Raw genomic sequence first — 72089 nt, 5'->3', positions numbered from 1 at the left:
GCTTTATGGAGGATCCCCGAGAGGATCACTGGACCGTGGTGAAGCGGCTGCTGCGCTACGGTAAGAGGACGGTGGATCAGGTGATCGTCTTCCCCAAGACTGGCAGAAGTGGGCTGCAGCTCACTATGTTCAGCGATGCAGACGTGGTGGGGGATATCGACAGACGGCGGAGCACCTCTGGAGTGCTCGTCTTCCTCGGGTCGGCTCCAATCTCATGGTTGTCGCTGAAACAGAAGGTGGTGACGCTTTCCACGTGCGAGGCAGAGTACGTGGCGGCAGCCACAGCGACGTGCCAAGCTGTGTGGCTGGGCCGGCTACTGAATGAGCTGACCGGTGTAGAAGCTCGCCCACCAGCACTGATGGTGGACAATCAGCTCGCCATCGCCCTCGCGAAGAATCCGGTTCTCCACGATCGGAGCAAGCACATCGACGTCAAGTTCTACTTCCTTAGGAACTGTGTCGATAGAGGGTAGATCGTCATCGAGTTCGACGAAACTGGTCGGCAACTCGCGGACGTCCCCACTAAGCCGCTCGACCGTCTTCGGTTCACGGAGCTAAAGAAGATGATCGGCATGGCAGAGGTTCTAGAGTTAGCAGCAGGATTAAGGAAAGAATTGTTAAGTAATCTGCTGCTCTCCTCTGTACGACGCGGCAGGGGCAGGCGCCGAAAGGGCTGCCCTGCTGCTGCACTGTAGCCGTTGCAGGGGCAGGCGTCGAAAGACTCACCTGCCGCACTGTAGCCACAGCAGAGGCAGGCGCAAAAACCAGCCCTGTTGTCACATCTTGTCACTGTAGCAGCACGACAGCCTAACATGTCTGTGCACTAGGATTAGATAGGTAGAGTTGCATATATAGCTTCCCACTGTAACTCAGTAAAGTGAGCGAGTTCAGTTTTGCCATCCCCTCTGCATGTTGTGCGCAAGCAACCAAAATGCTTGTTCAGTAGTGCACCCCAAAAGGCATACTCCAAAACGCCCTTTTATGCACATATATACATGCTTTATATATTATCATTTCAATGGCTGAGGTGCGCATGGCCCATGGCAGTTAGCTAGCTTGCTTCAGTGATGAATATGTCCCAGCATGAGGCCAGGTACTCAGAGTATGCAATGTCCTTTTGTTTCTCAAGGGACAAAAGAAAAACCTAATCTGACCTGCCGAAAGTAGAGAAGAGGGCTAACCACATCTTGCATATTCCTCCCATGGTTGAACTGGAATCACACATCAAATTAACACACGGCGTCAGACCACAATGCTTGTTACTGGTACACGAACCGAATGCCTCTGTAGTTTGTAGGACTTGGTGCCATCGGCGTGTTGTGGCTTAGGGAATATTTTGTTGCCGGTGGCGGGGTTTCCACTTTTTTTCAGACGCAAGCAGCACAGGCGCACAGCTCATGTCGTCAAGATTCAGCAATTACCTTCCGTTTGCATCATCGGCAGTGACGGAGCTAAGTTGGGGCTAAACTGGGCTTTGGCCCCTCTTGCCGTGGCTTAATTTTTAAAGGACCTGCAAGCATGTACGGCATGCATGCGGAGTGCACCAACAATTCTGTATGGCTACGTGCACTGTCTCACCTCACCGTCATAGCTTCATTGTCTTACTGTACTACCTATATTCTTGTGCCTTTTCTTTTGGTAGGTTTCTTCGAGGACAATGAGATGCGTATTGCACACAACACACAACAGTAATAGCTAGCTAGCTAGGGCTCATGCAACTTCGTTTCATGACCTACTAGACCGCTCTTTGTATTGCAGTAGCCAGGAGTTGCAGACTCTGGTCTGGTTATGGTTTCTCGGATCAAATACTATGCAAATGCATGACATTCAGTTTAACCTCCCCCCCTTATTTGTCCTCACGCTCCGCCAGTGATCATCGGCGTACCTGCTGCATCGTCGGGACTCCGGACACGGAGAATCGATTCCACTGCACGGGACGCCCAGAACGCCCGTCGTCCGTCCGTCGCTGTACGGCTTCTAGTGTAGCCCGTCAGGGCTGAGGCGAGCGGTGAGCGCGCAGGCGCAGGGGCAGAGCAGGCGATGCTCACGCGAGCACGACGCCCACACACGGCGCTGGCGCTTGCACTCGCACCCAGCTGCGGTGCCGTACCCCGCGCGTGCTGGCCCTTCGTCGCGTCCGACGTACGTACGCCCCCGCCACGCGCGTCTGGGTCTCGGCGCGTCTCAGGCTCCATCGGCTCAACCTGCCGGCCGGCCGGCACACAGTGCCGGGACAACGATCGGGTCAGCGGCGCATAGGGCGCCGCGCGCGCGCGGTGGCCGATGCGTGCGGCGGATGGCGCGCGGCCCGTCCTCCACGGCCACTCGGCCAATCCCCACATCGATCTGTCCGTCCTGTGGACTCTCGAGACTGTGGAGAGGTAAGAAAGCTGCAAGCAAAGGCAGGCAGCCAGCAGCCGAGGCAGCCGCGTCGCGTCGCGTAGGGCAGCGTCCAAACTGCTGCTGCTGCTGCGGCCCTGTTCGCTGTGTCTGTGTCTGTGTCTGTGTGCCCTCTGCGCGGTCCCGTGCCCCGCGTGGCACGCACCGATCGCGTTGGGAAATGGAGAGCGGCCGGCGTGCCGGCCGGCCGGCCGGACCGCAGGCAAGGCGCGGTGGCGAGCGCGGGCCCTTAGGGGGTGTTAGATCCCGCGACTAAAAAACAGAATGTGTCGGAAGGGTGTTGTAAAAAAATTACATAATCTGTTATTAGCATATATTTGCTGTAGCACCACGTTGTTAAATTATGAACTAATTAGGCTTAAAAGATTCGTCTCGTAAATTAGTCGTAAACTATGCAATTAGTTTCGTAATTAGTCTATATTTAATACTCTATGTATGTGTCCAAATATTCGATGAGACAACGACTAAAATTTAGGAGGGGCAATCAACCACATTCCTCGACTGCTATGGAGTTAGCTGTGGTGGACTCATTCGAGCGATTGAGTTGATGAAGATCGAGCGTGGTGATGGCAGAGCTAGCGGTGGAGCAGTAGGAAGATTAGGAGAACAGTAACGAGCGTAGGGAGAATGGCGCTATGGGAGATCAGAGAGAAGTGTAGGAGAGAGCTAACAGCGTGTTTAGTTGGTGGAAGTTTGGAATTTGGGCTACTGTAGTACTTTCGTTTTTATTTGGTAATTAGTGTTCAATCATGGACTAATTAGGCTCAAAACGTTCGTCTCGTAATTTCCAACCAAACTGTGCAATTAATTTTTTTTCGTCTATATTTAATGCTCCATGCAGGTATCGCAAGATTCAATGTGATGGATACTGTAGCACTTTTTAGGAATTTGGTATGGAACTAAACACAGGCTAAGATGTAGCATAGCTTATATGGGTTTGGAGGACCTATGTTTAGAGGTGGACCACGTGAGCCCCGGCCTCCGTAATTGAGATTTTAGAGGCGGTTGCTTGCGGCGCCCATCCACGAAAATGTGCTCATTCTATTGGTGGGCCATATAAGTAGACGTCTCTAAAATTGGCCAATTTACATAGGTGGTTGCCTATGTAGATCACCTCTAAAAATACCTTGTTTCTAGATGTGGTAGTCTTAAGATGATGTCTCTAGAAATTGATTTACAAATTCGGTCGTTGGTTCTCCTAGCATACATCACAGGAAAAAAAAATATCTCTAAAAGTAGACGGTGACATCATTTGAAATCATTTTAGTATAAGTAGTGAAGTAGAGATGCACGTACGTATAATGATCGTGAGTCGTAGAAAGTGAGAATGAGAGTTACCCTGCATAATGGGGAAGGTGGGCCTGATAGAGGCGAATGGGAGTCAAATAGGCAGTGTGTTGTTGTTTGCGGTGACCTATTTATCCGAAGTTTAGAACACATAACAGAAACTTTACTTTGGATTCACTATGTCAGATTAGCCCATCACTACTGGGTCTAAATCTGATATCACTGCCAAATTCAGATCTGGCAGTGATGGATTCGAACTCAAGGTCTCAACATTCGCGTTCTCTCAAGGGTTCGTACCGGCTGAGCTACGTGAGACTCGTGACTATGTAACTGATTTTATTCTTTTAACTACATAAATTCAAATATTATATTATATATTTTACACTCTAATGATCTCAAATGAAAAAGTTGATAGTTGTAAACTTGTATATCTCGTCGAGTACTACAACTTTAATGTATTGACTTTTTCTCCATTCAATAATGTTAACCATTTCAAATCTGATCCGAAAACTTATATTGAATATTTAAACATGTAAGTCATCTTAAATAAAAAGGTTGTGAACTGCAAAGTTTTAGATATCTTTAAACCATATAATTTTTATTTAAAGTCTACTTGATCAGACTTCATGTGAAAATTTGTGATTTTTTTTGTGCAAAACAGCCTATCACTGGTGGTTTAGTCCACGAACTAGCAGTGATAATACACTTTCTATCACTACCGGTTGTAGCCATAAACCGGCGGTGATGGTCCACCTATCATTGTCGGTTGCAAGTACTAATCGACAATGATAGTGTGTTATGCGGTAGTGATTCATCAAAACTCTGGAATTTTTGTCATGCCACAGAGATATCTTGGAGGATCGAAAATGCACTACTTCTAGGTGTAGGTCGACATTTATTAGGTAAAATCTACTTTTCGCACTACTACACAAATCTTAACCGTGGTGGGCAGAAACGATTAACCGAGATGGGCATCGCAACCGCCTCGGCGTAAAGGTCACGATAAATGAAGTCTTTACCGAGGCGGTTCAATTGTCCGCCTCGGTTAATCAAATAAAAAAACAAAAAATATGAGAAAAACCTATGGATAGGCCCACCGAGCCCATCCACGGCCAGCCGCCGACGCTCGCTGGATCCGTCGCCGGGGTGCGTCCTCCACCGTCGAGCCGGATTCGGCTTCCCCACCGACAGATCCAGCCACCACCTCGCCCGCGCCCGCCCTCGATTTGCCGTTGGTGAGCTCGCCAGATCCGTGGGTGGATTCACGCGCCCTGAGGCCCGATCCGCACGCCTCGAGGCCAGATCCATGAGCCCCAAGGCTGGATCCGCCGGATCTGGGCGCCCTGAGGCTAGATCTGCGAGCCCCGAGGCCGGATCTCACCGAACTCCACCGTCGTCATCGCGGCCGCCTGCTCCACCGCACCACCATCGTCGCCGTTTCTAGTCCACCGCCGGTCGCCATCGAGGAGAGGGATGAGTGCGGAAGGGAGGGGCGCTGCCACGCCTAGGGAAGGGAGGAGCGCCACTACGCCATGGGAAGGGAGGAGCTCCGCCGTGCTCGGGAGGGAGAGGGGCTCAGAACGGAGAATTGGAGGCAGAGAGAGTGGAGGGAGGGAGGGAGAGAGTGGAGGGCGCCATCGGGAGGGACGGGCGCACCTTCGGCTGCGCGACTGTGGGGAGACGGAGGGAGTGAGGCGGCTCGGGAGGGAAAGGAGTGAGAGGGCCGGCTCGCTATGAAACCCTAACCTGCGTTTATATACTGGTCGCACATATCAGGCCTGGTCTGGGCCTCATGGGCCGCCGCCTTTTTATCTGAGGCGGGCCCTAAAATAGAGGCATTTTTGGAGGCGGACCACTTATAAGGCCCTCCTCGGTTAATATGTTTTAGGAGGCGGCCGCCTCGATTAATAAAAAATGTCCGTCTCGGTTAATCCAGGCATTAACCAAGGCGGTTAAAAAGCTTGCCTGCCTTCAAGACCTATTTGCAAACGCTGCGCAAAAAATTTTGTGTGTAGTGTCGTCCTCAAACTTGTGCGGTAGTCTAATTTTTAACCTTAAACTATGAAACCGGGTAACAATCGCACTCTAACTTTGAGAACCAGATAAATTTGGTCCTCATGCTAGTTTTAAAGGTGGCTTTCTACTTTATAAAAATAATTTAAAAATCTAATTTATTATCTAAAAATCCATAAATAGTTTATTTAAATAAAAAAATATGAACCTAGTACCGATTGTTTTTTTTCTAAAAATGTTCTCTACTTGTTTATGACATATATATAGGTATTTAGAATTGTTTTTTTTATTTCTATAGCTTTATTGCTTGTAGTTGCACTCAATATTTATTTAAAACAAGTAAGATCCGAATAACTCTAAGTGTAGCACCAATACATAGATGATATTTTTAAAATAAAACTAGAACTAGTTTGATATTTTATGATTTATAATAAATTAGTTATGAATTTCTAGAAACCAAACCAAATTTTTATTATTAGAAAACACAAAACCACCTCTAAGACCAGTTAGAGGACTAAATTTATCCGATTTCAACTATCAGAGGGTGTGTGTAAGTTTAAGTTTGAAAATCATACTACTGTGTAAGTTTTTTTTTTTTGAGGAACACAGGAGAGGCTTAGGAGCCTTTAATAAAATTTTATTTAAAAAAACAACCGAGAGGGTTGCAGCAAAACAGAGTACAAAAGGAGCAGGGGGGAGAGCTGGAGAGCAGGAAGAGGAAGGGAATTCAGGAAACATAAAAGGAAATAAAGAAAATCAAGCTAATTACACAATTTGCTCTAACCATGATTCTATCAGAGGGAAGTATTTCTTCTTGGCCCTCCAAAAGAGCAAGCCAAAGGTAAACTTGAAGATCTCCAAACATCTCTGACTACTAGCAGGAATTCCCCTGAAGATGACATCATTTCTAACAGTCCAAAATACTTCAGCTCATAATTATGGGGACATTTAACTGTAATCTGAACTCCTCAAAAATTTGAAATGGATTGGAATAGTTGTTAGCTGTCAGGCCAACCAGGGCCCAGCATCTACTGTGTAAGTTTGAGGGTGAAGAATGGACTTTACCCATAATTATTTACAAGAGAAAAAGGAAGTTCAGTATTACCAGGCACTCACAAAAACCATATTTCTTCTCTGTACCATTCCTAACATATCATTGGCCAATAATGCTGCACATAATGGATCACATATTCACATGCAGGTGGTTACTGCGTAGGTATGGTCATGGATAAATTAGGTCCTGTTTCAAATAGTACTGTAACATGTAATGGAGTAGTCCTGATTTACTAGCTCCTACGAGTAGGCTTTTCCTCTTCCTTCACATGTCGACACAAGGATGAAATTCTGCTCCGGACAGCTCTTCCTTGGAATGAGATAGGCTAATCATCTCACTGCGTGCAACTATCTGCAATCATTTTTCTGCTATTCATATTTTGCACCCGTACATCCGAGGACAACAACGTTAATCCTCTTCGGACAAATTTCTTGGAAGGATCGATCCTGCTGATCAGCAGCAATGCATCACCATGTCTCTCACATGCCCTGTCTAAGATCTGAAATAGTCTTTTACATAGGGCAACAATGTCAAGAACTAATATCAAATGTCTCCATTAAATGCTGAATCAAGGGAGCAGCACATGCATAACATGAGAAATGGAGGCCTTTCTGCTGGTCTGTTAGCAGGGCTCCAAATCCTGACTCACCTTGGAGACTATGACTATTCTTCGGTGAATCAGATTCAACTATAAAACCGTTGTCTAGTAGGCAGATTCATTCTTTATCTTGAAAGAGAGGATGCATGATGAATCTACTGTTGAACACTTGTCTTTATATGCTTGTACGTATATGAGACTTTTTTCACAGTCGCTGGTATTTTTAAAATAAATTTTGTGCAACAAAACTAAAAATCGTACTATATATTAGAATACATCTCATACTATAAGTAGTGAAAATTTAATGAGAAACTACTCTATGTTCAACAAATAACTCTCAAAACAACCTCAGTTCTCTCGTCAGGCCATTCAGCACTAGAAGCCGTCTGCATTACTCTGCATCAGGTCATACTCCAAACATAGTATCCAGCAGCAATAAATAATTGGAATGCAGGTACACCAATACGCAGTGGATAATTATGATAATGTTTGATTTATTGGATAAAGCGTCATTTGAATTCTTATGAACAAACAAGCAGGGGAAATACGAACTGATCTATCATCAGTTGGTTCGCTTTCTGTATGGGCGCTCACATTTTCCTAGGTTTATTCCACGATTTAACGACACTATGCTTTCAGTGGTAGGCGACGTCTCCATTGACAGCGAGACGCCTATGATGACTTCGTGAATCTCGAAATCTGCCGGCTCAGCCCTTCGGAGGTATTCATAGGGATATAGTTTGCGTACGTGTGTTCATATAGGTGAGTGCACGTGCGTGTTGTGGACGTCTACGTTGTACCATGTAATTCTAAAAAAACAAGTAGGGGAAATAAATACATGAACAACGAATAATTTAGACTTGTCTGGCAGGATATGATTCAAACAAGCTCAACATTATTCGTAATTCCCGTAGTAACGCACGGTTATCCTTGGGGTCTAAGAAAGGAAGTAAAATTCGAGCGAGTATGACAACTAGACCTATGTGTGCGCCTTCTGTTCTGCATTTCCCCCCGTTGTTTAAACTTGTGAGCTGTCAAAGGCTCAAAAGGGAGGCGGACGATCTAGGTGCTCAACTGACCCTTTTTCTGTAGTCATTGTGTGTGGTCCTTGACTTGGAGTAGTATACATACAGGCACATGAAAAGAAAGGTCTGCCGCTGGAGGAGATCATTCTTGTCGGTCTCTCGTTCCATCGAGCGATCAGCTTCCCTGGTTGGTCCTTCACCCCTATGGTAGGCCCGTCGATCCGGACGGCCCTGCGATGCCCCATTATATGATGCAAAAAAGACACGGACGCTACGTACAAACAGACCTAGTTGCGCTACCACCCAAAAGCAAGCCCATCTCTCCATGGCCCACGTGCAGCCTCAACGCGAGCAAAATTCATCACAAGCACGCCCTCCCTTCATTTCAAACTATAAGTTATTTCTGATTCAAAAAAATATATAAGTTATTTCAACTTTCTTAAAGAGTTAAAGTATCTTATATTTGATCAAAATTATAAAAAAATTATAACGATTTTTGACATAAAATTTGACTCTCCAAAAAAAATTGGAATGTCTTATAGTTTGAGACGGAAGGAGCTAGTAACTAATATATAATACCCTCCTGCCTCCTCCACAACGTCGCGCAAACTTAAGCTAGATTACGTTTAGCAATTAGCCAAACGTTGCGCAAACTTAAGCTAGATTACTAGGCAAATGACCTAGCTAGATTACGTTTAGTTTAGCAATTAGCCAAAGCTTGAGTTCGTGTAGAGTGACCGCGTCGCATGCTATTGCGTCTGTACCCTGTACCACTAGCTAGCTAGACTAGACGGCAGAAAAGGATGGAGGTCCCCTGAAGTGTGCTGGCTCTAGTGTGCTATACGTCGTCGTCCTTGCATTGCAATTGAAGGCTACTCATATAGCAGCTTACTACTGGTTAACCGAAGCACATGCATGGATGCTTGCATGCTCGACAAAAGATGCAGGCCTAAGCCGAGCGCTAGCTTGCTGCATCATATTTGTTTCGTCGTAAATGATCGTGGATTATTTATTACTGGCTGATTTGGTGTGAGAAAAAAATACTATTCCAGTTTATAATCCACGATAGTATACGAGCAAGCGAATATGCTGATGAACGTGTAACTAGCGCTGACAGTGTACTGGAGTGGCGAGCTGAGGCGATGTGAATACAAATCTTGTCTCGTGGTGTGGTCATGTCACGCATATGTCACAGTGATTTGCGTTGTCTGGTGGCATTGCATTGGTCCTAGCTAGCTAGCTAGCTAGCTACAAAACATGCATGCATGCCTTCGTTGATCTCACGTACGGTGTACTACCTTATTAGCAAATGTATGCAATTATGTCGAAATGTAGCCATGCATGCTACAAGATGATGTAGGGTAGTCACACACTGAATTAAGTAACAAGCAATGCAGGCATGCAACAAAAAGGAAAAATGTAAGACGACACTACGTACGTACGGGCATGCTCGTCTCATCAGTATAAACTGCCTGCACCTGGAACTTAGATCTCCATCTTTACGGGGAAGATCAAAGGAGATCTCCCTAGGACAGAGCGAGTATCTCATGGGAATAAGAGGCAAATACGTAGGTGATGAGGGCAGAGCTGCTAGGTCCATGAAACGTTGTGAGCACACACACTGTACACTGTGCCACCTTCTAAAGGCAATCAAAGAGAGCTAGGGCCGGGGAGGAGGCATCGAATGATACGGACTCGTGGTCACTTGGGGTTAGCATGCATGCATGAAGATGCAGCTGGTCCTGGTCCTGCGACGAGACCACCCGGCCCCTGCCCGCCCGGCTGCAAAAGATGGCTCCATTTGCCCGCTACTTTCCAGCTCGATCGATCAATCGATCCATCCTCACCTCAAGGCTCAGGCTAGCACACAGCCCCAGCCCCGCGCCTACTTACTCGTTAATTAACAACTGAACTACTACTCGAGTACTCGTTAACAACTGGAAAACTACTGCAGCTAAAGCTAGGAAATCCAGTAATTAAAGGCCACGTACGATAGAGTCTGATCAGGAGAATTCAGGAGTCTCCATGCATGCATCGTCTCTCTCTAGCGTGTGGTTATGTTAGGTAATTAACCTGAATTTTCTGCAGATAACCTGATCGGTTTCGGTTTCCTCCTGGAAGCATCCGTCGGTCCATGCGCTCGTCATATGTCTCCACGATCGAGCTGACGATGGAAATGAAGATCGAGGCTCGCAAAGCCAGAAAGCCTCGATCTTTATGGGGAGGCACGCCGCGGATCCGCCATGGCTAAAGCCAGAATCTCATGGGAGTTAGTAGCACACACTTCTGAATTTCGAGGCCCGAATGATTAGCAGTAAGATTCCTCTCGGGCGCTTGCATGCATGCATGGTGGACGGGGAGTGCATGCATGGATCGGAGCCCTGCTAATTAACTAGCTAGCAGCTTCCTGCTGCAGCAGCAGCTGGCGACGACGATATGGATATGCCAATGAATCAATGATGGTTGCCTGCCGCTGCCGGCGCCATTGCATATATTGGCCTTTTCCGGGGAGCTAGAGGCTTGCATGTGTTCCAGATCCCCTTCCTCTCCCCGGCCATCATTAACCCCAACCCCGGCCCATCACCACGCCACCAGTTAAACAAAAGAGATTATTCGTTCGCAACAGGACATGCATGATACAAGCTTATATTACATTACATGAAACAAAACAAAGCAGACGTTGTTACTGAGAGACTGAGAGTAAGCTGCCGGCTACTTGCCATGGCTGCTTTTTGTGCGTGTTCCTCCCCTTTTAGGTGAGGTACGGGACCGGGCCCGTCGTCGTCGATCTCAATCAGGCCCTGGCCATGGATGCAGATGCAGCTAGCCGCAGGAGCAGCCTGCCTGGCCTGCACTGCCACAGCATGCAGTAACAACTAGCAAAAGCCAAGCATTCCTTTTCCTCGTAGGTTCTTCCACCGATTACTAATTCAGTTGCCCATCATGTGCTCATATGGTAGCTAGGGCCTGCAGGTTCATTCTTCACTACCAAAAAGTATCAGCACTAGTGATGAATGCATATAGTATCTTGCAGTGTTGTATTGTATGTACTTGGTCATGTACTTCTTTATTTTCCGAATGAAATTATGGTGATGTGTACTTTGTGAATATGTGGACCATTAAATGCTGAATCAAGGGAGCAGCACATGCATAACATGAGAAATGGAGGCCTTTCTGCTGGTCTGTTAGCAGGGCTCCAAATCCTGACTCACCTTGGAGACTATGACTATTCTTCGGTGAATCAGATTCAACTATAAAACCGTTGTCTAGTAGGCAGATTCATTCTTTATCTTGAAAGAGAGGATGCATGATGAATCTACTGTTGAACACTTGTCTTTATATGCTTGTACGTATATGAGACTTTTTTCACAGTCGCTGGTATTTTTAAAATAAATTTTGTGCAACAAAACTAAAAATCGTACTATATATTAGAATACATCTCATACTATAAGTAGTGAAAATTTAATGAGAAACTACTCTATGTTCAACAAATAACTCTCAAAACAACCTCAGTTCTCTCGTCAGGCCATTCAGCACTAGAAGCCGTCTGCATTACTCTGCATCAGGTCATACTCCAAACATAGTATCCAGCAGCAATAAATAATTGGAATGCAGGTACACCAATACGCAGTGGATAATTATGATAATGTTTGATTTATTGGATAAAGCGTCATTTGAATTCTTATGAACAAACAAGCAGGGGAAATACGAACTGATCTATCATCAGTTGGTTCGCTTTCTGTATGGGCGCTCACATTTTCCTAGGTTTATTCCACGATTTAACGACACTATGCTTTCAGTGGTAGGCGACGTCTCCATTGACAGCGAGACGCCTATGATGACTTCGTGAATCTCGAAATCTGCCGGCTCAGCCCTTCGGAGGTATTCATAGGGATATAGTTTGCGTACGTGTGTTCATATAGGTGAGTGCACGTGCGTGTTGTGGACGTCTACGTTGTACCATGTAATTCTAAAAAAACAAGTAGGGGAAATAAATACATGAACAACGAATAATTTAGACTTGTCTGGCAGGATATGATTCAAACAAGCTCAACATTATTCGTAATTCCCGTAGTAACGCACGGTTATCCTTGGGGTCTAAGAAAGGAAGTAAAATTCGAGCGAGTATGACAACTAGACCTATGTGTGCGCCTTCTGTTCTGCATTTCCCCCCGTTGTTTAAACTTGTGAGCTGTCAAAGGCTCAAAAGGGAGGCGGACGATCTAGGTGCTCAACTGACCCTTTTTCTGTAGTCATTGTGTGTGGTCCTTGACTTGGAGTAGTATACATACAGGCACATGAAAAGAAAGGTCTGCCGCTGGAGGAGATCATTCTTGTCGGTCTCTCGTTCCATCGAGCGATCAGCTTCCCTGGTTGGTCCTTCACCCCTATGGTAGGCCCGTCGATCCGGACGGCCCTGCGATGCCCCATTATATGATGCAAAAAAGACACGGACGCTACGTACAAACAGACCTAGTTGCGCTACCACCCAAAAGCAAGCCCATCTCTCCATGGCCCACGTGCAGCCTCAACGCGAGCAAAATTCATCACAAGCACGCCCTCCCTTCATTTCAAACTATAAGTTATTTCTGATTCAAAAAAATATATAAGTTATTTCAACTTTCTTAAAGAGTTAAAGTATCTTATATTTGATCAAAATTATAAAAAAATTATAACGATTTTTGACATAAAATTTGACTCTCCAAAAAAAATTGGAATGTCTTATAGTTTGAGACGGAAGGAGCTAGTAACTAATATATAATACCCTCCTGCCTCCTCCACAACGTCGCGCAAACTTAAGCTAGATTACGTTTAGCAATTAGCCAAACGTTGCGCAAACTTAAGCTAGATTACTAGGCAAATGACCTAGCTAGATTACGTTTAGTTTAGCAATTAGCCAAAGCTTGAGTTCGTGTAGAGTGACCGCGTCGCATGCTATTGCGTCTGTACCCTGTACCACTAGCTAGCTAGACTAGACGGCAGAAAAGGATGGAGGTCCCCTGAAGTGTGCTGGCTCTAGTGTGCTATACGTCGTCGTCCTTGCATTGCAATTGAAGGCTACTCATATAGCAGCTTACTACTGGTTAACCGAAGCACATGCATGGATGCTTGCATGCTCGACAAAAGATGCAGGCCTAAGCCGAGCGCTAGCTTGCTGCATCATATTTGTTTCGTCGTAAATGATCGTGGATTATTTATTACTGGCTGATTTGGTGTGAGAAAAAAATACTATTCCAGTTTATAATCCACGATAGTATACGAGCAAGCGAATATGCTGATGAACGTGTAACTAGCGCTGACAGTGTACTGGAGTGGCGAGCTGAGGCGATGTGAATACAAATCTTGTCTCGTGGTGTGGTCATGTCACGCATATGTCACAGTGATTTGCGTTGTCTGGTGGCATTGCATTGGTCCTAGCTAGCTAGCTAGCTAGCTACAAAACATGCATGCATGCCTTCGTTGATCTCACGTACGGTGTACTACCTTATTAGCAAATGTATGCAATTATGTCGAAATGTAGCCATGCATGCTACAAGATGATGTAGGGTAGTCACACACTGAATTAAGTAACAAGCAATGCAGGCATGCAACAAAAAGGAAAAATGTAAGACGACACTACGTACGTACGGGCATGCTCGTCTCATCAGTATAAACTGCCTGCACCTGGAACTTAGATCTCCATCTTTACGGGGAAGATCAAAGGAGATCTCCCTAGGACAGAGCGAGTATCTCATGGGAATAAGAGGCAAATACGTAGGTGATGAGGGCAGAGCTGCTAGGTCCATGAAACGTTGTGAGCACACACACTGTACACTGTGCCACCTTCTAAAGGCAATCAAAGAGAGCTAGGGCCGGGGAGGAGGCATCGAATGATACGGACTCGTGGTCACTTGGGGTTAGCATGCATGCATGAAGATGCAGCTGGTCCTGGTCCTGCGACGAGACCACCCGGCCCCTGCCCGCCCGGCTGCAAAAGATGGCTCCATTTGCCCGCTACTTTCCAGCTCGATCGATCAATCGATCCATCCTCACCTCAAGGCTCAGGCTAGCACACAGCCCCAGCCCCGCGCCTACTTACTCGTTAATTAACAACTGAACTACTACTCGAGTACTCGTTAACAACTGGAAAACTACTGCAGCTAAAGCTAGGAAATCCAGTAATTAAAGGCCACGTACGATAGAGTCTGATCAGGAGAATTCAGGAGTCTCCATGCATGCATCGTCTCTCTCTAGCGTGTGGTTATGTTAGGTAATTAACCTGAATTTTCTGCAGATAACCTGATCGGTTTCGGTTTCCTCCTGGAAGCATCCGTCGGTCCATGCGCTCGTCATATGTCTCCACGATCGAGCTGACGATGGAAATGAAGATCGAGGCTCGCAAAGCCAGAAAGCCTCGATCTTTATGGGGAGGCACGCCGCGGATCCGCCATGGCTAAAGCCAGAATCTCATGGGAGTTAGTAGCACACACTTCTGAATTTCGAGGCCCGAATGATTAGCAGTAAGATTCCTCTCGGGCGCTTGCATGCATGCATGGTGGACGGGGAGTGCATGCATGGATCGGAGCCCTGCTAATTAACTAGCTAGCAGCTTCCTGCTGCAGCAGCAGCTGGCGACGACGATATGGATATGCCAATGAATCAATGATGGTTGCCTGCCGCTGCCGGCGCCATTGCATATATTGGCCTTTTCCGGGGAGCTAGAGGCTTGCATGTGTTCCAGATCCCCTTCCTCTCCCCGGCCATCATTAACCCCAACCCCGGCCCATCACCACGCCACCAGTTAAACAAAAGAGATTATTCGTTCGCAACAGGACATGCATGATACAAGCTTATATTACATTACATGAAACAAAACAAAGCAGACGTTGTTACTGAGAGACTGAGAGTAAGCTGCCGGCTACTTGCCATGGCTGCTTTTTGTGCGTGTTCCTCCCCTTTTAGGTGAGGTACGGGACCGGGCCCGTCGTCGTCGATCTCAATCAGGCCCTGGCCATGGATGCAGATGCAGCTAGCCGCAGGAGCAGCCTGCCTGGCCTGCACTGCCACAGCATGCAGTAACAACTAGCAAAAGCCAAGCATTCCTTTTCCTCGTAGGTTCTTCCACCGATTACTAATTCAGTTGCCCATCATGTGCTCATATGGTAGCTAGGGCCTGCAGGTTCATTCTTCACTACCAAAAAGTATCAGCACTAGTGATGAATGCATATAGTATCTTGCAGTGTTGTATTGTATGTACTTGGTCATGTACTTCTTTATTTTCCGAATGAAATTATGGTGATGTGTACTTTGTGAATATGTGGATGCCTGCATATCAGCATATATACTCTTGCATGTTGATGCTCAATAATACGAAATCATAAAAAAAAAATTGCTCTGGATGCAATGCAAGATCTAGCTAGTTAGTGTTCACTACAAAATCGTGCCAGAATTCAGTAGGCTTCTGTACTGTTCTGATGGGTCGGGGCTGAATAATGGCACTATTGTAATCTCTGGTTGGTGAGGACTGAGGAGAGCAAAGGACGCCGGCCGGCCGCTGATGCACTTGCATGTGAGGCTGGGCCTACCAGAGCGCTCTCTCTCTCTAGATCTCTCTCGCGCGCGCGCTCGGCCCTCATCATCACCAAACCAAACGCTGATGAACAGTTGGTCACCAGGTGAAGAGAGTAGAGTGCTGCACACGTTTTGCCCCCCGGCCGGCCATCGATTTTTTATATTTCCCATGTCGTCTGCCGTCTGCGTACGTACGCCTTGCAGGAGTCTCTGTACGTACAGTACGTGCGTATGTACGCAGGAGACAAGGAGCACGAATGACATACGTACGTACGACAGTCATCAGGCAGGCTACACAGCACTGCTACATGCATGCATGTTGTCAGTGCCACTGCATGCATGTCTTCATCACGCGTCACCCTCGCCCATGCAGCCATGCTGATAACCTGATACAGACAGCTGCAGGGCGCGGCATGGTTGCCGATTTTTTTTACATGTCCGTTGCCCGGCCGGCCAAGCCGTAAACGATCCTATACAATCGTAATCGTGGATTATAAGTTAAAATAATATTTTTCTTTAACATCAAATCAATTAAATCAACCAACAATAAATAATTCATGATTCAACCCGGTCAGCCGAACAGGCTGAGACCGGTCGAGCACGGAACAGGGACCTGTAACTGTGCGAGTGCGAGTCCCTGAACCAGATTCCTGATCAATCTCACTGTTGAGCACACCTTCTCATGGACGAATAGACTGACGTGTGAGAGCACAATGCACAAGAGAGAAGAAGAGACCGGCTATAGCTTGACTGCATGCAAAAGCATGCATGCATGCATGCACTGCCATCAGTATACAGTTCCAAAGTGTCCATGCATGTAATCAGCAGATGCGTATGTAGTTAAACGGCGATCGATCGACGGATATGGATCATTGCAGAGATCGATGATTAACAATTGAATGCAAAGCAGAGAACGATGAAATCATGCATGCATGGCGCCTGCTGGAGATAGGCTAAGCCGACCGAAGATTTCAGAGCAGGAAAGCATGCATCACAGCAACAGCATGCAGCTAGCCCCAGTGTATGCCGTGTTGCATGCCGTTGGTTCGATCGATCGAAACGGATTCCTTTGGTCTGAAGCGAAGAGAGCTTTTTGCGTGCATCGAACAGGGAAGAAGAACAAGCTGGGGAGAATAATTGCGTCGAACAGCTCTTCTTCTCTACCCCGGGGGCCGGGGCCGTGGGTCCTCACATTCCTTTTGGCATTACCAAACACTCATGCACAGTGCCTGCCTCCCCCTTGTGTTGTGTCCGCTGGATCCATCAGTTTTACACGAGGGCCGGCCGGCCGGGCCCCCTCCATTATTTTTTGTTCTTTCTTGCTTGCCCACACACACAACCAGACTCCATTGCAAGCACCTAGTCAAATTGGCTTTAATTAGATGGACCAGTTTAGTTGAGCTGTAGATTTAGGTATGCATGCCTCACAGAGGCCTCAGGGTAGGGATGAAAATGATGCATGGGGTCGTCAATGGACAGTTCTGGATCACTTTGTTAGTTTTTGCTCTTAATTTTTTATTGCTCTCATGGAAAAAAACATTCTTTGTTAGTTCATTTCAACCTCATTCTTCGTCTGCATCGAAATCCAAAATAGTTCAATTAAATTTTGGTTCATGCAAATACCTAGACACAGCAAAAATTTGTATCCCTACTACCTTGATACATGTTAGTTAAAGGGTAGTTCTGTTTTTCTTTTGAAAATGAGGTTAATTTGTAGGGAAATTCTATATACAGATGTCTGATTTTAAGTTGTTTTTTAGTCAATGTTTATAAACCATCTTACTATTACTAATTAGGGGCTCCGATGGCGAGTCCACGTTAATTCTCACCAAACATGCTACGGAAAAAATGATAAATCCTAGAAATTCTCATAATAATCAAACATATGGCCGTTAATTTGATACACTCTAATCATCATCGCCAATGATAGCCATTGGATCTATTATATTTTACAAATAATCATCCACCTTTGGCATTATGATAAATACATAAAGTAAGCCCCTAATTTGCATTTAAATTACCCACCTCTGCTTTCATGAATAATAATTCCGAACAACCCCTAAATTTATATATAAATTACTCACATCTACCATTATTAAAGATAATTCAAAATAACCCCCCCCCCCTAAATTTGCAACTAAATTACCCATCTCTGCTACATGGAAGATATTTTAAAATAACCACTTAACTTTGTATCTAATTACCAACCTCTGCAAGGATGAAAGATAATTTTAAATATTCTCCTAATATTCTTATAAATTACCCACCTCTATCATTATGAGAGATAATGCAACATAATCCATAAGTTTGCATTCAAATTGTTGTTATGTCATCACGAGAGATAGTATAAAGTAACACCATTTAGTTTGTATGTAAATTATCCACCTCAACTATTATAAAAATATCTCTCAAATCACAAGTAAATAATAATATGAGCTTTTATGGAAAATAATACAATATCATGAAGTACGTGTCGGTGTGAAAAGTGACCAACTAGTAAATATTTATCGTTTTGCTGTGCGTTGTGATTGGATGTGGCATAGCATTCAATGACACAGGGTTTATACTGGTTCAGGCAACGTGCCCTACGTCCAGTTTGAATCGGTCGGTGACTTTATTCCTGAGCCTAGTGCTCGAAGTTTGCTGTGGGGTTACAAACGAGTGGGAGTAAGATGAGGGGTGTTAGAGGTCCGGTCGGGCTCTGGACCGAAGGACCAAGCGTGACGGGAGCTCCTACGTGCGCTAAGTATTCGAACGTGTGCTCTGTGTATCTTTAGAATGTCTAAAGCTAGCAGAGAGTAAACCAGAATGATCCGTCTGTTGTTCGTTGTTCGATCTTGCCTCTTTGTTGGGAAATGGTGCATCCCCTTTTATAGATGAAGGGGACGGCCTTACATATGATAGAGAGAGAGTGTGTGCTACCTAGTCTTATTGCCCATGCCGTCGGGCACAAGACGGTTTGTCGGTGCCCACAATATTGTTGACGCCCAGATGCATGTGGTTGGTTTCATCGTGTTCTTCTGGTATGGCAAATGTCGGCGCCTACCATACTGTAGGACAAATGTCGGCGCCCACAACACTGTTCGTGTTCTGACATGTCTGGAAGGTTATAAAGTACCCTTTTGATATGTCCTGACAGTACTGTTCTGCAGATGTGCAGGGTACAGTCCTCGGTATTGCGGTTTGACTTGAGCGCCTGCTTTATTTGCTCCGCCTGATTCTTTGGGTCCTTATCGAGCGGGCGTCCTCGTTCGGTCGTTTCCCAGCTGGCTCCGACCGTGCCGGTCGGAGAAGAGCTATAAGCAGAGGTTCGGTGTACTCCCGGTCGGAGAAGCGGGTCGGAGTCGGAAGCGAGTGTTGTCCCCTCCTTGGCTAGGCCTTCCGGTCGGAGAGGCGGGTCGAAGTCGGAGGCGAGCGTCGTTCCTTCCTTGGCCATGCTTCCGGTCGGAGACTGGATTGCTCTTCTAGCCTGTCGTTAGGTATCTGGGCCGGCCCAGGAGTTCCGCGTCGTTCGTAACGTCGTCTGTTGGGCCAAGCTTTTGCTGGGAAGCAGGTCCATTAGAGACTCCGGGTTTATGAACCCGACAGTACGCTATATATTTCTAACTTACACGCTTCTACAACTATTAAGTTAAAGTAATTATAATGCTATGTTTCACTAAATATATAGAAAAAAATATTGAAGTTTATGACGCTAAATAAATATATCATGAAAATATGTTTCAAGACGAATCTAATGGTACCTATTTAGTAATGATAAATATCAGTAATTTTTTATATAAATTTGGTCAAACTTGATATATACTTTAACATGGCACTGTTCTAAAATTGCGTCCTTTTTGGGATGGAAGAGTATATGCATATATACAATGACTTGTAAATATTAAGAGTAATTGATAGGAAATCTAACCATTAATACCATTTCCTTTTTTGTTGGTCAAATATTTTAAACCTATATTTAGTCAAGTTCAATAATAGTGTGAAGCGGTGAACCAACACTGTACGTATATATAGTAAGCTTCTCGAAAATGGAGTTAAAAGTGTCCACTGGCAACTGGGCCCCGTACATCAGTAACCAAAAGAGACCGTTGTTGAGCTACTGCAGCCACTATTTTTTAGCATATCTCTGAGGGGTATAATATAAGGCCCAAGCAGGGCATTGATTTGATCGTCTTCAAAGGGGATGTTTTGCTTCTGGACGGAGGATCATGTCCTGATCCCTCTTTGTTTCCGGAGGCTTTTACATGTGTGTCATTAAAAAAGTTTGTGATTACACATAGGTTATTAAAAAAGTTGACCGTATACATATGTCATCGTTCTAAATTTTTTTACTCTCCAAGCCATTCCATCCGCATTCCGTTCATTTTTCACCATTTGGAAGTCCTGACAAGTGGGTTAGGTTAGTCAAAAAGTCAATAATACCCCTCTCTTCCCTATCCTCACTCTCTCTCTCTCTCTCAAACTCGACCTTATCTCTCTTCTCCGCGCGCGCCCCCGGCGGAGCTCGCCCGCGCGCGCCCGCGGCGGCCGGGGCGGAGCTCCTCCGCCTTGAGCTCCCACGCTGCCATGGCGGACGGAGCCCCCACGTGGCCATGGCGCACGCCACGGCAGGCGGAGCTGGTGGGCCAGAGCTCCACCGCCTAGAGCAGCAGTAGCAGCAGCCCCAGGGGCGAAGCTCCAACCGCCGGAGCGTCGGCTCCGCGGACGGGGATGATGCCGCGCCCGCCTCCGGCTCCAGCCACCGCGAGAAGAAGATCCACCTCGTCAAGTCGTCATGGGGCTCCACGAGCTGCTGCTGCTTGCCCATTCTTTGTAGCGCCGCCCAAATGAGAATCGGGTTCCGACACGCACGCGCCCACACAGCGCACCTCTCCGCGCCGCGATGGCTGCTTCGCCTTCGACCGCGCCCGCTCCTTCCTCCTCAGCGTTAGCGGCGGTGGTCTTCGCCGTGAACGGTGAGCGGGTGGAGCTCCGTGAGGGTGACATGGACCTCGGCGCCACCCTCCTCGAGTTCCTCCGCACCCGCACCCACTTCACCGGGCCCAAGTTCGGCTGCGGCGAAGGCACGCCACCCCGACCTCCTCCTCCTCCCTCCCTCCCTCCCCCCGCTCTTCCGTTTCGTTCCGCGATTTGAGCTTGACGACCCATTTCTGCAGGCGGATGCGGCGCGTGCGTGGTGTTGCTCTCCGCGTACGACGCGGCGTCGGGCGCGATGTCGCACGCGGCGGTGAGCTCCTGCCTCACGCTGGTGCACGGGCTCCACCACCGCGCCGTCACCACCACCGAGGGGCTCGGCCGGGCGGGAGCGGGGGGCCTCCACACCGTGCACGAGCGCCTCGCGGTGTGCGCGGGGGAGCTCCGCCCTCGGCTGCTGCAGCTCCCCTTTGCTCACCCTGTCCATCCCCGTCATCTCCTTCTTCTTGGCCGCGGCGGCGCGGGAGGCGCGCCTGCACCTCTCCCGGGCGCAGAGCGCGCGGCGGCACAGCGCGGCGGGCACGCCCACGGCCGCGAGCATGACGAGCTCCACCACCGCGAAGGGGAAGCAGCAGCACACCACCTGCGCCGTGACGACGAGCAGGAGCACGGGGAGCGTGGAACGGAGGCGTAAGAGAAAGAGAGAGAAAAAAAGAGTTTGGGTGGCTGACAAACGGACCCCACCGTAGGGTAAAATGGTCATTTCACCTGTCGGTTTGACACCGTTAAGTAGAAAAACGGACGAAATGGCTTGGAGAGTAAAGAAGTTCAGAACGGTGGCATATGTGTGCGGTCAACTTTTTTAATGGCCTATGTGTAATTATAAACTTTTTTAATGACACATATGTAAAAACCTCTTGTTTCTTCTTCCTTGTATTGATCTGTCCCAAAGCTCGTGTGCTCCTGTCTTGGAACAGTTGCAAAGCATGCTGGGCAGCTCCACATAATTCCATAGCTTGATATATACTTTAACTGTCTTGGAATAGTTGCAAAGCATGCTTTTTTATATAAATTTGGTCAAACTTGATATATACTTTAACATGGCACTGTTCTAAAATCGCGTCCTTTTTGGAACAGAAGAGTACATGCATATATACAATGACTTGTAAATATTAAGAGTAATTGATAGGAAATCTAACCATTAATACCATTTCCTTTTTTGTTGGTCAAATATTTTAAACCTATATTTAGTCAAGTTCAATAATAGTGTGAAGCGGTGAGCCAACACTGTACGTATATATAGTAAGCTTCTCGAAAATGGAGTTAAAAGTGTCCGCTGGCAACTGGGCCCCGTACATCAGTAACCAAAAGAGACCGTTGTTGAGCTACTGCAGCCACTATTTTTTTAGCATATCTCTGAGGGGTATAATATAAGGCCCAAGCAGGGCATTGATTTGATCGTCTTCAAAGGGGATGTTTTGCTTCTGGACGGAGGATCATGTCCTGATCCCCTCCTTGTTTCTTCTTCCTTGTATTGATCTGTCCCAAAGCTTGTGTGCCTGTCTTGGAACAGTTGCAAAGCATGCTGGGCAGCTCCACATAATTCCATAGCTTAACAATGCAACATTTGTCCCCATGTGCGAACCTCTGGACAGCAATCTAACCTGTTCTGTATCCCATTATGTCCTAGACAGTGGTTACCATTGTGTTGGCTTTAACTTGCTGGTACTTTGTACCACATGCAAACTGCATGCAAACACTGATAGATGTAGGTCAAGCGAAGGATAGGATCTGGAAAAGGCAGTCAAAACTCAGCTCTCTGTTTTTTGACATGACTAGGGGCAGTCAGGATTTAGAAGCGTATGGTTGCTTGCTTGTTTGGATAACTTGTAAAGCCGTCTGCATGCATGTTAATTCAGGGATGTATTCAAGTAGTGAATTTGTAGCTTCTCGGGCTAGTTCTGTACTTCTGTAATACTTCCTCCGTCCCTTTTATCTATCACCTCTCGAACATACTTAGATTTGACCAAATATATATATATAAATTAATATTTATGATACATAATTAATATTATTAGATAGATCGTTAAATATATTTTTATAATAAATTTGTTTAAAAATAAAAAAAAATGATGTTATTTTCTACCTGTCTAATTAAACTTAAGAAAGTTTGACCAGCATGCTTTTCACGACGATAGATATTAAGGGACAGAGGGAGTACATTATAACAGTGCACAAGTAGCCTAGTGTATCTGTATTATATATGTGTATTCACGCACAGTAGCCGATCGATTGTCGCTTCAGTATTCATGCATGCCATATGACGAGACATATCACAGGCTCATCATATACGCCCTCAGTTGATCACACGAGGCCCGCGGTCCGGTTGACACTGTATCTGTTCTGTGTAGCCCTCATAATAATCTGCTGGCGGCCCTCTCAAATAACTGATGAGGTGTTACTGGTTGCTTATGGGGCAAATCCTGCTAACCTGATGAGCATTATTTCTGGTTACTGGTTGCTTATGGGGCAAATCCTGCTAACCTGATGAGCAATATTTTCAGTAGAGTCACTACGGGAAACACGTGATTTGCCGAGTGCAAAAATCTTTACCGAGTGCCAAATTTCGGGCACTCAGCAAAGACCTGCTTTGCCGAGCGCCGCACTCGGCAAAATATAACACTCGGCCTGGCACTCGGCAAAGACCTACACTCGGCAAATGCAGACACTCGACAAAGATTGGTAGGGCTTAACGGCATCCAGCGGTGTCCTCTTTGCCGAGTGCCCCCCGTTTGGCACTCGGCAAAGAATTTATTTTGCCGAGTGCCAAAACTTAGAACTCGGCAAAATAATTTTTTTTTGGTTTTTTGCCACCAATTTTTTTGAAGCTTTAGTACACTACCACAAACAACGTGTTTAAATTTGGGACATTTTCATTGCCTTTTGACATATTTCTATAGTTTATTTTGTTTTGTTGAATTTTTCCAGAAAATGTAAGTTTGAACTGCAGGTGCATCGAATAATGGGACCTGCATCGAATAATGGATTACATTCGTTCAAAAAATGTTATCCTTGTTTCTTAGTGTAAATTTAGGCTAAATCTAGGAACTGTCTCGAAATTTTGATCAACGTGCTCACGGGGCAACGCCGTCAACTTGCGCGGGAGTGGTTTTTTAATTGTATAAAATACGAACGAATTCCGAAAATCATGAAACTTGTCGAGTTGTCGCCATATCGTATGCGTATGCCGTGGAAAAAAATTGAAAAAGTTTTGAGCACGTTTCAAAAAGTTTTTGAGCATCGTACGTGACAACGTGCTTGAAACTTTTTCAAATTTTTTCCACGGCATACGTATACGATATGGCGACAACTCGACAAGTTTCATGATTTTCGGAATTCGTTCGTATTTTATACAATTAAAAAACCACTCCCGCGCAAGTTGGCCGCGTTGCCCCGTGAGCACGTTGATCGAAATTTCAAGACAATTCCTGGATTTAGCCTAAATTTACACTAAGAAACAAGGATAACATTTTTTGAACGAATGTAATCCATTATTCGATGCACCTGCAGTTCAAACTTACATTTTCTAGAAAAATTCAACAAAACAAAATAAACTATAGAAATATGCCAAAAGGCAATGAAAATGTCCCAAATTTAAACATGTTGTTTGTGGTAGTGTACTAAAGCTTCAAAAAAATTAGTGGCAAAAAACAAAAAAAAATTATTTAGCCGAGTGCCTAGGGTTGGCACTCGGCAAAGTAATAACTTTGCCGAGTGCCGCCCAGCTGGCACTCGGCAAAGAGCTGCTGATTTTTTTTTAAAACTTCGCCGAGTGCCAGATCACGACACTCGGCGAAGAAAATTGACTTTGCCGAGTGCCGCCGATCTGGCACTCGGCAAAGCCGCCGTTTCCTTCAACCGCGCCCGGCCGGCGGCGCTCTCTGTCTCTCCTCTCTCTCTCTCATTTCTCTCTCCCTCTCACCTCTCTCTCCCTCAGCCGCCGCCGCACCGTGGCGCCCGTCCCGGCCACCGCGCCTCCCCGCGTGGGCCCCCGTGCCCTCTGCCCCGGCCACCGTGCCTCCACGCCCCGGCCACCGCGCCACTGCAGAAGAGAGGAGGAGGAGGCAGGGGAGAAGAGATGAGAAAGGGAGAAGAGAGGAGGAGGGGAGAAGAGAGGAGGAGAAGGAGAGGAGAAGGAAGGTGCCGGCCTAGGCCCGTCGACCCTCACGCCGCTGCGGTCATCCCCGCCGTCGTCGTCAACCCTCGTCGCTGCCATTCTCGTCGCGAAGGTATGCCCTACACCTGTAGTAGTTAGTAGTAGTACTTAGTAGTGTTAGTAGTAGTTAGTAAGTAGTTAGTAGTTAGTAGTGTTAGTAGTATTGTTAGTAGTAAGTAGTGATAGTAGTAGTGTTAGTAGTAGTAGTGTTAGTGTTGGTAGTAGTTGTAGTGGTAGTAGTACTTGTTGTTGTACTACTTCGATACTTTCATCTGCATGGAAAGAGAACTAAAGTACATGGCTCGTCTTGGTATATATATGTGTTGTTGGCCTTTATGCCTATGTTTGGTATATATGTGGTTGTTGGCCATCGCGCCTACATTTCTTGCAGGTTTTGGAAACCTCCCCGTGCAGGGGAGGTGCTGCAGAAATTTTCAATGGATTCTAACCTATTGCCTTTTATGTAGGAGAAAGACCCGTGGGAGGGACTCGGCGACCCCGATCGTCTTCGTCGGCGCTGCTGGTCTGCCTGCACCGCATCGCCTCGCCACTGCACCGACACGCCACTGCCCCGCTAGCCTGACTCCACCGCCACCCTAGGTATAACCCCCTCCTCATTTGCATGCATGTTTTATATGGTCACATAGCCCAGTTAGGCGTCTCCCGTTTGAAAGAGATACGGTCGGAGGTATACAGATCTTTGCATATCTACGACCGTATCTCTTTCAGATTGTCCACGTATTTTGGACAGCCCGTGGATGCGTAGATGAGGTTAGTTTCCATGGTTCGCTCTGGTCCGAGATAGACTTTCGGCATCACCTCCCTGTTGTTCTCCAGATACACACTCTCCCTTGCAGGACGTGTATCAGGAGAATAGCAGGGAGGTACTGCCGAAATTCTATCTCGGATAGGAGCGGAGCATTAAAATTGACCTCATCTATGCATCCGCGGGTGGGATTAGGACCTATCCTCACCTATTAGATGGTAGGAACGCCATGCAGATGCAATTGCTAGTTATATTACTCGCTTACATATATATATGCCAGAGGATGGAGAACCGTGATTGGATGTACACGGGCCACGCAAGTATGACCCCAGAATGGATGACTAAGACTAATGCTTTCTTGGAGCATTCATTTGGCGAGGCTTCTAGAGGGTCGAGTCGAATGCCGTGTCCCTGTAGCAAATGTGACAACCGTGTAAGAAAGAATAGGAAGAATGTGGGGAAAGATCTTTGCAAGTATGGATTCACGCCAAACTATACCTGCTGGATCCACCATGGTGAAGCCGATCGTATTAGAGAGGAGGTGGTGAGACCATGCCTCGAGGCTTTTGATGGAGATGCGGGGGTAGCAGACTGGATGGATGACTTTCAGGAGGCACGGTTCGATGAAGGATTAGAGGACGAGCCAGAGGAATCCGCAAAGGCGTACTACGATATGTTGTCTTCGGCACAGAAGCCCCTTCACGAAAAGACAATGGTTTCGCAACTGGATGCCATTGGACGCCTAATGGCATTCAAGTCGCAGTGTAGCATGAGTCGAGACAACTTCGATGGTATGTTGGCAGTTGTTGGATCCCTGCTTCCGGAGGGTCACATTCTGCCGAAGAACTTGTATGAGTCACAGAAACTTCTTCATGCCCTTAAGATGCCGTATGAGCACATCCATGCTTGTCCGAATGGTTGTGTCCTATTTAGGAAAGATCACAAGAAAGCAACGCACTGTCCAAAGTGCAAATCCTCTAGGTATCTGGAGGTCGACACTAGTGATGGCAAGAAGGAACAGCTTGGTATCCCCGCGAAGGTCCTATGGTACCTTCCTGTCATACCGAGGATCCAATGGCTGTACATGACAGAGGAGTCCACGAAATAGATGACATGGCACAAACATGGCAAAAGATACAATGCTGACAAGATGGTACACCCATCGGATGGCGATGCATGGACCCATTTCAATGGCATACATCATGGTAAAGCTAAGGAGGCTCGGAATGTACGTGTGGCGCTGGCAACAGATGGGTTCAACCCCTATGGATTGCTGGCGGCCCCATACACTTGTTGGCCCGTGTTCATGATCCCCCTCAATCTCCCCCCCGGCGTCATGTTTCAACCCAAGAACGTATTCTTGTCACTGATAATTCCTGGACACCTGGGGAACAAGATGGGTTTGTTCATGGAGCCTCTCATTGATGAATTGATCCTTGCTTGGGAAAAGGGGGTACTGACATACAACCGAGATATAAAGAAAAACTTCACAATGCATGTGTGGTACCACTACTCCCTGCATGACTTCCTGGCGTATGGCATATTCTGCGCGTAGTGTGTTCACGGGAAGTTCCCATACCCAATATGCAAGACAGCTGTGAGGTTCACTTGGCTGAAGAGGGGTGGCAAGTTTTCTTTGTTTGACCAACATCGTCAATTCCTCCCTCTTGACCATCCATTCAGACGAGACGTCAAGAACTTCAGGAAAGGGGTTCAAGTCACCGACCCTGCACCTCAGATGATGACCGGTGCCGAGGTCCGTGCTGAGATAGAGGCTCTCAAAGATGATAAAGAGAAAGGTGGTTTTATTGGATATGGTGAGGAACACCAGTGGACTCATAAATCGGGCTTGACTAGGCTCCCCTATTTCAATGACCTTCTTGTTCCACACAATATTGATGTAATGCACACAGAAAAGAATATCGCCGAGGCGCTTTTTGCAACACTCATGGACATTCCTGATAAGTCAAAGGACAACATTAAGGCTAGACTGGACCTGGCAACGATGTGCGATAGGCCAAAGCAAGTGATGAAGCCTCCCGCGCCCGGCAAGAAATGGAGAAGGACTCTAGTCGATTTCGTCTTGAAAAAGGACCAAAGGAAGGAAGTACTGCAGTGGATCTAGACATTAATGTTCCCTGGTGGGCATGCGACGAATTTGAGTAGGGGAGTGAACTTGTCCACTATATGAGTCTTAGGGATGAAGAGTCATGACTACCACATATGGATTGAGCGGTTCCTTCCTGCGATGACTCGGGGATACACCCCTGAGCATGCATGGCGCGTGCTGGCAGAGTTGAGCTATTTCTTCCGCCAGCTTTGTGCCAAGGAGTTATCTCGGGGCGTGATTGATGACTTAGAGAAAGTGGCACCTATGTTGCTCTGCAAGTTGGAGAAGATCTTCCCACCTGGCTTCTTCCTGGTGATGCAGCATCTGATTTTGCACCTATCGTATGAGGCACGAATGGGGAGCCCGTGCAGGCCCGTTGGTGCTATACAATTGAGAGATGTCTAAAGATTCTTCAGAAAAAGTGTAGAAATAAAGCCAAAATTGAGGCTTCTGTGGCAGAGGCATTCATTCTGGAGGAGGTGTCAAACTTCACAACAGCATACTATAAGGATGGCCTTCCCAGCGTGCACAATCATCCCCCTCGTTACAACGCGGATGAGAGTTCATCGAACCTCAGCCTTTTCAAAGGGCAACTTGGAAAGGCAAGCGCATCGGGCACCAAGACCTTGCGGCATGATGAGTGGCACACTATCATGCTATATGTGTTGTTGAACCTTGATGAAGTGAAGCCTTATGTGCAGTAAGTTCTCAATGAGCTTGTTACATAAGCCCTTGTCACTATCCTCCATCTATCGAACCCCCTTATCTCTTGTTTTTAGGGAATTTCTGAAAAAATACTGGAGAGGGAATAGGGCTCCTTCCCCTCAAGAAGAAGATAGTCTTCTCAAAGATGGTGTGCCCAATTTCATATCCTGGTTCGATACGAAGGTACCGTCCAATTTACCTCGTTCAATCTTTGACATCCCACTTTGCTCCTACGAGCGAGTAATGTAACGATCTATCCGGCCTCACCTTGCAGGCCCGCAAGGATGCAGAAATGGATACTGAGTTGAAAGGGCTCGCCAAAGGCTTCGCCTATAAGGTCAAGTCATTCACCGTTTATGATGTGAATGGCTATCGCTTTCACACAAGAAACTACGAGCGGAGTCGGCCCAATCAGAAAACCACGAATACCAGAGTTTGTACGCTCGGCACCGATGAGCGCGACTAATACGGCATAGTAGAAGAAATATACAAGCTCAATTTTGAGTGTCGCAAAGCTCCTAACCAAGTCATATTCAAATGCCATTGGTTTGATCCTAATGTCACGAGAACAGCCCCTGAGATTGGACAAGTCGAAATTCGACAGGATTCTATCTATCAAGGAGAGGATGTCTATATTGTGGCTCAACGGGCCACGCAAGTTTATTTTCTCCCATGGGCGTGCCAAAAAGACCCCAATCTTATCGGTTGGTACCTTGTGCAGTTGGTATCGCCACACGGTAAACTGCCTGTCCCAAACGATGAGGATTACAACTTTGACCCAAACACACGGGAGTTCTATCAACCAGAGGGGCTAGAAGGGAGGTTTGACATAGACATGTTTTCGCTGATGGGCATGGAAGTAGACAATGACATTGATCATGACGATGGAGATGAGGACGACGGAGAAGAGGTGCAAAATGCTAAGGACTTACAAATGCTTGAGCGATTACAGTTAGGCGATGACAATGATGACAACGATGGAGATGAGCCCGATTTACTCGACAATATTGATAGTGATGACGACACCTATGATCCAGCCGCTGCCGATCATGAAGAATATTTCTAATTCATGTAATACTATATTATTATTAGAGTTAAATGCACCAGAGCTCCATTAACTAGTGAGGAGGTTTCAGTTAGGTCCATCAACTTTCAAAGTGGCTTTTTTGGTCCATAAACTTTGTACGCCGTATCACTTAGGTCCATACCTCTCCACGTTGGCTTCTCATGCTGATGTGGCATGATGACGTGGCCATGCGGGCGTGCAGTTGGCTTCCTCCGGCGGCAAGTTCTCCTGGACCTCCGGCGCCACCTACGAGGGTTACTTCACCCGGTTCCTGAGGGTCCTGCTGGACAGCAGGCAGCGTGCGGACGTGACGCTCGCCGTGGAGAGGAGCTGCCGTTCGACGCGCACCGGCTGGTGCTCGCCATGCGCTCGCCGGTGTTCAGGGCCAAGTTCTCCTAGGACAGCAGGGACAGTAGCCTCGAGTGGTTCAGGGTCCACGACGTGAGCACCCCCGAGCTCAGGGCCATGCTCCACTTCATCTACACGGACAAGCTGCCCCCCGCGGACGAAGAGGACGGCGGCGAGGAGGCGGCCGTCGCCTCCATGTCCATGGCGTAGGACCTGCTAGTGGCTGTGGATCTCTACGGCCTGGACAGGCTGTGGCTCATGTGTGAGAGGATGCTGTGGGAGCACGTCCGCACGGACAGCGTAGGGAGCGCAATCTCGACGCTGTCGCTGGTGAACGGATGCGACAACTACCGCGAGCTCCAGGACCTGTGCATCGGCTATGTCACCGACGACTGGGAGGCCGTGACGGCGACGGAGGAGTACCGGGAGCTCAAGACCAGTTGTCCCGCTCTCCTCAGCGACGTCCTCGAGGACGTCATAACGAAGTAGCTGCTGCATGTTCGGCGCCCGCCGAGGCCATCATTAGGCATCGCCGCCACGAAGACGACGACGCCGACACAGACGAGCACGTCGATGTATAGGCGCACCCCATGCTAGATGGCCTCCAGCGTGGAGTTCCAGCTGCAGTGGGTGAGGTAGCACCCCACGGTGGCGTGGCAGAGCACGTCCTGCTGCGGCGCCCAGTCCACGAGTTGCCCCGCCCCGCCACGCGGTCCGCGAACCCGTCGGGGATCCCCGTGCGCCAGGACGCGTCACGCTTGTTGGAACCGGTGGTGACCACCGAGTTCACGATCTTAGAGCTGGCTTATAGCCGGCCCGGCTCGTTACCACGAGCCTACGCTCCCACAGGTCCCAGGTCCACCGGAGCTACAACATATAAGGCCTTTGGGCCTTCCCGACCTAAAAGACTAGCCTGATAGGTGAGGGTTCTCATGCCTTATATGTTGTGCTCCCCCACCATCGCTACACGATGTGGGACTAAACCCCAACAATCTCCCCCTTAGTCACACATTGGGGTGCCCCCGTCATATGTGACGCTCGAGATTTTTTATTAGGTTTAGCTTTTTTGACCATGGACGTCTCTGATACCAATTGTTGGAATCGGTGGTGACCACCGAGTTCACGATCTTGGAGCTGGCTTACAGCCGGCCTGGTTCATTACCACGAGCCTGCGCTCCCACGGGTCCCAGGTCCATCGGAGCTACAACATATAAGTCATTTGGGCCTTCCCAACCCAAAAGACTAGCCTGATAGGTGAGGGTTCTCCTGCCTTATATGTTGTGCTCCCCCACCATCGCTACACGATATGGGACTAAACCCCAACAATCTCCCCCTTAGTCACACATCGGGGTGCCCCCGCCATATGTGACGCTCGAGATTTTTTTATTGGGTTTAGCTTTTTTGACCATGGACGTCTCTAATACCAGTTGTTGGAACCGGTGGTGACCACCGAGTTCTTGATCTTAGAGCTGGCTTATAGCCGGCCTGGCTCGTTACCACGAGCCTGCGCTCCCACAGGTCTCAGGTCCACCGGAGCTACAACATATAAGGTCTTGGGCCTTCCTAACCCAAAAGACTAGCCTGATAGGGGGGGCTTCTTCCGCCTTATATGTTGTGCTTCCCCGCCATCGCTACACGCTGTGGGACTAAACCCCAACAATCTCCTCCTTAGTCACACATCGGGGTGCCCCCGCCATATGTGATGCTCGAGATTTTTTATCGGGTTTAGCTTTTTTTTTACCATGGGCTCACGATACCAATTGTTGGAACCGGTGGTGACCACCGAGTTCACGATCTTGGAGCTAGCTTATAGCCGGCCCGGCTCGTTACCACGAGCCTGTGCTTCCACATGTCCTTGGTCCACCGGAGCTACAACATATAAGGCCTTTGGGCCTTTCCAACCCAATAGACAAGCCTGATAGGTGACGGTTCTCTGGCCTTATATGTTGTGCTCCCCCACCATCGCTACACGATGGCTGTAAGCCAACTCCAAGATCATGAACTCAGTGGTCACCACCGGTTCCAACAGCGCTTGAGCGCCCACAGGAACGGGCGGCCCGTGGCCTCAAGCCCTAGCGCTAGCTCGCGGGCCTTGTCCGGGCCGATCGACCCCACCCAGCTGCTGAACAAGACATACACCACCGACCTGGCCCGCTACGTGTCCAACCACCTGATGCACGTCGAGTCCGCGCGCCACATGTTGGGGTTCTTGTTCCCGTTGCCGTTGCTGCACTACTGCTGCCGCTGTGGCTGCTGCTTCGTGCGCTCGCCGATGATGTCGCCCGGCAGCAGCGCCCGGGCCAACCGGGAGGACACGTGGGCCCTGCCGTGCGAGGCGGTGCGCATCGTCGTTCTCGTTCCTAGCGGCTGCTGGACACCCGGCCTTGGCCTCGGCAGGGAAGGAGTGCCTCGCGGCAGCGCTTCGTCCCCTCCTCTAGCTCCAGCGTGGCCGCAGCGTTCTCTAGCGTGATCAGCTCGCATAGCAAGTTCTCGCACAGGGGCCACATCCTCTCCACCAGCTGGTACCGCTCCGCGGCTGCTAGCAGATCGCCAGCCAACCGCGCCAAGCTACTCGACGACGGCTGCTTCCTAGCTTCGGCGGCGCGCACTAGGTCGTCCATCGGCGGTAGCTCGTCCATGTAAACGAAGTGGAGCAGGGCCTTGAAGACGACGGCTTTGATGCCCTCGATCCATATCATCATCTTCCTGTCCTTCTTCTTCTTGCCCTTCTTGCTCTTCACCACCTCCGCCCATGTCTTCCACAGGAGGGCCGACGCCCGCTCGTTGACCACCAGCGTGTGCGCCTGGAACTCACCGTCCTCCATGGAGAAGGTGATGTCTGACCCCACGTCGGTCTCCAGCAGCCGCTCGAGGTGCCAGGAGATGCTGGGCGGCGGCACCACTATGTCCTGCTCCGGGGCCAGCAGGCGTGCGCGTGCGGCGGTCGTCGTCGTCTTGCTAGCCACCACCTGGAACTCGAAGCTGCACTCCACCATGAGGCTGTCGTCGGGACCCACAAGACATGAGATGGTCAGGTTTCTACATCCTTCGGCTGGCTCATCATTGGTGTACCTGTGGCAAAAATCGGCAATGCAGCAGAAATCATTTTCGCTCTTGAACTCGGAGACAGTGCTGCTGCCATCACCGATGGCGATGCTCCCCGATGCCTCCAAGACAACATCGGGATCCATGGGAGTCGTCACCACCTGCAGCTGCAGCAAGATGGTTTCATGCCCATCGTGTTCGTCGTCGTATCCCGACGGGTAGCACAGGATCCGCCACTCGTAGCCGCCCACCTCGAAGGCGCCGGAACGGATGAACTCACCGTTGTCGTGGGTCCTACGCACGGCGTTGTGGCCCAGGACGGTGAACTGGGGCCTACCTCTCCACACTTCCGATGACCTGTACACTGACGCGCTCATCTGCTTCGGTGTCGTCATCTTCGTGGCGGCGATGCCTGATGATGGGCTCGGTGGGCGCCGAACATGCAGCAGTTGCTTCGTTATGACGTCCTCGAGGACATCGCTGAGGAGAGCGAGGTAGCTGGTCTTGAGCTCCTGGTACTCCTCCATCGCCGTCGTGGCCTCCCAGTCATCAGCGACGTAGCCGATGCACAGGTCCTGGAGCTCATGGTAGTTGTCGTGGCCGTTCACCAGCGACAGCGTCGAGATCGCGCTCCCTACGCCGTCAGTGCGGACGCGCTCCCACAGCATCCTCTTGCACATGAGCCGTAGCCTGTCCAGGCCGTAGAGATCCGCAGCCACTAGCAGGTCCTGTGCCATGGACATGGAGGCGGCGGCCGCCTCCTCGCCGCCATCCTCTTCGTCCGCCGGGGGCAGCTCGTCCGTGTAGATGAAGTGGAGCATGGCCCTGAACACGGGGGGCGCTCACGTCGTGGACCCTGAACCACTCGAGGCTTCTGTCCCTGCTGTCCCAGGAGAACTTGGCCCTGAACACCGGCGAGCGCATGGCGAGCACTAGCCGGTGTGCGTCGAATGGGCAGCTCCTCTCCATGGCGAGCGTCACGTCCGCACGCTGCCCGCTGTCCAGCAGGACCCTCAGGAACCGGGTGAAGTCACCCTCGTAGGTGGCACCGAAGGTCCAGGAGAACTTGCTGCCGGAGGAAGCCAACTACACGCCCGCATGGCCACGTCATCATGCCACATCAGCACGAGAAGCCAACGTGGAGAGGTATGGACCTAAGTGATACGGCGTACAAAGTTTATGGACCGAAAAAGCCACTTTGAAAGTTGATGGACCTAACCAAAACCTCCTCATAAGTTAATGGACCTCTGGTGCATTTAACTCTTATTATTATTATTATTATTATTATTATTATTGCAATTATGTTTCGTTCATTTTGCATCTCTTTATAAGTACTTGTAATTTAACTGTGCTAATTGGTTTACTCTTTGAAATTGCAGGCACTCGACAAAATGCCGGGCGGAAGGCAGGCCCATCGGGGGTCAACTCCCTCTACATGAGGGAGCGCTCACCACCCCACGCTGAGGAGGACCCCTTGCCGGAGCCGCCGACGAGGAGGACGAGGAGCAGCCGCCCCCACGGCCGTCCGAGGACGAGGGTGTAGCCGGCTGCCACCCCATCGGTGGACGAGGACGACCAGGCGGTGGGCCTACACATAGGAGGGGGTGGCACTTCCTCTGACTCGTCGGACCATGGGGAGGCGGCGATAGCGACACCAGGGGGTTCCACTAGCACTGCCTCTGGCTCTACCTCGTCGGGAGTCTACTTGCGCGAGCCCTCGCAGCTCCCAGCGCGGCCGATCCCACTTCATCGGCGCCCGGTGATTCGACCCAGCGGCGACAAGTAAGTATTATTTCACTACTATTTCATATGACATGTTGAAAATCGAACTGGAGACTAACAATTCTTCTTAATGACTCTTGCAGCAACTGGGAAGTTGTGTCCGGAACGGGCCGGCACATCAATGGCACCCTGGGCCTTCTGATTCGCCAGCACTACCTTGGCATGGTCACCTACGCCTCGGTGACTTCGCTGCTCTAGACGTGGGATCACTTCTACGCCACCGAGGACAGCGAGTTCGGCACCGTTGCGGCATGGATCAAGGCCGAGTTCTGGGTGAGTTTTCATCGCACTAAATTGGTCAATACTACGCATTCATTGGTCGTTCTTGAAATAATGAAATGATACATGATGTCTGTATGCATGACTTCTTCAAGTGCGACGAAGGGTTTGAGGACCGGGTGGCACGAGTGCAGGACAAGGTCTGTAGGTCCCGACTCTCGGACCTATACCACGAGACGCGGCTCCAGTGCATCATCAACTACAGCGTCGACATCCTTGGTCAGGTGGTGAGGAAGGCCGATGCCAGGACTAGGACGCTCACCAAGGAGCAGTACCTCTTGGTAAGTACAAAACATTAATACTGACTCCTTCCATGAAGAATAGGTAGGCTTCATTTCATATTCTGACATATCAATAACTTGATGGCATGCAGCAATGTCCTGATTGGTGCGCCAGGCACCGCCACTGCTAGGAGGCCATTGTGGACAGGTGGCTCTCGGAGGAGTGGACGGAGAAGCACAACATCTGTCAGGACTGCCGCCTGCAGATGGGTGGGGTGCCACACCACCAAGGCAACCGAAGCCTCTACGCGTACGCCCAGACATGGGTAATCTTCTTTGTGTTTTCATCTTTATTTATTTATTCTAACGCTCAATTCTCATTACTTGTAATCATCTTTGTGCTTTCCTCGCAGTCCTAGGCGCACTAAGGCCAGGAATGCAACGAGTTCATGGCGTACGCCCTGGCACAAAAGGGCAAGGCGATAGCCCTAGAAGTCACCTACAACCCGGTCGATGGGCTCGAGGCGTACACCAGCGCGAGCGTCCATAGCAAGCTTAGCGAGTACACCTCGGCGGCCTGCGAGCGCCTTGGGGAGGACTTCGATCCGGCCACCCAGCCCCTGGACACAGACCTCCTGGTGAGGCTGGGAGGAGGGAAGCAGCACGGCCGGTACTGGATGGCGGACAGCATAGTCGACTCCACCTCTGTTCAAAACCTCGCTGAGATTCGAGCAAGGAGCACGAGCTCCTCCCTCCCCATACGCTCTCGGCAGCAGAGCTCACAACAGCAGATGGCGAAACTCCAGGTTAGTACTGTTTTATTCGTCGTTCATTGCTTTTACACATCTACCTTGCCTTTGCATTGTTTAAACATTGTGGGTGGAATGTTGCAGGCCGACTTGCAGAGGTTGGAGGCCCAGCAGGCGGCCCAGGCGGAGGCCCATCGGCTGGAGATGGAGGTTGTACAAGCCCAGAGGGTGGCCGAGACGCAGAGGCTGCAGGACATGTTCAGCTTCATGGCGAGCCTTCAGACCTTGCCAGGTGTGGTCGTGCCCCAATCGCTGCTCGCTCTAGTTGTGGCTCCTCCTCCTCCTGTAGGGACTCCAGTGAGTATATATGGTTGTTTATTCCTTTAGCTTGTGCGGCCCTCCTATAGATACTCATGAATTCGCTTCTCCTTTGTGCAGCAACAGTCGGCGGGTTCGAACCCAACTCCTCAAGGTGGCCCTTCTCCATAGGCTAGGTGGACGACTGGCCCTCCTCAAGGTGGCAGTTCACACTCCGGGTGGGGAGGCTGGCAGTAGGTACCGTTTATTTGTTTATTTTCATGTTGCATGGACTTGTGTTAGACTTAGCCTTATATTGGACGACTACTAGAGACATATATATATATATTGTGATGGATATTGTCATGGATGATGCGAATGTATGATGGATTATGGACAATGGATTTGTATGTGATGTATTATGGATGGTGGATGTGTATGTGATGGGTTATGGATGTGTATGTGATGGAATATGGATGTGTATGTGATATATCATGTGTTGTGTGTTGATATATATGTGATTTCTTTGTTTACGCTGATGGAAAGCAAAAAACAAAAAAATAGCATTTTCCCCTCTTTGCCGAGTGCCACACTCGGCAAACAGGGCTTTGCCGAGTGCCGTGACCATGGCACTCGGCAAAGCTGGGAAGCAGAGACCCAATTTCCCAGCTTTGCCGAGTGCCAGAGCCATGGCACTCGGCAAAGATTTTTTTTTTAAAAAGAAAAAAATTCTTTGCCGAGTGCAAGAGTATGACACTCGGCAAAGAATTTTCAAAAAAAAAAAGAAAAAAATCTTTGTCGAGTGCTGCTGAGGTGGCACTCGGCAAAGAGGCCGTCAGAGTTGACGTCGGGTTTTTTTGCCGAGTGCTGACGTGACACTCGGCAAAGGCTTTACCGAGTGTCCGATATGTGGCACTCGGCAAAGAAACCTTTGCCGACGGGTTCTTTGCCGACTGCTCTTTGCCGAGTGCGGCACTCGGCAAAGCCTTTACCGAGTGTATTTCGGGCTTTGCCGAGTGCCGCAGGCACTCGGCAAATTGCCGATTTCCAGTAGTGAGTACTGGGGCCCTAGCTACATTTGACCAGACATGCATGCTAGTCTAGTTCATTATTCCTAGTCCAGAAAATTCGAGCATAATATTACTAACTAGAGCCTCCATGTAAATCCTCACGAGAAACACTACAAAAAATAATATTAAAATTCTCACAAAATCAGAAAGATATAGCCATCAATATGGTGAACTTTAATTATCATCAATAATAACAGCCATTGGAATCCAGATCCATATTTGTTGTTGTGTGTTTGGTACTTGCTCAGGGTTAGTCTTCTGAGCTACCGTGTTTTGGGCTTGTGCCGGTTTTCCTCCAATAAACCGTTTGGGCATGAGGTTTTAGGGCCTAATTTTCCTTACAAAGTAGATCAATTCTATTCTTCATAAGTGAATAGCAGGAGTTCAATGCCCTGTTCAAAAATATATAATAGTCACCAGATCTTTTCTACTTTGTAATAGTTACTCGTATTGACCATTATGAAAACAACATAAAGTAACTTCAATATGTATCTAAATTATGCAACTATCCCATTATAAAACATAATCTAAAGTAATCCCTAAACTGGCATCTAATTATCCACATACCATTATGATAGATAATCTAAGTAACCCTGTAAATTTATACCTTAATGACTACTTCTGACATTATTAAAAAACTAAAATATTGCCTCCAAATCTTCATCTAAACTATCAACATCTGATATTACAAAAATGTTTAAATAACCATATTTTAATCATATATACACACATATCCTTTTTATTAATATTAGTATATAACAAACAAACTAAACTAAACATACATGTTGTGTCATCATGTAGATCTATGATATCCTACCAAAATATTTTGAAACATACATAAAGTGATCATGAAAAATATCCTCTTAACAACTCATAGAATAATACTAACAAATTACTTAAAATTATGTTAATGTACAACATAGATAATTTATTTAAATTATTATTTTAGATAAATTTACACTTCAATTGAAACATTTGAAACATCAATTGATAGTATAATTGTAAGCATTTTGTTTTTTTATAAGCAATAACATTAATATTTGATAAGAAAATTTGACATCTTGAAATGTGGGGGAGGTTAGCGCATACCAAAGGTGCCCATGACCTTGTTTGGAGTAATAGTGATTATAATGCTTCAATATATTATCTCCTCTTGATGTTAGAACAACTTCATATCCTAGATCTCACTTTAAGCTTCACCACTGATCTTGAGCGACATGGTGTAGGTTTATGATAAATGATGGCCGGTTTATGCCATCGTAGTGCATAAGAGTGTAGTTTACAACCTAATATCCTTATTCTTGATAAAAATATAATGTGGGTGTTAATAAAATACATAATAACATGACGATAAAAATATATAGTAATACGGTCAAAATTTGAAAAATCAAAATACAGATTCATGATACCATAAGACATGGGATGCAACAATAGCCACTATAATGAAGCTAAGTTTTCCTCTAAATGCATATTGAAGATACATGGATGTACCCTCGTATGTCAGGGTGGGCGTTCGGTTCCCTCGGTTATTGATGAAATTCAGTTCCTAGAAAATAGGAACTGACTGGTTCCAAAAAAAAATTAGGAACCGAGCATTTCGGTTCTCGGTTATTTTGGTTCTCTTTCGGTTGTAACCGAACTAACCAAATTTTTTTAGCAAAGGTTAATACAACAAAAAAATATGAAGGTTTTAAAGCAAATTTAGGCAACACCACCTCTAATTTAGATAATAATAATTGATAAGGGAACAATAGCAATATAGTAACACAAATACTTAGCAATTCAGTATGAGACATCACACAAAAATCAAACATTGTCTTACAAAATACTAGTAAGTGAAGTACAATTCATGAATTTCGGTTCTTTCGGCCAATTTGGTTATCCAAGAGTAGGAATCGAAATCGGTTATTTCGGTTCCTCAAAATTTGGAACCAAATAAGGAACCGATTTTTTCGGCTCCGGTTCTTTCGATTTCGGTTCTGGTTCTTTCGGTCAGTTTCTCCGTTTCAGTTAATTATGCCCACCCTGATTCGTATGTATCTCAATCTATATGTATTGGAGTATATTGGAGTGGAACTTAAACTAATTTACACCCTAATCGACCTCAACACATGTGGATTGAGATGAATATGAGAGTATATATCCAAACAAGCCCTTAGATACAGATGGAAAACATATAGATTAGTAATAGATAAGTTTATCACAACTGAATAGAGATTACAAAGTGTCTATATGCATATTGTGTTAGAAAATGAACAAAGAAAATACGTAATATACATGATTTTTATTAGTTGTAGGTCTTAAACATGAACATGTAATGCTTTTGCCTAGTAAGATCCTAGCCCTTGTAGAAGCATGGGCCATCCCAGATATATGATATCTCCTAAATGTTGTGGAAACATCTGAAAGGAGGTCAATGTAAGCAGTGAAAAACAACCTAGGTCAAGCTACAACCATATGTTTAGCAGGGGTTGCTCCTCCTCCACCTCTATTGTTCACGACATTATAACTAGCAGGGCTTGCTACCTCTATTGTTCACGACATTGTTCATACAATGCCCTTTACTCTCTCCGCCCCAAATGAATTGGGAGCTGGTGAAGCCAATTTCTTTTCCATCGACTCTGGCTTCTCGTGATGTTATAGTTACGAGATGCCTAGTTGAAACCCTGCCAACCATGACTAAATAATCATGATACTTTTGTAACATCACGCTAGGTATATAGTATTTTTTTGTCGCTTTATTCCTATCGGTGTTGATTTTCCAACTTTTCTGTCGGTATTTGCTATTTCCCTGTTTGTTTCCCACCGACAGGGAAATTCGAGCCTCCAGTAGTGGTAGTACACGGCCATTACTGCAGAACACACAATCCCTACTGGCACATTACTTCCAGGTATGCTAGAGGCGGCAGTGATCTGTCTTCACTGTCGGGTCGTAAGCCTAGGATTCGTAGAGTGATTGGGGGCCCTATTGACCCACTAGTGAAGCCCCATCTCACTGTCGGGTTGAACCACGACCCGGCAGTGATATATTTCTTCACTAGAAGATCCAAGCTCAATATCACTGTCAGATTCATTTGTATATTGCTCCGAATCCTTACCCATGATCATATTAGCCCAAATGATAATTGGTAGCAGGACACAAGTACCAATTAAGTTAGCATAATTCAAAATGCAGCTGGTATATATATTAAGCAAGAACCAATGATTATTCTTCAAAACGCGCACACGCTTGGCCGAGAGAGAGGGGCTCCAGCATGCAGATAAAACCTTTCCATTTGGAGCCAAACCAGCAGCGAAGTACCACTCCAGCACACTCCTTACCTGTCATTGCGTCGTACTACTACATCATCGTCGTCACTACGTACTGCGAGCCCATCCATATTCTAATGGTGGCTCCCCTTCAAACATAAACAATTATTACGTACGTACACGCTAATTTATAATCAGCTCCAACTAGTCAGCATATAAGCGTCCAAACCAATCATTCCCTTGGACTAAGCAAGGCGCCTCCCTGGAATCCTTTCAGGAAACATGACAACGGCTTATATGTTTAATACGGTCGGCGGAATTCGATCCCAGACCAATCACGAGGCAGAAAAAATCTAAGAAAATACTAGTACTCCTATATCAGAGCGAGGCAGCAGCAGTTTATTCAGTCAAGAACAAGAATGGACAGGTGTTTGTGCAGCTGCTAGCCGCTTCTGCTGTCCGCCTGCAGCTAGGTTCACGGCCATGGCTATAAAATATGCAGAGATCAGCAGCGCGCTGTGTATGTATGTACCCGGCCGGGTTGCGTTACGCACGAGGCATGCGCATGGCGTGCAGTGCAGCGCGCGGGGACGGCGACCCCCACCTGAGGGAGCAGTGCTGTGCTGCCGAGGACGACGACGAGGACGACAATGGCATGTAGATGTAGGAGAGCACAGCTAGCTACATACGCGCAGCTGAAGAAAGGGTCAATGGTACCACAGCTAGCTAGCTACACGTACTGAGGAGTTATGGAGCATGGAACAAATGTCTTTATTATGAATTGAAGGCTCAAAATTAAGTGTGTGGTTCAATTTCGACAGTTTTATTTGATATATGCTGGCACACACTTGTGGTCAAACTTGTGCATGCGTGCATGGTACTAGTCTTTCATTAGCTTGGTTCTTTTGACCATGGTCAACAGTTATGTGTTTTTTCCTTGTCATGCATGAGGTGATTTTTCTTCATGTTGGATTAGTTCGGGATGTTAATTTGCGTGTGCAATAACCAACCATGATTTTTCAATCCAATGTATGTGTCACAATATGACATAACTAATTAATAATCAATAGATAGCCTTGATTTGAAAATGTAGCTCATTTTAGTTCTATTCTAAGATAATTTTCTTGAATTTTGACGAGATCTTCCTTCATTGGCTCATCTAGCTCTTCATCATGATAGAAACATACATGAACATCTACCACACCAAATAAGTGCACTTCAAGATATATTTGCAGCGCTTTAATGAAATTAATATGATTTTATCAATTTTGGTGTATTTTTTTGTAAAAATTATCAAAGTCAGATTAGTTTAACTTAAAGCAAAACGAAAATAGCATGTATTTTGAAATGGAATGAGTAGTATGTATCAGCTCATAACAAAACTCTACGCATAAAATTACTAGCTCGATTGGCATTATGGTCAGCAGATTTCAGATGTTTTTTAATTGATTTGAGTAGTTAGCTCGAATTCAGTTTCAGTGTTCACTATGCACTGTCATTGTATGACAAATAAAACAGACGATTCCTTCTCTAGAGTAATGAAAACACTCTCTCTCTACTCTTTTTTTTTGAAAAAAAAAACTGAAATTTACTGGTATGTGTAGCCCTGTTCTTTTATAGGCTGTTGAACAGTTATTTTTGTGCAGCCATCCATTCAACAGCAGGTTCTGAATAGAGGCCCTGTTCAATGTAACTTATCAGCCGTACCATTTCAGCGAAATAACAGTGTTTTTCTCTCACAACAAATCAGCAGCGCTAGCCGTTTTTTCGGCTAGCCGAACAGGGCCAAAATCTACCCAGTCTCTCCCTCCTACAAAAATCCTTTCTTTTATATAAAGATGGAAAAATAGATTATTTGGAACCAAGCAAATCACATCCAGAAGGCCCAGAACTTGCAACCAGCTGTAGTTTTGGCTTCCATTCCAGATCCAAAAGAAAAATTTAACCCCAGGAACCCAATAAAACACCAACCAACTCATCTCCTTCCTGGAGCTCCCCTCACACACACACCCTCCCTGCATGATGCAATCCTAAAGAAAGCTGCTGAAACCTAAAGCTGGTAGAAAGCTGCCTCCCCTCTCTCCCTTCGGTGTTGTCTGTGTAGCAGCAAAGCCAGAAAAAACAACACTGCTCCTCCAAAGACCTTTTCCATCCCTCACTCTCTCTCTCCCCCCCCCCCCCCCCCCCCCCCCCCCCCCTTTCTCTCTCTCTCTCTCTCTAATTCATTCCCAGCTGTACCCTGTACCCACATCTCTCTCCCCGGCCCTTTTGTTTTGTTTATTCACAACTCTCCTCCGTCCTCGCTCTCATCTGGTCCGGTCCGGGAGGACCTCTCCCTGTGATCCCAGTGAATCAGTGATCCACCTCCCTCCGGCCTCCGCAAGCTTATATAGAGATGCCACACAATTCCATTGGCCCATTTTCCATCGCCGGACCTCCAGCTCCAGGCTTTTGAATTGTCATCGTGAGCTAGCAAGAAGAACACGGCCGGAGAGATTTGGTTGCAGGAGAGGGACAGAGAGAGTCGATTCTTTGGTTTACTGATTTGGTTTGGGGTGGCATTTTGTTACCCAACAAAGATTGATCTAGCAAGAAGGAGAGGTACAAGTGACGGCAGTGTAGCGCGGCGGCGCCACCCCCACCATGTTGAGTTCTTGCGCACCGACGACGGCCTTCCCGCCTCCCGAGGCGGGGGCCGCGCCACCGGAGCCGTTCCGGTCTCTGCAGATCGCCACGACGAGCGCCGCCGGCGCCAAGAAGAAGCGGCGTCCCGCCGGCACTCCTGGTAAGCGCCTGCCCGCCTGTCTCAGGGAACATGCATCCAATTACACGCGACGTAATATATAAAGAAAGAAAGAAGCTTTCTTTTTTAAAATTTACTCTAATCTTGGGTGACTCCACAATGGCGCGCGGGCGCGCGACGTCGCCATGGATGGACATGGACATGGGCATGGAGCAGACCCCGACGCGGAGGTGGTGTCGCTGTCGCCGCGGACGCTGCTGGAGTCGGACCGGTACGTGTGCGAGATCTGCGGGCAGGGGTTCCAGCGCGACCAGAACCTGCAGATGCACCGGCGGCGGCACAAGGTGCCGTGGAAGCTGCTGAAGCGGGAGGCCGGGGAGGCGGCGCGGAAGCGCGTGTTCGTGTGCCCGGAGCCGAGCTGCCTGCACCACGACCCGTCGCACGCGCTGGGCGACCTCGTCGGCATCAAGAAGCACTTCCGGCGGAAGCACAGCGGCCACCGGCAGTGGGCCTGCGCCCGCTGCTCCAAGGCCTACGCCGTGCACTCCGACTACAAGGCCCACCTCAAGACCTGCGGCACCCGCGGCCATACCTGCGACTGCGGCCGCGTCTTCTCCCGGTATGTGATCGAGTCATCGAGCTAGCTAGCTGCTGATTTTACTATTTCTAGGCTCCTCTAGCTCCCCTTAATTAATTCTGTTTATTAGTCTACCTGTACCACTAATTAGCCGACGCCAGAAGATAATCCAGCAATTAGCCCCATATCTCTTTTCCCTTGCAAAGATTTGGCAGAAGAATGAGGGCCGGGCTCCAGAAAGGAGTGATGATTTTTGGGAGAAATTGTCTTTCCAGGCATCTATCTATCTACTGCACTTTTATCGTTCGTCTCCTTGCTGTTGCTGCTGCAGCTGCTCCGTCTCTCACCCTCTCTCCTTTTTGGCGTCCGTCAAGACGGAGGGAGAGGAGAGAGAGAACGGAGAGGGAGGAGAGAGAGACTACGGTAGGGAAGGGACAGGCACAATTCCCGAGGGCAGCAGGTGCCAGCGCTGGCTGCCTGTATCAGTGTACGTGCAGTCGCGTACACGTACAAGCCTGTTGCTTTTCGCAATTGCTGCTGCTGCCATGCCGTGCCATACTGCCATTGCCATCGGCCATCGCCATTGAATGCCTGCCCATCCATGAACCAACCAAACGGCCCCAAAGCTCGCGCCTGACAGAGAGATCGCACTCGCACGGGCACAGCCAGCCCCTGATCGCCCCCTTGGCTTCTCTCGGCCGGTCACGCACCCTTGTCCTTGGCTGGCGCCCAGCGCTTGCAAGTCGGATCCCATCAAACCCTTGCTTGGCCTTGGTTGGAAACCCCCTTCACTCCCCAGCAGCAGATGCACATTGCACAGGCTCTTGAGAAGCTGATGAGGGCATCACCGTAACCCTCGGCCGCTCACCACCTCGCACACACATACAATACAACCATTGCTTATGCTTTTGGGGTCCTGTCTGTATGTAAGCACTAAGCAGCACTGCAGCAGCAACGTGGTGTCATATGATGCGTCGTTTTTACAGGGTGGAGAGCTTTATCGAGCACCAGGACACGTGCAACGCCGGCCGGCCGCGGGCCGAGACGTCGTCGTCCCCGGCTAGTGGTGTCGGCGGCGGCGGTGCCGGGTTCGGCGTGGCGGCAGCTGCTGCCTCCACGTCGCAGCAGCAGCGTCAGCTGCACGCCTCCGCCTCCGCCGCCGCGGCGGCGGCGTTGTCACGGACGGCGTCCAGCGCGAGCCCACCAAGCGGTGGCGAGTTCGGGGTGAGCCAGCACCAGCAGGTCGCCTGCTGGCCGGCTGGCCCGGCAATGGCGAGCCCCACGGCCGCCGCGACGTTCCACAGGTTCGACGCGGCGCTGTCGCCTCCGACGCCGCAGTACGAGCGCCCTGGTGCTGGTGGTGGCGTCCACAACCTGGAGCTGCAGCTCATGCCGCCGCGCGGCAGCGGCAGCTACTACGAGGGGGGAGGAGGCACTGCTCCCGCAGCCGCCGCCGTCAGGTGGCCGCATTCGCCTGCGGTACATGTTCCCCAGCTGGGCCTGGGCGCCAACCCGATGCGGCTGCAGCTGTCGATCGGGTTCGGCGGCGCGCGCGACAACGACCACGACGACGACAGCGAGACGTCGGCGCCGGCAGCAGCGGCGGCGGCGGCGAGGCTGAAGGAGGAGGCCCGGGAGCAGCTGCGGCTGGCGATGGCGGAGAAGGCGGTGGCCGACGATGCCCGGGCGCAGGCGCGGCGGCAGGGGGAGCTGGCCGAGCAGGAGCTGGCGACCGCCCGCCGCATGCGGCAGCAGGCGCAGGCGGAGCTGGGCCGCGCGCACGCGCTCCGGGACCACGCCGTGCGGCAGGTGGACGCCACGCTGCTGCAGGTCACCTGCTACAGCTGCCGCTGCAAGTTCCGGGCGCGGGCGACGGCCGGCACCGGCGGCCCCATGAGCTCCGAGGTGGCCAGCTACGTCTCCTCCGTCGTCACCGAGGGCGGCGACGCCGAGGTGGACGACGACCCGTACCGCCACCACCACCACCACCGGCAGCTCAACGCCGACGACGCGCCGAGCCATGCTAGGATGATGGACATCAACTAGCGGCCGGCGGACCATCTCGTACGACGTACGTCATGCATGCAACATTCTTAATTTTCCTCCTTCAGCTCGCCCGCTCCTTTCTGACTAGCTAGCTGCCACCAGGGATGAAAACGTTACGGAAATATCACGTATCGAACCGCATCGTTTTCTATGTTTAATCCAATTGAATTCGTATTTTCGAACAAATTCGAATTCGGTTCAAAATTTGAGACACCAAATTCGAAATCGGAACGAAAACGGTTTAGACATTTTGTCGGCCGTTTTCTACTTTTAATTCGGAATATCCCGAATTCGAAATTCGGTTTAAACCAAATTTGGCCCACTAGAAGTCCAACATTAGAAACATTATATCTTTTTCATGTGATCTCGAATGAAGATGATTTTTATTTGAAAATTGTAGCTCTCGACGAGATCTACAATTTTCAAGTTTCTAGTTTTTTTATTTGAGGTCCTTAAGATGTTCAAAAAAATAAATAAAGTTTCAATAATATATTAAATTACGTACAAACGCTTGTTGCTTAGAAAAACCATATCGAATGGAGATACTTTTTAAGAAAATTGTAGAACTTTTTAATTATTATTTACTTGTTAATTATTATGTACTTGGTCCAACAGGTCAATATTTCGTATTGATTTTTCGTATACCGACCGTGTTCGACATAATTTCGCTTGAATTAGTTTGTTTTTGAAATTCTCGATATTCCGTAAGTTTGTGTTCGTTTTTTGTCCGGTTTTATCGTTTTTGCTTTTGTTTTTGTATTCAAATATAAAAATAGAAAACGGTTGAGAGATTTTTCGACAGTTTCCAACCGTTTTCATCCCTAGCTGCCATGGACGAGCTAGGCCATGAACTGATGGATGTGGTAGCAGCTGCTTGGTGGTGTGATTAGATGTGTTGATGGGATCAGTGCTAGTCTAGACTCTCACGCCGGGAGTCATGCTGGGGCGCAAGTTGAATCTAATTACGACGTGCATGGAATCTTTCGCTTGTTTGCTTGCTGTTGGAGTTTCTTACAATAACATTTGTTCGATCGATTCGGATTCAGGAGCATTTCGGCAGCTGCTGCTGTCGGAACCGAGAAAGGATGCATGGCATGGCAGCTCTTGTCACTTGTAATCGTTTCAGCTAAGCTAACTAACATATTGACAGATGCAGTTACGCTAGAACAGTTTTTACCCACCAGCGAACAGGCTCATTGTATTACTACCGGTTTTACAATTTGTTTCTGCTGGTTACACTCTGGCAGCAATGAAGAGGCAAGGGGGGAAAAGGCATAGTTTAAATGTTCGCCCTGTTCGCTTAGCTTATAAGCCATACTTTTTCAGTCAACGAACATTATTTTTCTCTCATAATAAATCAACCAACAGTACTTTCAGCCATGATTTATCAGCCAAACGAACATGACAGTTAAGCTAAGGACCATGTCCAGGGTATTCACCGTTGCATTTGTGTGTGTGTTTGGGGTTGGGGACGGTTCTTTACCGTTGTAGACTATTGCATGGAAAGGTGATTTCTCACTGATTTTGCAAAAAAAAAAAAAAAAGAAGTGTCAGCTGACCTCAACACAATGGTCTACCTTTTCCCTGACGTTTAATCCACTTAGCACTTGTTTGAATGCATTCGTATTCATTTCAATCTACATTTCAATCTACATATGTTGAAGTGAATTGAGATAAAAATTAACTAATTTTTACCCATAATCAATTTCAACACATGAATTGAGATAGATACAAGTGCATTCAAAAAAGCTTTTAGTTCTTTTTTTTTGCGAGAAGGTACCATTTAGTTTGTAGAAGGACTTCTCAGTTTTGGAAAGTGTTTTTGGACATTCTTTTAAAAGAAGGGAAAATTTTATTGGGGCTAAGAGACTGGGTGTATAGCTACCGCCTAGGTAGATGGTTGGAGGAGTGGGAGGTGCCAAGGGTGTGGAAAACTATCCTAAGGGCAATGCTCCTGTCTGCACCATTGGATATGTATGGGGATGAGTGCTCCTGTCCCGGCACCATTGCATATGTATGGGGATGAGTGCATATCTCATGATGGACAATCATTCCAATACACAATCAGACGGTGTTTGGGATGAGAGCACATGTTCTTAGAGGCAGATTTAACTTTTCCGGGAGCTGGGAGCTCCAATCCTCACTACTGGAACTCCATTATTAGAAAGTAAAGGGAGCAAAACAAATGGGAAAAAGAAGAAAAGAAACGAGCCCTCGCTCGAATGACTAAGCGCTATGGGGTTGTTTGGTTTGCTCCCAGGAAAACTTGCCTCACACAGGTGTCACCCTAGGTGTTTGATTCTAGACATCTGGGGCTAGAATTGATACCCGGTAGAGAGCTTGCCCAGAGGCCATGAAGCAAACAAACCCTATGTTCGCCACTGTGTCAAAGGGTACATAGCTAGATAGTAATAAGAGATCATGAGTTCATCGACAGAAAGGTGAGAACGTAAAAGGAGGTTTACAATGCTTGGAAGGAATGAAGTTTGGTGTGTATCCTAGGAGGCTTGAGAGACAGCAGGTATGGCTCCGTTCGCGTGTCCTTAAATCTAGCTTGATCCGTTTATTTTTTCATCTGGAACAGTGTTTTTCTCTCACAAATTCCTTCAGATTCCTCCAAAATTCCTCTAAGCAAACGGGATATTATGTCGTTGATTGTTTGCATTAGACCCAATATAATTCAAACTAGCGTCAACATGAGATAAGTTGCGTTTGGTAATTATGTTTTAGTGCTTTGCATTGTGTTGCATGTACTCACCTACAGGGTTTTCAATTTTGGTATTGAATTTTTTTTTGCCATCCCAAATTACTGAAATTCACAAAATCTTGCTGAAGTTTTTAAAGACCCCAGTAAGAAGTATGATTATTTAAAACTTTTAAATCTCTATAAACAAAATATTAGTATGATTTATGATGCCACATCTTGTAAATATATATAACTCTAGGCTCATATATTTTCTGTTGTTTATGCTGCATATTCTTCTACTAAATAGATTTGTAGTCATAAATCATGCTAATATGTTGTTTATAGAGATCTAAAAAATTTAGAAAATCATACTTCTTGTTGGAGTCTCTAAAAAATCGTATGATGCTCAGAGTCAAGTCTATGCGGATAACTAAAACATCGACAAACAGCGCTATTAAAACAACTCAAGCGGAAGGCAGCGAGTGAAGTTGCCGGGCACTGAGGTGCAAAATGCTCACAAGGAGAGCCCGATGAGGTGAGGTCTGCTGCGACTCTGCGAGCACGAAGCGCACTGTTGCAGCTCAGGGTCAGCAATGGGACGTGTAGTCCAAAACAACACGCCGGCACACACACGACCCGACCCGACCCGACCCTTGCCCTTGCCCAGAGACGATGAAGCGTTGCTGCAGACGATGTAATAATAAATGGGCAAGGAAGCAGATGTGGACGCATGGTTTTCAGTGCCCTGCCAAGCTCCCCAGTCCCCACTCACACTCACTTTTCTGGCCCACCCTCTCTCCCTCATCCGCGGACGACACACACACCTCTCCTTCCTCTCTCTCTCCGTTTGTCTGTCTCGCTCCGTACCGTCTAATAGCACTGAAAGATAGGCAGAAAGTATGACTGCCCTTGTCTGTGCCTGCAGCGTGTGGGGGCGGCGGTACTGGTAGCACTGTAGCGCCACTGCTGCCACTACTCTAGCTCTACGACGGGCCGGCCGGCAGGCATTGACGACGGCGAACGGAACGACGGCCCTCCTGACTACTCCTGAGATATCTGTATCAGCGATCTGAAATGAATCGCCCATGATTTGTGATGCGAAATGTTCTGCAGAAAGCTCGCTAGCTAGCTGCTCTCTGCTCGCTAGCTAGCACTAGTAGCAGCAGCGACTAGCGACCTCTGAACCAGGAAGAAATTGCATGCAACAAGCTAGTAAGCGCAAGTTAAAAGCTGTTATCATTTCGCGGACGGATCGATGGATCGGATCGATTGTTGCTTCGCGGTATGGTATTTGCTTTCACGTGATGGGCACTGAAGAATATATGCGTTGTGCTTGTGCAGGTGACGTCCAGCGACTATGCATTACTATATTGCTGCTACGATGTAAAGGAAGATTGTTGTTCATCTCTTCCTGTCGATCAGATGCTCGCCACTTAGTAGGTTGTCTCTATATAATAATGAGATGATAAGTATCTGATCAGATGCTCGTCAGCCTAGCTTCCCACTTGCTAACTTAAACCTGCCTACGGCAGTACGTGGGGAACAGAGAGAAACTATACCTTATTGCTCTGCCATTTGTAGGCTCTTAATTAAGCTTAAACTCGGCAAAACGTATATTTAGCTAGTTTATCATCTCGAGGTCTTAGATTTCGCCAGATATGTAAGACAGACCAGATACACCGTACCATGAGTGCTTTGTAAGTTCAGTGGTCCTAGTTTAAGGTCCATATGATCTGTACACGGGAAGTAGTTCATGCTAGAGCGGCGATGTCCTACCATTCGCGAATACAGTGGGGGAGCAAGCGCATGAGGTGAATTCAGAGACCCAACATCATCTGTTGGAAGACCCTAGTAGTTACCAAATTGGTTCTTCACCCTTGAGAGGGCTCTAACAAGGACACTAAGGAATCTTGGCAACTCTCAACACCTTATTACGAGAAGTTTTCAAACTAAGCTTGAATGTTTTTAAACATAGTACAGAAGTAGATGCTCATATATGCACACACACTCATCCCTATGAACCCACTTACCCCTATGAGCACTTCTAAAATGATTAGACCAGTAGTTCTTGAGATTGGCGGAATCACCATAGACGACATCTCGCTATCGAGTAACCGCATAGTACCATTAAATCCTAGAGTAAACTCAGAAAAGTGCGAACTCTCGTGTTAAGTCAAGAACTTAAATCCGAGTGAATAGGTTCTACCACAAGAAACCTAATTAGGTGAGTTACGCTCTGTTCGCACCAAGATTGTATTCTCCACCATTTACATTACGCATTAGCCTTTTATGAAATTGACATGTGTAGTTTGTTTTATTAGAATAATCTACTCCCTCCATCTTGAAATACAAGACCATAAGAATTTGAAAATATAGCGCCAACAGTCATAAATAATTTCTTTGCCGGTACATAGCCGACTGGAAAATTAAAAACCGACGGGTCTAGAAATCTACCTCTATCAGCGCCAACCAACAACAGGAAAATTAGACATCATCGACATGCAAAGTATTTTTACTATTGGTATATGGCATGACCTAGTCGTGCCAACCCATTTATCTTCAGCATCTGAGCATAATTTGCACATAAAAACTCCTATTTTCAAAAACCTAATAATCATTGTTTGTTGCAAGAAACTCCAATACTAGAGATGTTGTAGCCAACAATGGTATGTGCTAACTCCTCAAATGATCAAGATATTGAATTTTATTATAAAATAGTGTAGTAGTTTTTTTTTTTGTAAAAAGTATAGTAATACGTACTATGAATTAATACAAGTATGGCGTAATGCTTCTAATTTAACACTTCGTGAGTAGATTATATTTCATAATGATAGAGTGAGGTAATTTTGATATATATTTTGAGGCACTTTATATTGTGTTCCATAATTGCATAGGTGAGTAGTTTAGACGTAAATCTACAAAGTTAATTTAAATTATGTTTCATAGTGGCATAGGTGAATATGATTTAGATGTAAGGTGTTAGCTTTTATCATTTTTCATAATAATAGAAAAAATAGAATAGGTTTGATAGCTATTACTATTAATGTTGATTAGATTATACCAAATTGATGATCATATCTTTTAATTTTTTATGAAAATTTGTAGTATTGCTTCGTTTTTTTCTATTTATGAGGTCTCAAGAGGATTAACGCGTGGCATCTGTAGAGCTTCTAATAACATTAAGATTGCATTTTTTGTGTGAACCATAATACAAACACGGATATATGCATACCATACGAGCACTCACCTATGCCACTATGAACATCTATGAGGAGACTAATCAGTCGAAAACACACGAGCACTCACGTTAAACGAAGAGCAAACGCTATGGACTATTGCACTGCATATTTAAGCTTGCAGTACGAGCACCGCGTCATCACTGCAACATCTCAGCTCTCCTTTTCATGCTGCAGATGTACGCATGGCCTAACTCGGCAGTGTTTTCTTTTTAATCAGGAGTAACTCGATCGGCAGTGTTAACACGTATAATTGGAGGCGGCTTTGGATCCTTTTCAGTACGATTGCAGTTGGTCCAGCATGCATGTTTCAGAGATGCTAAATTTTACCGTACGTGTTGCAAGCAAAATGCTCCGGCAGGGCTGCAGACCCTGGCTTGCGCGTGTCACTGTGTCAGGGCATGTGTAGCTTTCTCACTCGATTTGGAAATTCTGATATCTCCGTATAGTTTTGGGTACTGGCTTTTTCTTCAGCTTGTTCTTCCTTCAGTACGAGAGGTTCATCTCCTAAGGAAGCATGGGCTCTAGTAATGTTTCATACATTGGATTGGAGAAACCAATCATGCTTTCTCTGATCAAGTGTTCTGCTTCTTTTATTTCGTTTGAATTTGCACTTAAGGAGACCCAAGAACTAGCATAAAATGATTTCAAAACACAATGCCACGCTAGTGTAGTGTGTGTACTTGCATTCTGGCAAAGTGTTCGTGTCAGTTTTGATGACAAATTATCAGTAGTGTGATGTAGAGTACAGTACTAGAAGATGCGCGGAGTGCTGGGTACGGCCCGATACATTCCAAATGACTAGTTTGGGGTTAAATGAACGACACAGTAGTTCGTGATGCGAACTTTGTAGTTTGCTGCTTTAGTAATGAAATGGAATTCAGGATGTCTACAAACTGGAGGGGGAAAAAAAAACTTGCCATGTAAAGTAGAAAAAACTCTATTTTTTCCAACTCACGGGTGCAACTACTCCCATCTTCGATAAATCATCTTACAAATAGGTGCATACTCATTTACCAGTTTAAATAGTCATTCATTATTTTAAGTATGTATATATACACATTTTAAGATACTCCAAATCTTACCACGTGAAAAAATTTAAAGGAAACCATACTTTTTTTAGTACATTGTTATCATCGTAGTAGTATATAAAATAAGTATAACCACATACTCTACGTATACTGGCATACTTGGCATACATACTATCCCAGATGATCTAGTATGATCATATATTCTGTATATATACATTTTATGGGGCCATATACACTCTAAATCTTGAGATACATATGGGAGTAACTACGCTATATCACATTCAAGGCTAGGATAGACAGTACATTGCATCCTTGTGAGAGTTAGTCCCTAGAACTTGAGAACTCAACGATTCAGAGCGCTTGATGGTCTTCGTGACCTTTGAGTGAAGGTTTGGTGACCTTGGAGGCGGTGACCTTCTATTTTTGGTATGGAGAAGCAACGTTTTGGCAACTGATATCATGGAATATATCACCGCATTTTCGGGAGTTTGCCCTCTCTTACTCAAGCTCTTTACTTACAATGTTTATTGCTTCCGCACATACTTTGCTTGTGTGATCTTTACCTTCCTAGATTAGCTACAAGCTAGTTGTTATGATTCACTTTAGGCTGTTAAACTCTTTTGTGGGTTGAGGGTAAGATAAGAGCACACTAGAAAAATCTTAAGTGCACATCATGTTAGAGTAGTTTGTGGTAATTTGAGCCCTAAGTTTTAGGTTTTGAAATAGACACCCAATTCATCGTCGCCCTCTTAGGTGCTCATGGACCTTTCAGAATGCTCAAAGTTGGATTCCGAATGAGGAACCTTTGGGGTGCAAAGGTCCAAGTGAATCGGTGAAGAGCCAAAGACGAAGCTTTGGAGCCTATAAGCAACTAGAAGGCACGGACAGGATGCCAAGTCTTCTCAATAACTACTAGACTTAGGGAAGATGTGGCGGTTGATGGTGCGTTTGATTGGGTGGATATCCATGGATGGGATGTGACCATCTATGGATATGCAGTGTTTGGTTGCATAGATAAATTGGACAGGGATATCCACAAGAGTGAATATTCTCATGAGATGCTAGAGCGACACAAAAAATCCACCGGTTTTACTCATCCAATTTGGATGGCTTGGCTGCCGCTGACGTGGAAACAGTAATTAATGAATGCAAACAACCTTCAAACGATTTTATCTACTAAACCGTTTATCTGATTTATGATATGATTACATAGTTGTATTCGTTGCAATTAAATCTACAAAACAAAATCTCACATGATTATATTTTGGTTAAAATTAAATAAATGACAAGTGGGTCCCGCATGACATCATCATCCTATCCATCCTCATCCATCCAATAAAATAGGAAAATGACGTGTCCCGTTTCATCTCATCCGACAAATATCCATCTAACCAAACAAAAAAATAGCCCGTCCCATCCATCCAACCAAACAACAAGTATGGATAACCATATCCAGAAATCCATGGATGGTCATATCCTATCTATCATTGTCCTCAAACCAAACGCACCCTGAGAGGAGTGTCAATACTGACCATGTTGTGACGTAAAGACCAAATTGCCCTCTAAATATGCTAGGAATATGATTGTTGGGCCAGCGCATTTGTAAAATAGGGATGAAAAATCTAGCACTTTATTTTTCACTTTACTATGAAGTTGTTTCCTCAAAAGGGAGGAAAAATCTAGCACTTTATTTTCTACCTTACTATGAAGTTGTTTCCTCATTTTATATTTTGTTAAGTTTCCATTTTAGCCTTGATCTCTGGGTCCCTAAAGGTCTAAGGGTGAACGTCAAAACCAAAAATTTGCATGTGTTCTTTTGTGGATATTTTTCTTTCCAGTGTAAATGAAATTTTGAATTATTTTTATTTTTTTTCTTCTAAATTTAGCTATTTCTTAGTTTACTTGACCTGAACTATTTATTTATGCATTTTTCTTCTCAATTCATATGGATAAAAAGTTACTGCTTTTTAATACTTTTAATTCCGAATTCTCTACAACAATATATTTGGCATGTACTCTCTGATTATCTAAATCATTTAATGATCAATGGAACCAAACAATGCATATTTTGTTGTTTATTAACATGTCATGATCGGCCGAGAGGCATTCAAAATCAAGAAATTAAGATATATCATGTTAAATACTACTTTTCCTTATTTTAAATTCTAAATTTTATATAGATATTAATTACTATATTTTAGATGTTTTAATCTTCAATACATGCAAATATCGTAATATTATTTTACCTTATCTTTTATTCTAGATTTAGCTATTTATAATTTATATTTTTATGGACTCTTTGTTTAGTTATTTTGCTTCCAAATCCATGTCAAATTTGAAATAAGTTTGTCCTTAATTGTGTCTCCAATTTTTGCTCTTAATTAGATTAATTATGTACATCGATTCTCAATTAAGATATTTTATTACTTATCGAACATAAATATATATATATATATATACATATATATAATTTTTATTGTTACTAATACACATTCAGCTATTTATTGACTGTACTTGATATGGGATCTTTATCTACGTGTTGTTGTTCTCAATTAGTATGGTAATGAAATCACTAAATTTCTTTATCTTTAATTCTAGATTTGGTTATGTTAATCATATATGTTAGGCAATTTTTGCTGTGGGACATCGCGAAAACAACAAATTGGCTGCAACACACCGTCAACACTTGCTTTTGCTGAGTACCATTATAAAATCGCGAATGTTTGCCAGTGGACACCGCCTCCATTAAAATAAAGAAAAATAGCAATCGAGGGAGAGAAAGCACAGTAAAGAGACGTTTTTACCCCTGCCGGCCTGAGTCCTATCATTTAGGTGGTCCGATTGGACCATCTCGGCTTGGCCCCAGTCGTCTTCTTCCTTCCCCCATTCTCGTTCTCGTCAGTCTCTCTCCCCATCCTCATTCCCCATCTCGACGAACCCTAGCTTCGTGCCATGGCATCGAGCTCGCATTCCACACCGTTCGGCGCGCCGCACCCAGCTTCGCCGTCGCTCGACCCCTACAGAGACCAAGCTAGATTCTTGCCCTTGGTTCCTTGCCACAAGTGCGGAACCGTTTTCATCGGACGCGTGTCGCAAAAGCCTGGCAGCAAGGGGAAGAGGTTTTACAAGTGTCCACTGCTTGAGCATGTAAGTGGTCGTTGACTTCTGATATGGTTTTGAGGAGATGCGCATTTTTTTTATTTTTCATCTCTTGTTTGCCAGACCGACTTTGCGTGTGGAGTGTACTACTTTGAGGAACAGTATATCAATTACTTGGTCGCCAAAGGCGTTCTTCCTCGCGCTTGTAGTCAGGTTCGAGTTCAGGGTGCCATGGCGCTCGAGGTGATGAGGGAAGGCAATGACAAGGAGAAGGCCTACCAAGGATTTGATGGCTGCCAAGATCTGTTGGAGACTGCAGTGATTCATCTCCAAGGTTCAGAGGCACTACTGAAGTCAGTACTTGAGAGCAACAAGAAATTGTTGACCAACATGAATAAAATTGGAGAGCGGCTGCTTGTAGTTGGTGGTGTAATGGTTTTTGTTTTGGTGTTAGTTCTGTTAGTGTTGTTGGTCAAGTGAAGCAGAACAGCAGGTTGTCATGTATCCTGGTTATCATGTATCCAGTTAGTGTTGTTGGTCATGAACATGTATCCAGCTTATCTGTACCTTGTTTGAAATCAATGATGCATCTTAACTATGTTGCAAGAAAATGGTCTGCCAAATTGTATATGAGTTCATGAATGATGGGGCAAGAAAATGGTGTGCCAAATTGTTGCAAAAACATGCATCCAGGTTTAATTTGATCACTTCACACAACAAAGTCTGCCAACTGAGTTCATGATTGAGATTGCATAACTGAGTTCACAGGTTCATCACACTACATAACATGTTTAGCACACTACATAACAAGTTCATAGGTCCATCATCACCACCAAATAAGTTCACTACATAACAGGTTCATCACACTACATAACAGGTTCACCACAAAATAGATCCATTACATAAGACATGCATCACAGGTCCAGGATGAGCTTCTTCTTGCTGATCCTCTTGCCGGCCTTGCTTGCCTCCTTTTCCCCAGCCTGCATTTCTTCTCCAGTAGCCTTGGTGGTCACCACCTTTTTCTTCTTCCTCTTTTGATGCTGCACTTCTACTATTGGAGAGGAAGTTTCACCACCTAGCTCCAATGCCCTCTTGCGGCTGTAGTCATACCCAACATTAGAAAGATAAATAACAGTATGTTGTCATAGATAACAGGCATCAAGTCTTTACACTTACCTCCTAGTGTTTGCTGCGGGGCTGTTTGTTAGAGCTGGTGGTGCAATGTTTGGTGGGCTGTTTGTTAGAGCAGGACAAACAGTTATTTCTTGAGCACCTTCAATCTGTGATTGCTGGGTAGAGACAATTGTTGTGGCAGTTCTTTTCTTTTTCTTTGCTCTCTTGGGCTTTGGTGGTGCATCAGAGTCATAAACAGTTTCATTACAGGTTTTCATCATGTGACCAAACCCTCCACACCTCTTGCACTGGCGCTGGCTTTTTTGCTTGCCACCTTCTTCAGAACCTTTTATCCTTCTTGATCTGGGCCGACCTGCAGCTCTCTTGAACCTTGGAGGCCAAAGTTTGAAACCCAAGTCCACATCAGGCCACTGGTTCCTATCTGTCATGGGACTTATCACATGTTCATATGCTTTCTTGAACTTATCAATCGAATAATAGTCATCTATGTAGTCTTCCACACTTCTGTTGCGCATGGAATGGATGAAGCAGAGAGCATGAGTACATGGCAATCTAGTAATCTGCCACCTTTGACAGCTGCATGATCTATTATCAAGGTCGACACTATGCCTCCAGGTTTTCAGTTCCTTTGTAGTGCCTTGAATCTCAGCAGCGTTGTTGGGCCCCCTATGTATGGCATACTGTAAATTCCTACTCATGGCATGCAGCTCTTTGGTGACATGAGGCAAGATCTTGTCTCTCAGCTTAAGTGACAGTGACCTCCTAAGGTCTTGTTTCTCCATGATCATTTGCCTGATCCTATCCAACAGAGGAATTAAAGCCAAGGGCTTCTCATTCCTAATCCAACTGTTGAAGGTCTCTGCTATGTTGTTAGTAACATAGTCATATTTGCTTGCATGAGAGAACTTCCATCTACTCCATTTGTGATTGTGGTTGTCCTCTATCCAGTTCATTGCCCTTGGTGAAGCTTGCTTCATGATGTTGTAATGGTGATCAAAGTGCCTCTGGTTGTAAGCTCTGCTTGCTGGCCACAAATGTTTCTTGAACACTACTCTATACCTCTTGTTAAAATTCTTCACTAGATGCCTCATGCACTCTCTATGCTCTACTCCATTTGGAAAAACATATGTAACTCCCTTATCTATTCCTTTGCCTGCATCTGTGCATATGACCAGGCCTGGAGGAGTCCCAATTGCCACTTTAAGTTTCTCAAAAAACCATTTCCAATTTTCAGCAGTTTCAGACTCAAAGACACCATATGCCACTGGAAAAAGCCAGTTGTGTCCATCCACAGCTGAAGCAGAAGCTAACTGCCCTCTCCACCTCCCAGTCAAACCTGTTGAGTCAACACCTAAGAAGGGTCTGCATCCATTCAAAAAACCTTGAACACAGCTCTTAAATGCAACAAACATCCTTGTGAACCTCCTCTTATTACCAGCTAATATCCACTCAATGTCCACAATGCTACCAGGATTTGTCCTGTCCACCTCAGGCTTGAATCTAAAAACATCTTCAAAGCTGTCATCCCATTTTCCTTGAATTTGCTCTAGAGCCATTTGCGGTCCATCCCAGACAACATAGTATGAAAGTTGGATGTTGTACTTGTTCTGCAAATCCTTCCTCAGTTTACTAGCTTGAATTGTTGGTTCATCCTTCAAGATGGTAATGGTCCTATCCCTCACCCAGGCATTGGTAGCCATGCAGTTCTTCTCCAGTTGGGATGTGCTGGCTATGTTTTCCCAACTTCTTTATCTGACAAATAAAAGGAAGGCAAAGCATCAAACACATGTTGAGAAAAATAAGAACCAAAATGTAAGGAAATTTGAAAAAGAAATAAACTGACCTGCCAAGTCTTGCCATCTTGCAATTGAGAAGCATGTATCCTCCACTTGCACCTCTTCTTCTTCCTCTTGAATCCTTTGCAGTGCCCTCTATACCTTTTGGATTCACTGTAAGGAGCTGTAATTTCAAACTCTTTTAGCACAACATATTGTCTAATAGCCCTCTTAAAGGTGTCCCCATCCTCAAATGTGACACCACATTCTATAGTTGGGTTTTCTAAGTTAGTAACATGCTCATTGATCTCACAACCAGCATCATCATCAACATACAAATCATCATGAACAAGAGAGTCAGAGTTAGTATCCCCCTCTGATGCTTGTTGATCTTGCTGTTTTAGCATATAATGGCCCTCATCATTGACCCCAACATACTCCTCAACATCTTCTTCCCATGAAACATCATCATCAGCATGCTTCTTCTTGCTTCTTCCTTGAGCAGGTGTGGATTTCTTAGCTGAGTCATCAGAGTTAGAAGAGTGAACACTGTCATCATCACTTTCTCCCCCACTAAGTGACTCCACATCGGCCTCACCTCCACCAGGCCCAACAGTTTCAACAATCTGATTGTTCTGCCCATCATCATGACCAAGCAGAGGGGGCAGCAATGGGAGAGCAACAGATGCACTGGCCTTATTATCCAAAGACACACTCTGACTATATGCAATAGAAATCATGTCATAAAAATTCACAAACAAAGGTAGCCGCCTTAGGTCCCAATAATTGTTAGTAGCATCCATCAAAGCTGCATCTGAGGTCAGATTGGTATAGCATTGGGTGTTCTTGTCGAAATATGTCAAATTGAAGTCCTGATTCTTCCCAATAGACACTTTGGCAGCTACATCCTTACTTAAATAAATCAGATTTTGAGTGTCCCTATCAACAATGAGCTGAAAATCTGCTGCATTGTGAGCCACATTTCTACCGTCATCGCAAGCCTCATAGTAACATGGGACACGCACTGCTATGCGTAATGCAGAACTACTGTCCATCCTAAAAAATGGACAAGAACAAGAAATCATGAAAACCCTAGCTTCGGATGCGCAAATCGACCCCCAAGTTCACTGCAACCCTATTAACCAACCCCAGATCGAAAAGTGGAAGAGGATAAGAGTGCATACCCCTCAGGAACCCACGACAGATTCACTCCCTTGGACGATGAATCTATGCTCGGGCGGAGCCGCTTCGATTTCGCCGGCGAAGCCATCTTCATGCATCCATGGCACGCCGACTGTGGGGAAGAGACGGCGGTGTGGACGGCAGGAGACGGTGGCGTGGTTGGCTAGAGACGGCGGCGCTGCGGAAGACTGGAGACGGCGGCGTGGGTGGCTGGAGACGGCGGCGCTGCGGGAGACTGGAGACGCCGGCGCTGCGGGAGACTGGAGACGCCGCCGGCTAGGGTTGGATAGAGCACAGGGTCTGGTTCGACCAAGTAGTGGTCCGGCTCGACCAATAGGGTCTGGTTCGACCAAGGGGCAACGCTGGTCATTTTGGAATGTTTCTCTCTTCCGATTGCTGTTTTTCTTATTTTAATGGAGGCGGTGTCCACTGGCAAACATTCGCGATTTCATAATGGTACTCAGCAAAAGCAAATGTTGGTGGTGTGTTGCAGCCAATTTGTTGTTTTCGCGATGTTCCACAGCAAAAATTGCCAAAAAAAAATTAACGACATGTGAACTCTGAATGGAAATGAAACGAGAATCTCTATGGCGTGTCAGCTCAAAGGCTCAAAGCTGATACAGGAAGTCATAGGGCCTCTGCATTGATCATCCTAACGGCATGCGCAAGGGCCACTAGTGATGCATATGACAAATTACATTGCAAGAATGGGAAACAACTGGTATGCTGATATGATTGTGTTAATGAATACTAATACCTACACTTCAATCCATGAATCAGTAGTGTAGGAAATGAAAGCCGCTCAAACAGAGATGTGCTGCAGTTTAGCACCTCTGATATAGATACGTTGCACCTGTACCTCGCAACTCTACCGACCTGCGTAAGAAAAATTGGGAAGTTTCAGGACCAAAAAATAGTTCTGGCTCCTCTACTATTCATTATAAAACAGTTATTCTAAAGTATTTGGTATGGCTGCTCTGCAAAAGCTGTGGTCAGAGCCGAAGCGGTGCCAAACGGACCCTCAATTACTACGTCCAACCTCAGGTCCATCGAGTTCATGAGGTCAAGATGGCCTAGAACAGATTTACCCAAGGTGCAGGATGATTCGTGGATAGGTTGTCTTGAAACTTAATGTAATCCCTTCAGCCACAAATTACCTTTTACCTATTGTGTTGGAATCCTTGGTAGTGATACGAGTATATTTGTCTTGCAAATTAGTTTCATAAAAAGTAAAAATATTTGCTATATTCTATACATATAGTATAACAAAAATTAGTAGTCATCAAAACCTAAAAGACTGACTTTAGACTCCCCAAAACGTTACCTAACAATGACCAGCAGGACAACTGATTGGATTAGGGAAGCTGATTTTACTTCGCACTCGGTTTGGACAATGTTGATCTTGAATGGATGAATTTGCCATAGAACTTTTGAACAACCTTGAACAGAGGTATATGTACTTCCCAATTTACCCAAGACGGTTCACATTTTTTTATGCAGTTAATTCAGGTCATATGACAACTGCTCCATTTATCCTAAAATATAAGACGTTCTTGTTTCCCAAGAAATTAACTTTTTTTTAACTTTGACTAATTACATGTAAAAGAATATTAGTATTTATAATACGTAATTAGTATCATTATATAGACTGTACATATACTTTCATAATAAACTTATTTGAAGATATAAATGTTGCATGCATTTTCTACAAACCTAATCAAAGTCGAGAAAGTTTAACCTGCACGCATCCCATAACATCTTCTTTTCTAGGACGGAGGGAGTATAGCTTATATAGGCAATAAGTATACACAAGGTTCATTAATAGATTACTTTACACTAATACTCCTCAGTGGGCGTCCAACCCAACCCGTGGCCCCGGACGACTGGCATGCTCCCACATTCCGTTCGTCCGCACCATTCTTTAATTAGCGACGTGGCTCCTTCTCATCCATGTGACGGACACGCGGAGGCGCTCCACTTTCTGCCTAGCCACGCGACGCACGCACTCGGTCCCGCTGCTCCTTGACGCTGCGCCACTGGCACCGACGCGGGATGCTCCAACTCGGCGAACGCGTCGACCTCGTGGCACGTGTGCCATGGTAGTCACCAGGCGCTGCATCTTGCACGCCTTTCAGTCCATCTTAGGCAGTGTAGCGTAGCCCGTGCGGGTCGCCGGCGCCGGAGGAGGAGCCTTGCTTGACGAGCACGGCGAAGAGGGCGTCGAAGAGGCGGAGCAACAGGTCAGTGCAGCAGACAGACAGGCGGGCGATGATGCGGGAGCAGGTGGAGCTCGACAAAATCATCTCGCAGCCCTGCGCCACGTCGTGCACTGGCCGACCAAGCCCTGCCTAAGGCCGCGACCCATCTCCCACCGCAGTTCCCCACCAGGTAGGCCATGGCAACCGACGACGTCGTGTTTCAAATGTTTCAGGCGTTTCAGACTTATGTTACAAGCATTTCATTCGAATGTTACAAAAATCGATTTGGGATGTTGCATATGTTGCAATTACAATATACGTATGTTGCAAGCATATATTTTCGAGTGTTTCTGTTGTCTCAAAAGTATGTTTCAAGTGTTTCATCATGATGTTGCATAAGTGTATTTGGATGTTACATAACATGCATGTTTCAAACGCATGATCCCAGTATTTTAGGTGTTTCATACGTATGTTGTAATTGTTTTATTTGGATGTTGCATATGTTGCTATGGCTATACATGCATGTTTCAAGTGTTTCATCTGTTTTCAGTCGCATATTGCAAGTGTTTCTACTGTATATTTCAAAAGTAGATCTAGGGGAGCACATGTAGCAATGGCCTCGGTGGTTGGTGGGCAACGGCCTGCCATAGCCGCCTGCTACTCGTCATGTTCGTTTGGCTTATAAGCCGTACTTTTTCGCCTGCTACTCGCTATGTTCGCTTGGCTTATAAGTCGTACTTTTTCAGCCAACGAACAGTGTTTTTCTCTCACAACAAATCAGCGAACAGTACTTTTAGCCATGACTTATCAGCCAGCGAATAGGGCAACTATTGCTGGGACGCTTCGCTTGCGCTTTCGTAATCGCTTCGCGCAAAACGGTTAACTGAAGGTTACTATGCGTCCTTGGCATGACTATTTAAACTGGTTCGGTCGAGCAACGGGAACCCCGATTGTGGCCGAGCCCAACTCGGCGCTACAGTGCCCCCAGCTACAGCGTGCCCAGCACTATTTAATTCGGCCCATGAGCTGGGTCTCACATCCACCCACTCTCAATGGCAGCATGTTCGCTTGCTCGTATACGATCGTGGATTATAAGCTGGAACAGTATTTTTCTCTCACACTAAACCAGCCAGCAGTAAATAATCCACGATCGTTTACGACGAAACGAACAGGCTGTTCAACATCCTCGTCGAGCTACCGAACCACCTTAAATAGCCTGGCCAAGGACGCGTAGTAACCTTCGGTTAACCGTTTTACGTGAAGCGAGGACGAAATTGCAAGTGGGTTGCTACGTATGTGAGGCCCACCCCTCGGCAGAGTGGGCCTGTGCCGTGTGCCGGGCCTAGGGTGTTATAGGCGCCGCCCATGGGTCATCGTGCGGGCGCTTAAGGCCGGCAGACGCCTCTCGGCGCGCATCCGTAGGTGGGGTGAGGCGGCCGCATGAGGGCGTGCTCCTGTCTGTTATGGTCCGGCGGGGTAACGGTCCTCCTGTTACGCGAGCGCGACAGGCTCGGGCGAGCATACGTTCTATGCTAAGCACGCGCTGGGCAACTATAATACTCTCGTGAGCGGTGGACCATTTATTTACATTTGGCAATGTCGTGATGTGAGAAAAACAAGCACGCAGACGCAGGAGAATCGTACCAGAAGGCTGAAAGACAAATCAGAAGCGCCAATATCCTCACCTCAACTATGGTCAAGCGACAGGGTGATCAAATTGCAAACCTGTTTGTCCTCCATTTTGGATCATAGTATAACAAGACCAAGATCAGGAACTGTGCTCGCTATATGATGAACCAACCAACCTGATGATTTCCGTCCGCTGGGCTATTACCGCAAGGGCATTTCGTTTTCGTCGAACATCAGTAAGGCGTCGAGCGGAACAAGCGGCGGCGGCGGCAGAGTTGAGCGCGGGAAGAATGTCCCCGATCCCGGCCACCGAGGCTGGAGCCGCAGCGGCGCCACCGCCACCAAGGTGAGTTACGGGCTTATGGCGAGGGTCACTCGGAGGCGGTCGGGCTCAGGCGGGCGATGGGTGATCGGGCCGGTTGACGTATATCAACGAAACAGGCCTGAGCCTGCCCGCGCTCACCAAGTCATGAGCCCTAAGCTTCCATGGCCCAACAGGTCACAACGAGACCTAAAAGGAAACGGCTCACGTTACTTCCTTCAACTTTTACGAAAGTCTGTTTTTCTTCTCCAAACTCTAAAATTAGATAAATTACCTTCCTAAACTTTTAAAACCGTTCATTTTACCTCCCTGGCCGGTTATAAGCGATTTTCAAAGGCGGTTTTGTCTTTATCTTTTTTTTATTTATTTCGGCTGAATCTTTAAAAAATCATAGTAAATCACAAAAAAATCATAAAATAAAAAATCAAATTTTGTTGGACTTCACATGAGTAGATCTACATAGCAAACATATAATATGGTATGTTTCAGTATAAATTTTTTGTTGTAGTTTTAGATCTATGCTTTTCTGTAATTAATTCATAGCTGCAGTTTCTATGGTCCAATTGTGGTAAAATTTTTATGATGGACTATTTATAACTAAGTTATACATGATCCAATGAGTATGAAATTTTTACTGTAGTTCAAGCATACAATAATTAGCATGCCATAAAAATTTCACCACAATTAGATCATAGAAACCGCAACTATGAATTAATTATAAAAAAACATATATCTAAAGCTACAGCAAAAAATTGTATTAAAGCATACCAATTATATGTTCACTGTGTAGTCCAACAAAATTAGTTTTTTTATTTTATGATTTTTATGTGATTTACTGTGATTTTTCAAAGAATCAACCAAAATAAATAAAAAAAAAAGACAAAACCGCCTTTAAAAACCGCTTATAACCGGTCAGGGATGTAAAACAAACGATTTTAAAAGTTTAGGGGGATGGTTTACCTAGTTTTTGAGTTCAGGGAGGAAAAGCAGACTTTCGCAAAAATTGAGGAAGATAATATAGACCTTTTCCGGCTTAAAAATCCGCAACAGATAACTATCAGGTGGTGGTCACAGATAATCCATGGCCCAATAGGTCACAACGAGGCCTTATTTCTTAGTAATAAGTAGTACAAGGTGGTAAGGACAACCGCAACCCTGCCGGCCTGCAACGTAGATGGGTAATTTTTGGGCCAATTTATCGCTCCCTGAACTTAACTAATGAATTAATGATGAAGCCCGCTAATTATCACTAGAATGACATGATTTGTTTCTAGTGTACAAATTTCGTTTCCCTTACAAGTTATAAAATTGTGTTCCCCTTACATTTTTTTTTCTTATCTGAATTCAATAAATTTTCAAGGTGCATATTAGCAAAAACTGTTACTCTGTTAGACCATTATATTTTTTTTTTAAAAAAAAGAAAAAACTGATACATGAACGGTTTTGGGCCAATTTCTGCACTGGATGTCTTTTAGCCCATGGCTTTTGTACGGCCATGTTGTGTTCGTTCCAAATTGTAGCACGCTACTCACCACCGTGATTACATCATTTGTTCTATAAAAATGCGTTATTTGTCCATGGTGTATAATATTTTGCACCTGTAGAAAGTTTATTTCAGTCAAACAATCCATTATCTTTAGTATAGTAGTGTTAAAAACGCCATCATGTCTGCCTAGAGGGTCTCAGAAACTAGGTCAATAAAAATAAAAGAAAATGTACAATTAGTTTTAATGATAATCTAACGGTCTATATTTAAGCATAGAGTATATAACATATAGGCAATTTTTGCTGTGGGACATCGCGAAAACAACAAATTGGCTGCAACACACCGCCAACACTTGCTTTTGCTGAGTACCATTATGAAATCGCGAATGTTTGCCGGTGGATACCGCCTCCATTAAAATAAGAAAAACAGCAATCGGGTGAGAGAAACATTCCAAAATGACCAGCGTTGCCCCTTAGTCGAACCAGACCCTATTGGTCGAGCCGGACCACTACTTGGTCGAACCAGACCCTGTGCTCTATCCAACCCTAGCCGGCGGCGTCTCCAGTCTCCCGCAACGCCGGCGTCTCCAGTCTCCCGCAGTGCCGCGGTCTCCAGCCACCCACGCCGCCATATCCAGTCTCCCGCAGCGCCACCATCTCTAGCCAACCACGCCGCCGTCTCCTGCCGCCCACACCGCCGTCTCTTCCCCGCAGTCAGCGTGCCATGGATGCATGAAGATGGCTTCGCCGGCGAAATCGAAGCGGCTCCGCCCGAGCATAGATTCACCGTCCAAGGGAGTGAATCTGTCATGGGTTCCTGAGGGGTATGCACTCTTATCCTATTCCACTTTTCGATCTGGGGTAGGTTAAGAGGGTTGCAGTGAACTTGGGGGTCGATTTGCGCATCCGAAGCTAGGGTTTTCATGATTTCTTGTTCTTGTCAATTTTTTAGGATGGACAGTAGTTCTGCATTACGCATAGCAGTGCGTGTCCCATGTTACTATGAGGCTTGCGATGATGGTAGAAATGTGGCTCACAATGCAGCAGATTTTCAGCTCATTGTTGATAGCGACACTCTGAATCTGATTGATTTAAGTAAGGATGTAGCTGCCAAAGTATCTATTGGGAAGAATCAGGGCTTTAATTTGACATATTTCGACAAGAACACCCAATGCTATACCAATCTGACCTCAGATGCAGCTTTGATGGATGCTACTAACAATTATTGGGACCTAAGGCGGCTACCTTTGTTTGTGAATTTTTATGACATGATTCCTATTGCATATAGTCAGAGTGTGTCTTTGGATAATGAGGCCAGTGCATCTGTTGCTCTCCCATTGCTGCCCCCTCTGCTTGGTCATGATGATGGGCAGAATAATCAGATTGTTGAAACTGTTGGGCCTGGTGGAGGTGAGGCCGATGTGGAGTCACTTAGTGGGAGAGAAAGTGATGATGACAGTGTTCACTCTTCTAACTCTGATGACTCAGCTGAGAAATCCACACCTGCTCAAGGAAGAAGCAAGAAGAAGCATGTTGATGATGATGTTTCATGGGAAGAAGATGTTGAGGAGTATGTTGGGGTCAATGATGAGGGCCATTATATGCCAAAACAGCAAGATCAACAAGCATCAGAGGGGGATACTGACTCTGACTCTCTTGTTTATGATGATTTGTATGTTGATGATGATGCTGGTTGTGAGATCAATGAGCATGTTACTAACTTAGAAAACCCAACTATAGAATGTGGTGTCACATTTGAGGATGGGGACACCTTTAAGAAGGCTATTAGACAATATGCTGTGCTAAAAGAGTTTGAAATTACAGCTCCTTACAGTGAATCCAAAAGGTATAGAGGGCACTGCAAAGGATTCAAGAGGAAGAAGAAGAGGTGCAAGTGGAGGATACATGCTTCTCAATTGCAAGATGGCAAGACTTGGCAGGTCAGTTTATTTCTTTTTCAAATTTCCTTACATTTTGGTTCTTATTTTTCCCAACATGTGTTTGATGCTTTGCCTTCCTTTTATTTGTCAGATAAAGAAGTTGAGAAAACATACTTGTGCCAGCACATCCCAACTGGAGAAGAACTGCATGGCTACCAATGCCTGGGTGAGGGATAGGGCCATTACTATCCTGAAGGATGAACCAACAATTCAAGCTGGTAAACTGAGGAAGGATTTGCAGAACAAGTACAACATCCAACTTTCATACTATGTTGTCTGGGATGGACTGCAAATGGCTCTAGAGCAAATTCAAGGAAAATGGGATGACAGCTTTGAAGATGTTTTTAGATTCAAGGCTGAGGTGGACAGTACAAATCCTGGTAGCATTGTGGACATTGAGTGGATACTGGCTGGTAATAAGAGGAGGTTCACAAGGATGTTTGTTGCATTTAAGAGCTGTGTTCAAGGTTTTTTGAATGGATGCAGACCCTTCTTAGGTGTTGACTCAACAGTTTTGACTGGGAGGTGGAGAGGGCAGTTAGCTTCTGCTTCAGCTATGGATGGACACAACTGGCTTTTTCCAGTGGCATATGGTGTCTTTGAGTCTGAAACTGCTGAAAATTGGAAATGGTTTTTTGAGAAACTTAAAGTGGCAATTGGGACTCCTCTAGGCCTGGTCATATGCAGAGATGCAGGCAAAGGAATAGATAAGGGAGTTACATAAGTTTTCCCAAATGGAGTAGAGCATAGAGAGTGCATGAGGCATCTAGTGAAGAATTTTAACAAGAGGTATAGAGGAGTAGTGTTCAAGAAACATTTGTGGCCAGCAAGCAGAGCTTACAACCAGAGGCACTTTGATCACCATTACAACATCATGAAGCAAGCTTCACCAAGGGCAATGAACTAGATAGAGGACAACAACAATCACATATGGAGTAGATGGAAGTTCTCTCATGCAAGCAAATGTGACTATGTTACTAACAACATAGCAGAGACCTTCAACAGTTGGATTAGGAATGAGAAGTCCTTGGCTTTAATTCCTCTGTTGGATAGGATCAGGCAAATGATCATGGAGAAACAAGACCTTAGGAGGTCACTGTCACTTAAGCTGAGAGACAAGATCTTGCCTCATGTCACCAAAGAACTGCATGCCATGAGTAGGAATTTACAGTATGCCATACATAGGGGGCCCAACAACGCTGCTGAGATTCAAGGCACTACAAAGGAACTAAAAACCTGGAGGCATAGTGTCGACCTTGATAATAGATCATGCAGCTGTCAAAGGTGGCAGATTACTGGATTGCCATGTACTCATGCTCTCTGCTTCATCCATTCCATGCGCAACAAAAGTGTGGAAGACTACATAGATGACTATTATTCGGCTAATAAGTTCAAGAAAGCATATGAACATGTGATAAGTCCCATGACAGATAGGAACCAGTGGCCTAATGTGGACTTGGGTTTCAAACTTTGGCCTCCAAGGTTCAAGAGAGCTGCAGGTCGGCCCAGATCAAGAAGGATAAAAGGTTCTAAAGAAGGTGGCAAGCAAAAAAGCCATCGCTAGTGCAAGAGGTGTGGAGGGTTTGGTCACATGATGAAGACCTGTAATGAAACTATTTATGACTCTGATGCACCACCAAAGCCCAAGAGAGCAAAGAAAAAGAAAAGAACTGCCACAACAACTGTCTCTACCCAGCAATCATAGATTGAAGGTGCTCAAGAAACAATTGTCTGTCCTGCTCTGACAAACAGCCCACCAAACATTGCACCACCAGCTCTAACAAACAGCCCCGCAACAAACACTATGAGGTAAGTGTAAAGACTTGATGCCTGTTATCTATGACAACATACTGTTATTTATCTTTCTAATGTTGGGTATGACTATAGCCGCAAGAGGGCATTGGAGCTAGGTGGTGAAACTTCCTCCCCAATAGTAGAAGTGCAGCATCAAAAGAAGAAGAAGAAAAAGGTGGTGACCACCAAGGCTACTGGAGAAGAAATGCAGGCTGGGGAAAAGGAGGCAAGCAAGGCCGGCAAGAGGATCAGCAAGAAGAAGATCATCCTGGACCTGTGATGCATGTCTTATGTAATGGATCTATTTTGTGGTGAACCTGTTATGTAGTGTGATGAACCTGTTATGTAGTGAACTTATTTGGTGGTGATGATGGACCTATGAACTTGTTATGTAGTGTGCTAAACATGTTATGTAGTGTGATGAACCTGTGAACTCAGTTATGCAATCTCAATCATGAACTCAGTTGGCAGACTTTGTTGTGTGAAGTGATCAAATTAAACCTGGATGCATGTTTTTGCAACAATTTGGCACACCATTTTCTTGCCCCATCATTCATGAACTCAGATACAATTTGGCAGACCATTTTCTTGCAACATAGTTAAGATGCATCATTGATTTCAAACAAGGTACAGATAAGCTGGATACATGTTCATGACCAACAACACTAACTGGATACATGTTCATGACCATGACCAACAACACTAACTGGATACATGATAACCAGGATACATGACAACCTGCTGTTCTGCTTCACTTGACCAACAACACTAACAGAACTAACACCAAAACGAAAACCATTACACCACCAACTACAAGCAGCCGCTCTCCAATTTTATTCATGTTGGTCAACAATTTCTTGTTGCTCTCAAGTACTGACTTTAGTAGTGCCTCTGAACCTTGGAGATGAATCACTGCAGTCTCCAACAGATCTTGGCAGCCATCAAATCCTTGGCAGGCCTTCTCCTTGTCATTGCCTTCCCTCATCACCTCGAGCGCCATGGCACCCTGAACTCGAACCTGACTACAAGCGCGAGGAAGAACGCCTTTGGCGACCAAGTAATTGATATACCGTTCCTCAAAGTAGTACACTCCACACGCAAAGTCGGTCTGGCAAACGAGAGATGAAAAATAAAAAAAATGCGCATCTCCTCAAAACCAGATCAGAAGTCAACGACCACTTACATGCTCAAGCAGTGGACACTTGTAAAACCTCTTCCCCTTGCTGCCAGGCTTCTGCGACACGCGCCCGATAAAAATGGTTCCGCACTTGTGGCAAGGAACCAAGGGCAAGAATCCAGCTTGGTCTCTGTAGGGGTCGAGCGACGGCGAAGCTGGGTGCGGCGCGTCGAACGGTGTGGAATGCGAGCTCGATGCCATGGCTCGAAGCTAGGGTTCGTCGAGATGGGGAATGAGGATGGGGAGAGAGACCGATGAGAACGAGAACGGGGAAGGAAGAAGGCGACCGGGGCCGAGTCGAGCTGGTCCAACTGGACCACCTAAATGATAGGACTCAGGCCAGCAGGGGTAAAAACATCTCTTTATTGTGCTTTCTCTCTCCCGATTGCTGTTTTTCTTTATTTTAATGGAGGCGGTGTCCACTGGCAAACATTCGCGATTTCATAATGGTACTCAGCAAAAGCAAGTGTTGGCGGTGTGTTGCAGCCAATTTGTTGTTTTCGCGATGTCCCACAGCAAAAATTTTTGGGTAACGAAACAGGAGGGGTCAAGCGCGTACTGAATATGTATAAATTATGGGCAAGGGATTAGGCACGACGGAGTGAAAAACCAAATGAAGAAAACGGATCATCTAATGGTGTGCAAATTCATGAATAAAAGCTGCTTGGCAACATTGAACAGTGGGTGGCTGCTGCTTGAAGATGAAGTTGTTACTGTTGTTCCAAATGCTCCAACACATTAGTTTTTTAAGATAATGTATTAATCACGTTTTTTTATTAAGGAGAAAGCAGAGTACAAACACACAAAGAAAAACGGCAAAGAGCTTAATTAAGTATTTTATTTCTCCTTTGCCAAGGATGGCCAGACAAAGCTGCAAAACCAAATAACTTTGAAGAACCACCAAGTTAGAGCATAACCGGCCATTGAGACTATATCTCGTTGTTTCTAGACAGTGAACAAAGCAGTGACTATGGCGTTTACTACAATGGTGAGAACTACATTTTTCTTTATTCTTCTCTTTTTCTTTATTTGCTCCAGCTGTGTACTTCTGAAATAAAAATTCGTCAAAGTCTTGCATGCAACTTGATACAATAATACTCGATTCCTTTCATTCTGAGACCAAATGGAACGTATGGAAGAACATGGCCAGTTTATTGCAAGCCTGTACTTGTGTTTGACAAGGACATTCTTCTCAGCTGAGCTCTTTTTATACATATAAGCGCGGTGGCCTTACATATTAGATTATTTAATAGATGTACCTGTTTGGAACAACAATATTACTTACAA

General features: G+C 46.1%; 3 protein-coding genes across 3 annotated transcripts; 1 reads left to right on the top strand and 2 right to left on the bottom strand.

Annotated features, from left to right (window-relative positions):
• Positions 1-32413: 32413 nt before the first annotated feature.
• On the bottom strand, positions 32414-33919 carry LOC136469702 (BTB/POZ and MATH domain-containing protein 3-like). Its single transcript, XM_066467792.1, has one exon. It carries the CDS (start codon positions 33917-33919, stop codon positions 32414-32416), a length of 1506 nt encoding a protein of 501 aa, XP_066323889.1.
• A 9113-nt stretch (positions 33920-43032) lies between these two features.
• LOC136473205 (protein indeterminate-domain 16-like) lies at positions 43033-46334 on the top strand. Its single transcript, XM_066470885.1, has 3 exons — positions 43033-43530; positions 43705-44107; positions 45052-46334. The coding sequence occupies exons 1-3, from the start codon at positions 43389-43391 to the stop codon at positions 46109-46111; spliced, it is 1605 nt and encodes a 534-aa protein (XP_066326982.1). The 5' UTR covers positions 43033-43388; the 3' UTR covers positions 46112-46334.
• Positions 46335-57077: 10743 nt separating this feature from the next.
• On the bottom strand, positions 57078-58856 carry LOC136469701 (uncharacterized). Its single transcript, XM_066467791.1, has 2 exons — positions 57343-58856; positions 57078-57264 (listed from the first exon to the last, which is right to left on the bottom strand). The coding sequence occupies exons 1-2, from the start codon at positions 58854-58856 to the stop codon at positions 57078-57080; spliced, it is 1701 nt and encodes a 566-aa protein (XP_066323888.1).
• Between the last annotated feature and the right edge of the window lie 13233 nt (positions 58857-72089).

Source organism: Miscanthus floridulus, chromosome 8 (assembly GCF_019320115.1).
Source record: "Miscanthus floridulus cultivar M001 chromosome 8, ASM1932011v1, whole genome shotgun sequence".
NCBI lineage: Eukaryota > Viridiplantae > Streptophyta > Magnoliopsida > Poales > Poaceae > Miscanthus > Miscanthus floridulus.
The sequence above is the reverse complement of the archived record's forward strand: the minus strand, read 5'-3'. Positions and strand labels throughout refer to the sequence as shown.

Coding starts and splice junctions, on each gene's coding strand:
- LOC136469701 (XM_066467791.1), bottom strand. CDS start 58,856: ATGGCTCTAGAGCAAATTCAAGGAAAATGGGATGACAGCTTTGAAGAT. Junction 57,265..57,342: donor CCCGCAGCAAACACTAGGAG/GTAAGTGTAAAG, acceptor GTATGACTACAG/CCGCAAGAGGGCATTGGAGC.
- LOC136473205 (XM_066470885.1), top strand. CDS start 43,389: ATGTTGAGTTCTTGCGCACCGACGACGGCCTTCCCGCCTCCCGAGGCG. Junction 43,531..43,704: donor GCGTCCCGCCGGCACTCCTG/GTAAGCGCCTGC, acceptor GGCATGGAGCAG/ACCCCGACGCGGAGGTGGTG. Junction 44,108..45,051: donor TGCGGCCGCGTCTTCTCCCG/GTATGTGATCGA, acceptor TCGTTTTTACAG/GGTGGAGAGCTTTATCGAGC.
- LOC136469702 (XM_066467792.1), bottom strand. CDS start 33,919: ATGCTCCACTTCATCTACACGGACGAGCTGCCCCCGGCGGACGAAGAG.